A 72089-nucleotide genomic window follows, 5' to 3' on the forward strand; every position below is an offset into this window, starting at 1 on the left:
ATGGTCCGGGCTGGTCATCGGTGTCCAGATCGACAGAGCTGCTGTCATCGCTGACGGCCTCTTGGGTGTGGGGTGTGGATAATTCTGGCCCCTCCGCCGCGGTGTGTTGACGGTCGGGTCCTGCAGGGGTATAGAGGTATGGTTATAGTTTCAATGTGTGGCATATGGGTGTATCTGTGGGTTCTCGTGTCCCCAAGTGCTGGCATTCGTGTGTGGGGGCTTTGGTGAGGGTGGCTTGTGGGGGGGATGTGTATATGCATTGGGCATGCTTTGGTGATGGTTGTCCATGCTTAGTGGACGCATGCAGGCCTAGGTTTTGGGATGTGTGGGTTGTGATGGTGAGACATTGGCGGGGAATAGGTGTGCTGGGGGTGGGGGGGAGGATGGTGGTGGGGGTGAGGATGGTGGTGGGGGTGAGGATGGTGGTGGGGGTGAGGGTGGGGGTGAGGATGGGGGTGGGGGTGAGGGTGGGGTTCGAGGATGGGGGTGAGGGTTGGGGTCTGATTTGGCATGCAGGTGGGGGGGAAGCAGTATTGAAGCTTCAACTTACCAGTATCCATTCCTCCGCCGACTCCTGCCAGGCCGTCAGGATGCAGGATGTTCAAGACTTCCTCCTCCCATGATGTGAATTGTGGGGGTTGAGGTGGGGGTCCTCCGCCAGTCTTCTGCACGGCGATGTTGTGCCTGGATACCATGGAACGCACCTTCCCCCGTAGGTCGTTCCATCGCTTCCTGATGTCTTCCCGATTTCTGGGGTGCTGTCCCACTGCGTTCACCCTGTCGACAATCCTCTGCCATAGCTCCGTCCTCCGGGCAATGCTGGTGTATTGTATCTGTGTGCCGAACAGCTGGGGCTCTACCCGAATGATTTCCTCCACCATGACCCTGAGTTCTTCGTCTGTGAAGCGGGGTTGTCTTTGGGGTGCCATGGGGTGGTGTGTATGATGTGTGGGGTGGAGTATGTGTATTTAAGTGAGTTGAGTGTGGTGGTGTGTGTTGTTTTGTGTGTGGATAGTGTGTGGGTGATGGTGTTGAGTGGCTGTGGCTGTTATGTTTTGGATGCTGGTGTCTCGCTCTTGTCTTCTTTACGAATTTTTAAGCGTAGGGGTTTGTGGGTGATGTGGGTGTGTGTTTTATATTGTATTGTGTGTGTGGGAGTGGTGTGTGTATGTGTATCAGGTGTGTGGGATTCAAATCGTCCAATGTGGCTGAGTTTTGTTCGTTTGTGTGTATTCTGACCGCGCCGGTGTGTCCCGCCAATGGAATACCGCGTTTGAATGACCGCCGCGTGGATTCGTGGGTCGTAATGGCATGGGCGTATTTCTGTTGGCGTGGCGGTGGAGGTTTTGTCACCTCCACCTTTCCGCCGACCGCTGGTCTGGCGGTCTGTTGTGGCGGTCGGATTTTCGGAGGTTTGCCTTCTGCGGGTCAGAATAACCGTGGCGGGTTTCCGCGACCGCGGCGGGATTATGGAGGATTTCTGACCGGCGGTAGGCGCCTTTTACCGCCGAGGTCAGAATGACCCCCTTTGTTTTTAAAAGCTTTGGCTTCTCACTCTTCAAAAAAAATATCACCATGCTTACACTTTATCTCAGCCCTCCCTAACAAACATTTATTTGAGGCTCCTAGACAGGTGATTATTGAAAGAAGAGAAAGATAACTGCTTCAGAGTACAGCTAACATTCATTACGTTTAAATCTACAAAACATAAGGCAGGCACTATCCTTTACAAGCTCAGAAATTCATCACCTAATTGAAAAATACATCCACATGTTTTTTTCTATCATCCAGACGATCCGTCACAGGAGGGATATGAGGGAGAAGCCTCACATTCAAATAAAGGATAAGTAAATTTCTTGGTCAAGATCCATCTTTGTAGATTGTGCACAAATCAGACTGACAGGTTGAGATTGCGGAAGCAATGCACTTAACTAGACACTCTAGTATTCCTTTATGTACGCAAACAATCCTCTCCAACACTGGTGTAACAATTGCCCTGTAACGCCCACAGTGTGGAGTGGGGGCCCGAGCTCCAGGGGGCCCCCTCGCACAGTTTACTGTGCATGGGCAGGGGACCCCTGTCCTGAGAGCTCTTAACTAGGGGAGAGAGCCGATCCATATTCTTTGCAGGAGGCCCTTTCAAATTTCGTTACACCACTGCAGTTCCAAAAATCAATGGATTGTTAAAGGTCTGATGATTCCAAAAATATATTACTTAAGAATTGGAAGTCATCTGTACATCTTAAAATAGAAAAACAATACATTGCCTGTGCAGAATGCATTCTATTCAAAATGTGAGATGATGCACAAACCTTTCAGCAAATATGGGCTGACTTTTAGCCTTATGTGATTAACACTGATAGCACACAAGTAGGCCTGGGCAGAGCTTGTGGAGTTTCACTTCACGGAATTCCACAGCACTACCTAAAAACTCAGCATGATTCTGAAGGGTTCTGTGAGTGGTGGAATTTTAGTATGTTGTGTTGCTCGCTGTGATTTTTAACGCCGGGCCCTTGTCCTCTGCTGTAAAATCAGCACGAATGTCACCACCTTGCACGCCAGAGGCGTTGTTTCTTCTTGCCACTCGAGTGGATTTTCTGCTCCAGCGGCAGCTTTCTCAATATGAGCAGCAGCTTTTTAAACTCAAGCGGTAGTGACCTCACATTGAGAAATCACACCAGGACTGGTGCTTGATTTTTTTCACGCACCAACTTAACGTTGGTGACCTGCATGCAAGAAAAACTCCGCCACATGGCAGTAGGCAGAGTTTTTCAGGAACTCCACACTCCAGGCACAGTGGGCAAAACTCTGCAAACTCCATTGGTGGAGCAGAGTTTACTGCCCACCCCTGCACATAAACATCATCTAGAAGAAACATATCAGATGGTTTAAGAAAAAAACATAAAAGAACTCATGCAACACAGAAAGTTAGTATTAACAAAAGTTACAAAATGTGGGGCTTATTTACAAGTGTCTTTTTGTGATGCTCCAGCAGCACAGGCTGCAGGCCCATATCTACAAGGCCAAGCAACGCCACTTTGCATCACTTTTCATTGCCTTGTAGATATCGCATAAGCCAACTCAGGGCAACACCCTTGGATTTTGACACATTTCTAAATTTACAAGCTTTTGAAAACCTGGGAATGTGTGAAAACCCTAGGTCACCCCAGGGGTGGCGCAACAAGGAGAATTTTTTTTATTTCTTCATGTTTTTACCTCTTTCTATGTGTGCTGCATTTTGAAGCACACAGAGAAAGGGGAATCTGCCTATCATGATTGTTTTTTGTGCAGGGATTCCTTCCTGCACAAAAACAATCATCCCGGCAATGAAGGTAACCTTGCAGCAATTTGTGCACCAGTGCAGGGGAAAAGGACAGGAATCTTGTAGATACAGCACATTCCTGCCCTTTTGTTTTGATACAGGACAGTGCAGCAAGAAGACTTGTGGCGCTGCCCTTCTCCTAAACGTTGCAAATGAGACCCTGTCTTTTCAGACTATTTATTTCTCTAAATCCCAACAAAATAGCAGTTTAAAAAGGTATGAAAATAATTGCAATGTTATTAATATAATTTCTGTTTAAATACTCTACCTTCAAGCACAAATATTGTGACTTACCGCTTCACATAACATACTTTTCTTTGATGCACTTCTATTCTATTAAAAATATTTGAAGTATAATATATAATACAACTTTGATGCTTTACAAAAATTAATGTTTTATGATACAGTCAATTTTGTTTTATTTAAATAGCTGGGAAGTTCAGTTGGCTTAAGCCCACGGTTGTGGTTTAAGAACTATTGATCTATTTGTGGTTGAGAGAACTAGACCAGTGAGGGGGCTCAGGTATGAAGTCAGAGAATTTCTTGCTGCATCTCTACCAGGATCAGCTGGCCGCCATAGAAAGAAGTGCATACTTGTCTGTCTAATCATTCAAGACTTGGAGCAAATGCTCCAGGTTCCTTCTCCCTGTGTCAGCCATCCCTCTTCACTTTAGAGCCAAGAGTTGGAGCAATGGAAGAGCTGGACACCAGTGTGAGTGAGCACACAAAAGTAAGCACAGTAAAATTCTGTATTTTATACCACAATCACTGATTTAGGTCAAGCCTAGGCAGCCCGCATGCGCTGCCTGCAAGACCTGCTGTAGTCAGCAAAAGGACTTTGATCCCGCCTGCTGCATACCACAAGTTGAATCCAGTGTAGCTCTTCTTTGCTGCCGCCTAATTGGTTTGCACACCCAATATGTTACTTCAGTTTCTAGCTGAGGAGAACCAATGAAGCATAAGTTAATACCACTTGATTAGCAGCCGTCCGTTGCGATGCAGACACTATTTCTTCTACCGCCTGAGGCACAATGCAAGGTTTTAAACATGCACAATGTATATAGTCGGCTTTTATAGTGGGTCTGTCTCATTCTTCACTCTCTACACTGGCCCTCCATACCTTGACTGTGCATTGCGCATTCTTTCATTCATTGCTCAGGTCTGCGCTTCCTTTTGCATAACTCTGGACCAATCAAGCGAGAACACTTTGACCTAGTACTGCCTTGATCTAGCGTGTGCCTCTCCTGTCTATACCTGCCCCCAGCTAGCTTGGTACCAGAGGAAACGTCTTCAGTTCAAACAGTGAAGATATGGAACTTTCTACCGGCGAGAGAAGGATTATACTCAACCACCATGAGTTCGGGTGACGACGGAGGCCTACTATATTACTGTCAATCCATTAACGCCAGAACACCTTTGAAGGTATCAGAGCACTTTACAAATTTAATACCATAGCGTAGCATAGCATGCTATAACACAGCATAACAAAACATAACAAAGCAAAGCATAATATAACACAACATGGCATAGCATAACGCAACATAACATAGCATAGCGTAAAATTACATAACATAAGATAGCATATCATAGCATGCCATCACACAACATAACAGAATATAGCATAACATAGCATAGCATAGCATAACATAACATAGCATGACACAGCATACTATAATACAACATAACATACCATACCATAGCATGACATAGCACATCATACCATAACAAAACATAACACAGCATAGTATAGTATGACATAACATAGCATAACATAGTATAGCACAACATAACATAGCAGAGCACAGCATAGCATAGCACAGCATACCATAACACAACATAGCATAGCATAGGTTAGCATAACATAGCATAGCATGAGTTAGCATTACATACCATAGAATAACATAAAATAGCATAACATAACATAGCATGGCCTAACATAGCATAGCGTAGCATAACATATTATAGCACAGCATACCCCAACATAACAAAACATAACATAGCATAGCATACTGTGACACATCATAACGTAGCATAACATAACAACATAACATGGCATAACATAACAAAACATAACATAGCATACATCACACAACATACCAAAACATAAAACATCACAGCACATAACACAACATAGCATAGCATAACATAGCATAACATAACACACCGTACCTTAACATAGCTTAACATAGCATAACATTACATAGCATAACATAACACAAAATAACATAACAATAGATAACATAGCACGGCATACCATAACACAACATAGCATAACATGCCATAACGTAGCATAGCATAACATACCAATGGCTGGTCACTGCAATGCACAGCGTCTTCTCACACCTTTCCTGAACCCTCCAGGCTCAGTGATACTGAGATCCATGTTTAGATCCTGCCTCCAGCCTCATGCACCTCACCTAACTTCTCTCACATATGCCATGCTAAAACCAACATCCTACTAAACCTTGCACTCTGTTAGGGTGCCTGGGATCCTGATGCAAACCGGAGCACTCAGTGACTGAGTCAGATGTATGTACAGACGTTAAAATAATGCCTAAGAGCTGTTTTCATTTCTTTTCATAAATATCTAATTTCACCCTCCTTGGAAAGTCAAGTAGAAACACCGACAAGGCTGAGAAACGCATAAAACTCTTGTATTGACCAGCTCCTCAGTCAATAATGAGATGTTTCGAAAGAGAGACCCATCTTAAAAGTTAATACCAACTGGGTTTTGCATTGTGTTATACCAGCTCCCAGATACTTGCTCAGGTCAGGGGCTGGTGATGTTACTTGCCGTGAATGGTCATGGGTCAGGGATAAGCCTGCTCCAGGTCTCCATTTCTTATTTTTAGTCTGCACCTTAGGTGGCCAAACACATCACCAGAATATTAGCTGCCTAGCTCTGACCTTTTGCTTCTACGAATCAGTGCATTTTGGGTGTTGTGATCTTGTTTTATTCAGACAAACAGATTGGAGTAATAAGCCACTGGACACCCCACAACACTCCCTTTATTGTACGATTCACAGCCCTACTAAGTCTCTGTTTGTTCCTTACCCTCACCAACCCCCCACCTCTTAGTACCTCAACAACTCCTGTGTTAATAAAATACAGTGGTCACTTTTTAGGTCTAGCCTAGGTAACGCACAAGCTCTGTCTGAAAGACCTGCTGGACTCAACAAAAGGACTTTGATCCCGCTTGCTTTTCTTTGCTGTCTCCTAATTGGTTCACGCAACCCATACGTTACTTCCATTTACAGGGTTAAAGTTGCAGAAAACTGAATATGCTCCAGGTAGCCGGCTCGAATTATGATCAGATGACATGGTGTGTTATTATTTCTGTTATTGACTTTAGTGGTATTCAATACGAGCTTGTGACCTGCAGATCTCGGCATATGTTTGCGCCAGCACTAAACCCACTGGGCGGTTCTGCCTGTTCAACTCAGAGCTTGCGATGGCCAATATAAAGGCAATTGTGGAGAAGGAACTGGGGGCCAGATGTAGCAAAGGGTTTTACCCATTCTGTGTCTATGGGAAAATGTGTTCCTACATATGGCCCTGGGTTCCTTTTCCTTCAGGAAGTTAAAATAGTGTGTGCTATAAGCAGTAGCATAGCCCTTTCAGCCCAAGGCCAACGAATATCAGTGAGATGCGGGAGAATCAGGGGCCCCTCATGACATCACATTCTGACAGGAAGCGCCATCATTTTGTGTTATGCCACTGGCTGCAAGGTGACAGAAGTGGGGTAGTGCAAACGGCAGGGTTTGGTCACACTCTCTAAAGAACTCAAGTGAGTATGTTAAGTACTTATCTTCTAAATGAAGCGGTGTGGCCTTCACTTTGACAAGAGAAACAATGAAATTGTTGCTGCAGAAGAGATGTTGGTGAGTCTGAGTTAGTGGCATTCTTATCCGTGCAGGTAGGGTGCCCTCTGGCACTATACATTGTTAATGCCTGCCAACCATAGAACACACTGCTTGGAATTTAGCCTGTGGCAAATACTGCCTCGCTTTCCAAAGCCAGAAGAGTTGAACCATAATAGCCCCAGTTCTGTAAAGGGGCAGCGCAAACCTTCTAATTTCCAAGATGGGTAAATAGACACCCTGAAACTGAACTATGTTTGAGCTTCTTAGACACAGCTGTGCTTGCTTGGGTTATGAAAATGCATATATTTTTAATACCTGAGCTGAGGGTATCTGTGTGTCTCATTAGACTCCAGAGTCCAGGACGGTGCCCTAACATGAGATGTTAACTGTATGATGGGCAGCTCAGCCCTATGCGGTGGTTAGGAGTCACTCCCCTATTTTTAAAAAAACGAAAGCTTTAGAAAGGCTCGCCACTAGCAGGGTCATATGGTGTAGAAACACTGGGCACTTATCTTATTGTTGCTTTGAGGCTCTCTAAACAGTGGGAGCCCTGCAGCAGGCTTCTCTAATGAGTAGCTTGCGAGCTACTGGTAGTTCTCTATCTACATGAAAGTAGCTCTCCTGTGTGCTACCCAGCCTACTAAATTATAAACTTTTGCTAGGTTGAATTATTAATATATATATATATATACACCAAAAATTGAAGTGTGCATTTGAGATAAAAATATGCCAAATTTTTGCACACATACAGGGCATATTTAGAGGAGGCGGGTCCGTGCAATGCCCAAGTGTTTACTTTCTTTGGTGAGTGAGGTGAGGAAAGGTCGATTTTGTAATAAACCTATTTTTTAACATGCAGTAATACTGATGTGAAAGAGTCCAAATTACTTTTTTGTGGTCATGCCTTCCGTGTCATTAAAGGAACAAACTTCAGGTTTGTGATGTGAGAAGACATTCATGCCATAAAGCCAACGTGCAACGTTGTATCCTGCCAAAACATCAAACAAGTTTAATGAGTTCTGACAGCTTTGGCATCACGCTGATGTATAGCACATTTGTAAGTATGTTTGCAGTATTTGTTGAACGTGATGACGTTGTATAAACAACACACGGGTGGTCATTCCAAGCTTGGTGGTAAAATCAGCTTACCACTGTCAGAAGACCGCCAACATACCGCCGCGGCCGCGGTAAACCACCACGGTCATTCTGACCCACAACAGGCAAACCGCCAAAATACAGACATCCACAAAAGTCCGCCACACCAAAGGGCAGCGAGAAACTGGCGATGACCAAACCTCCACCGTCACGCCAACAGAAATACGCCCACACTATCACGACACACGAATCCACGCGGCGGTCATTCAACCGCGGTATTCTATTGGCGGTACACACCGCCGCGCTCAAAATACACACACACTTACAAAATACAACCACATTGGACAAATCAAAATACACACACCTGATACACATACAAACACCACTCCCACACATCCAAGACAATATAAAACACACACCCACATCACCCTCAAACCCCCACTCCTCCAGAATCGGGACCACGCACAGAGAAATAGAGATCCGAGCACCCAGACGTGCATTTTACTTTCACCCAGCAATATTACCACGCACGTCACACAACACACCAATACACATCACCACACTTCGCACCACACAAACCACCCCACACATCACCCACACCACCCCATGGCACCGCAAAGACACCCCAGGTTTTCTGAGGATGAACTCAGGGTCATGGTGGAGGAAATCGCACGGGTAGAGCCACAGCTCTTCAGAACACAGGTGCAGCACACCTCCATTGCCAGGAAGATGGAGCTATGGAGCAGAATAGTCGACAGGGTAAATGCAGTGGGACAGCACCCATGAAATAGGGACGACATCAGGAAGTGGTGGAACGACCTACGGGGGAAGGTGCGTTCAATGGTATCCAGGCACAACATCGCGGTGCAGCGGACTGGCGGCGGACCCCTACCTCCTCCCCCAGATTTTACAACATGGGAGGAGCAGGTCTTGGCGATCCTGCATCCTGAGGGCCTTGGCGGAGTATCTGGAGGAATGTACTCTGGTAAGTCTCACCTTCACTACTTCATCCCCCCCACCCCACCAGCATGCCAACTCATATCCCCACCCTCACCCTCACCCCCATCACACCTACTCCTTGCAAATGTCTCACCATCACAACCCACCCATCCCAACCCCAAGCCCTGCATGCGACCACAAAGCATGGACACCCATCACCAAAGCATGCCCACTGCACATCCCCATCCCCCCCCAAACCACCGTCACAAAAGCCCCCACACAGGAATGCCAGCACTGGGGTACACGGGCACCCACCCATTGCACGCTATGGAACACACAGATGCAATAACCATCCATTTATACCCCTGCAGGACCCGAACGCCACGTCACCGCGCAGGAGGGTCCACAAATGTCCACTCCACCCCCAGAAGAGGCCCACAGTGATGACAGCACCTCTGTCGACATGGATCTAGATGACCAGCCCGGCCCATCGGGGACCTCGGGACAGTCGGTTCCCCTCAGACAGCCACAGGCCACAGCAGACCTTCCCCCCTTTGGGAACACCAGCACAGCACCCACCCAGCGGGCCCATACCTCTGTCCCCAGGACACGTCAATCAGCGGTGTGTCCACCACTACAGGGCACCCAGGTTAACCCACCACCCCAACAACAACAGGGACCTGGGGGCAGTGGTAGTGGGCACACGGTCCAGGGGACAGAGGCCCAGGGAAACAGGGGAACTGGGAGGGCTGCTGTGCGACGGGGGGGACAGGCCCAGGGAACCCACTCTCCACGAGGCCCTCTCCTCCATCATGGGAGCCTACCATCATTCCCAGGAGACGATGGCGACGGTCCTGGCCAGGTTTCAGGAGATCCAGCTCCTGCAGGAGGAACAGTATTTGGGGTTCAGGGAGGAACTACGAACCATCAGTTCCGCCATGGGCACCATTGTAGGGGCTCTGAATCAGGTAGTCACCACATTGCGGGACACTGTGGCACCACAAAGGGCCCCTGACACTAGCATGGACCAAGAACTGCCTACCACCTCTGCCGGCGCAAGTGGACAGGAGGCCCCGCCACAGGACCAACAGGCCACCAGCACCCCACCCCCTGCAAAAGGAGAACCACCCCGCAAGCGGGCCCTGAGATCCAGGAAGAAGACAGAGTAAGATGCCAAGACCCCGCCAGCAAAGGATACCTCCCTGATTGTCATCCCACTGACCCACATTGTCACCCTGTCCATCCTTAAACTGGCCCTGCTCCACTTCCCACAGCCATTTGGGCAATGCGCCTGTGATAATACTAGTCTGGACTCTGCCATGGACAATCCTCCACCATCACCCCTCACCGATCTGCAACCACCCACCAATATAGAGCACAGAAATAAATACAGTCATTGCACAAAACATTCTGGAGTCTGGCTGTGATTTATTACAAATGTATTAGAGATTACTGTGCCAAAATGCATATTTACATTGTGATGCCAACATACCACTGTCACACAGCTGTAGTCCATGGGGAAACAAAGCAGATGTCACGCAGTGGGGCCCACATCTTTGAAATCGGAAGGGAAAGTTACAACTCAGTTACCATACACTGGGGGAAAAGGACAGACAGTAGAGACGTAGTAGTGGTTAAGTATATGTAATATGCCGGTGTGGATTCTTACCTGTGTGTCACTGAAAATACTGCTGTATTACTGTGTTCCTGTTGTCTATGTCGTCCTCTTCGGCTTCCTCGTCTTCACTCTCCACAGGCTCCACAGCTGCTACAACACCACCATCTGGACCATCCTCCTGCAGAAAAGGCACCTGGCGTCGTAAAGCCAGGTTGTGAAGCATACAGCAGGCCACGATGATCTGGCACACCTTCTTTGGTGAGTACGATAGGGATCCACCTGTCATATGGAGGCACCTGAACCTGGCCTTCAGGAGGCCGAAGGTCCGCTCGATCACCCTCCTAGTTCTCCCATGGGCCTCATTGTACCGTTTCTCTGCCCTTGTCCTGGGATTCCTCACTGGGGTCAGTAGCCATGACAGGTTGGGGTAACCCGAGTCACCAATTAGCCACACACGTTGCCTCTGGAGTTGACCCATCACGTAAGGGATGCTGCTATTCCGCATGATGTACGCGTCATGCACTGAGCCAGGGAACTTAGCATTAACATGGGAGATGTACTGGTCTGCCAAACACACCATCTGTACATTCATAGAATGATAACTCTTCCTGTTTCTGTACACTTGTTCACTCCTGCTAGGGGGTACTAAAGCACAGGGGTCCCATCAATGGCACCTATGATGTTGGGGATATGTCCAAGGGCATAGAAATCACCCTTCACTGTAGGCAAATCCCCCACCTCAGGGAAAACGATGTAGCTCCGCATGTGTTTCAGCAGGGCAGACAACACTCTGGACAACACCTTGGAAAACATAGGCTGGGACATCCCTGTTGATATGGCCACTGTTGTTTGAAATGACCCACTTGCAAAGAAATGGAGTACTGACAGCACCTGCACTAGAGGGGGGAATCCCTGTGGGTTGGCGGATTGGTGACATCAGGTCTGGCTCAAGCTGGGCACACAGTTCATGAATAGTGGCTCGGTCAAGCCTGTATGTCAGTATGACATGTCTTTCCTCCATTGTCGACAGGTCTACCAGCGGTCTGTACACGGGAAGATTCCTCCATCTCCTCGCATATCCCAGCGGACGGTGCCTATGAAGGACAACAGCAAGCACAGAGTCAATCAACCCACAGGTACGTAACCAAAGCTTGCATAAAACACGATTCCCAATGCATTGAATGGCTTGTATGAGTGTTGATGCAAGGCCTAGGTATGGCCTACCCCGATTTGGATGGGCGCGTGAGGACATCACAGCAGACACAAGGGGGTGAGTACACTCTTATTCTGGTGACTTTGCGCGCAGTGGAGGTGTCTGGGTGGGGGAGGGTGCTGTGGGTATCCCTAGGCCAGGGCGATTTCTGTAGGCTAGGCCCCTCCGTAAGGCATGGCCCTGTGCCCCCGCCCCCCACCTCGTAGGGTGCCAAGTACAGCTATTCATGGCCCTGTGTCATTTATGTATGCAGATGTCGTCCATAGGCTTGTAGGCCATGTCCCACGGATTGAGTAGTGGACCCCAAGTGCGCGGCGTAGTGCAGGGAGCTTTTGTGTCTGTCCTGTCCACCAACGGTGTCGCCAATGCATGCACTCAACATGTCTTTATTTTCTCCCCCCCCATTTTTTTGTGGTCCCCCCCCTGTTCATGTGTGCATTAGCATCATCAGGCGGAGGAGAAGTGGCATCGGAGCACGAGGGAGCTGCATCCCACATGGGCATGGAGGGCCATGCAACGGATTCTGATTTCACCAGTGGGACAGAGGGCGAGGGGAGCTCCACAGCGGGGACTCGGGCAGACATAAGTGACACGGACTTGTCCTCTGAAGGGAGCTCCCTTGTGGTGGCGGCAACATCTGTGCCCCCCGCAACAACAGGTACAGCCGCCACCCAGAGCACCAGCACCGCCCTCCCAGCAGCCCCTCAGCGTTTGCCCCATGCCCGCTCACCCATGAAGGTGGGCATCTCCTTCGCCCCAGGCACCTCAGGCCCTGCCCCAGTCACCCCTGCTGCCCTCAGTGAGGAGATCATTGACCTCCTGAGGACGCTCACTGTTGGGCAGTCTACCATATTGAATGCCATCCAGGGTGTCGAAAGAGAGGTGCACCAGAGTAATGCATACCTGGAGGGCATTCATTCTGGTCAGGCTGCCCTTCAGCGATCGTTCAACACTCTGGCCTCAGCACTGACGGCAGCCATTGTCCCTGTCTCTAGCCTCCCCCCTCCAACTTCCTCCACCCAGACCCTATCACCTGTACCTCTGCCTATCCCAGACACACCATCAGACCAGCCTGCACATACCTCAACACCCAAGGGAAGCTCAGGCAGACATAAGCACCACACATCACACAGGCATTCACCCAAGCAACATCCACATACAGACATACCAACACCCACTGCCTCCACTGTGTCCCCCTCCTCCTCGTCTCCCTCCTCCCTCCCTGTCACGTCTCCACTCACACCTGCATGCACTACATCTTCAGCCACTACGTCCATCATCAGCACACACACCAGAACCCCCCGCACACGTGCAGTGACCACCCCCACTGCCATTTACACGTCCCCTGTGTCCTCTCCCAGTGTGTCTGTGACCCCCTCTTCCAAGATACACAAACGCAGGCAGCCACCCACCCAACAGCCATCCACCTCACAACAGCCTCCAGCCCAAGCACCTGCACCCAAAGACACCAGACTTCAAACTCCTACAACCACATCCTCTTCCTCCACTCCCATACCCACTACACCTACCCCTCCCATTGCTCCTAAAAAGTTTTTCCTGTCCAAACTTAACCTCTTTCCACCAACTCCCCCACCCCGTCCATGTCATAGGACTCCAGTCAGCACCTCAGCCACCACAAAACCGGGCCCTGTCATGACAGTCTGCCATGGACTATGGAGTCCCCCACCCTCCAGGGCAGCCAGTTCAGTACGGAGCCAAGGCACGGGCAGCCCACCCCCGGAGAAACAATCAAAGATAGGCAGTGGCTGGCGCGAGAGGGTGAACACACCAGGCACAAAAACCCCTACCATGGCTCCGGCAGGAGGTGTGGAGACAGGTGTCACACCGCCCAAGGTGGGGAAGGGCCACAGGCGATCAGGGAAGGCCGGGAAGGGCAGCACGCCCGACAAGACCGCCATCAGCCCAGCTGGCCAGGAGGGCCCCGCCAGCCCCATCCCAGGTGGGCAGGAGGCCACCAACATGCCCGGCACTGCAGCCCAGGAGGGCCCCGCCAGCCCCATCGCAGGTGGGCAGGAGGCCACCAACATGGCCGGCACTGCAGCACAGGAGGGCCCCGCCAGCCACAGGACAGATGGGCAGGAAGGCACCGCCAGCTACAGGACAGGTGGCAAATGAGCTCCACGCCATGGCCAGATCCGCTGAACTGGGCCCTTCATCTCAAGCACCACTGAACTTGGCACCGCCGTCTCAAGCACCGCTGAACTGGGCCCTTCATCTCAAGCACCGCTGAACTGGGCACCGCCGTCTCAAGCACCGCTGAACTGGGCACCGCCGTCTCAAGCACCGCTGAACCTTGGCCCTTCATCTCAAGCACCGCTGAACTGGGCCCTTCATCTCAAGCACCGCTGAACTGGGCACCGCCGTCTCAAGCACCGCTGAACTGGGCACCGCCGTCTCAAGCACCGCTGAACTGGGCACTGCCGTCTCATGCACCGCTGAACTGGGCACCACCGTCTCAAGCACCGCTGAACTGGGCCCTTCATCTCAAGCACCGCTGAACTGGGCACCGCCGTCTCAAGCACCGCTGAACCATGAGCGCCAGGGGCTGGCCCGCATCTTAGTCGGGCAGGGCTGCACGAAGCAGTCTGGCCACCAGGCCCCACCCAGAACCAGTGGAGACTGTTATCCACTTGTGAGACTGTGCCTTTGCACTCCCCAGGATGTAACAGTGGGCAACCCACCCACTGTAGAGACTTGAGAGACTGTGGCTCTGCACTCCCCAGGATTGAACAGTGGGCAACCCACCCACTGTCCGGACTTGAGAGACTGTGGCTCTGCACTCCCCAGGATTGAACAGTGGGCAACCCACCCACTGTCCGGACTTGAGAGACTGTGGCTTTGCACTCCCCAGGATTGAACAGTGGCCATGGAGGCCCCTCGTGGATCTGGCGTCGTGGACTCATCTGGCTGAGGTGTCCCCCCTTCCCTTCCCCCTGAGGTGCCTGTAGTTTTGCTATCTGATGCCCCTGCAGTGTTCTCTCCATTGGAGTCAGGTATCTTGTGTGGGCTTTGCCCATGTGATTTGGGCCCAGTGGTCCACGGACAATACATGCTACAATGCTCGGACTTGTACATTTATGTATATAACAGTTTATGATGTAGATTTATATTTTTGAGCCAGTAATACAATATATTCCTATGTTTAGAATCTTTTCTTTTTGTGTTTGCATTCTTCCGGGGGGTTTGGGGAGTGTCACTCTGATGTGTTGATACGCATTGATGTGTGTGTTGTAGTGGGTGAGGGTGAGGGTGGGTGTGTCGCGTATGTGTGTACCCGTAATATTTTCTCCATCCCCCTCCCCTGTGTCGTAGGTGCAGTACTCACCGTTTTCTTCTGCGCCGGCGTTCGTGCTCCTGGTAGAGGAGTAGGAACACAATCGCTGGGAGTATGTGGAGTTCGGGTTCCATGCTGTCCTTATTCCTCGTGGGCTGTATGGAGGTGAGCGTTTTCCCTTCGAAATGGCTGTTTCCGCCGTGTTTTTATCGGCGGGGCTACCGCCCCGGAAAAGGTGGCAGATTGGTAGGTTGTGATACAGTGGGCGGTACATTGTCTCCCGCCTGTCTGTTGGCGGTGACCGCCGCGCTGTTTGTTTGTGCCACCGTGGCGGGCGGTGTGGTAATGTGGCGGTCTCTGTTGGCGGGTTCCGCCAGGGTCGGAATTCCTTTTTTTTCCCCGCCAGCCTGTTTGCGGTTTGGCCGCAGGTTTAACCCCGACCGCCAGGGTTGGAATGACCACCACAACGATGTGTAACTTCTATCCACATAACTCCATAGCATACCATGCCACATATTTCCACTACACAACTCCATACCACACAATCCCACAACACACAATTCCACAACAAATAATACCAATACAACCTATCTCTCCCTCGCACTTCCATAAACCCTGTCATCTCTCCCCCACACACCCACTGCCCTTCTCATCTCTCACTCACACTTCCACTACCCCATCTCATCTCCCAATTCCACTACCGTCTCTCATCCCTCCCTCACACTCCATGAGTCCTCTCTAAATTGCCTGCTCACGCATGCTAACTTCCTGTACCTCCTCGTGCTGTGCACTGATCCACCTCTCACCTCCCCCTGGGTGCTCCTCCCACTCGTCCCTCTCTCTCTCTCTCGTACTCTCTCTCTCGCTCTCTCACACACTCTTCCCACCTCTCACATATTGGCTCACTTCAGGTCTTTCAGCACAGTTTCTTTCCAGTGCCTTTTCAAGATTTCTGTCCCTCAAACCCACACTCTCCTCCCCTTCTTGGGGTGTCTTCTGCACACAAAGGCACACCCTCTTTATGCGTTTGTGACCTGCTCTCCTCTTCTTTCTCTTTTTCTCTCACACTTTTTCTGGTCTTCTGTCTGGAGTTCATTCAGCACTTCATGCACAAACTACCTATCCCTCTCTATCTTCCTTTCTATCTATTTTGTGCAGCTATCACCCATGTTTACCATGCCACATAATTCCACAACACAAATACACTACCCACCACACAATCCCACAACTAACAATTCTGGTTCAACGCACATAATTTCACTCCACACCACATACATCCACTTGATTCCAAATCAAAACACATGGGTAAAAGACATTTTCATTTACAACCCCAGTTGCTCTAACTCTCGCAAATGTGAGACCAGTTGCATTGCAAATGCTTGGTTATTTCTTGTACAAGCACTAGTGGAAGGGTTCCTAATTCTCGGCTCCCCTTTCGATTTTATGCCTTTTTATTTATTTCCGTTTATCCCTGGATTTAAAGGCTGCTGGTCGTTGAAATGTTTCGCGTTTAACTAGGTTGCTATTTTAACTTCCATTTCTGTTGGCAATCTTTTACTTGGTTTATGTTGCCTGACTCGTCCTACTTCTGCCGTGATGCAGGCAGGAACTCTTGTCTTCTTCCTGTCATGGCAGCCTTACTCGCCTTTTAAAGGCAGAAGCTTCCTGGACACACAGCTGGCATTTGCCATGAGTTCCAAAGATGTGCCTAAGGCCAGCCCGTCTGTGCTCATCCTTGTGCGTCCAGGGTCGTGGACATACAATGCAGCCCTTAACACCTTCTGCCATTCGTGTTTTTACTTAGTTGAGCAACTTATGTGTTTTTTGTTTCCTCTTATTATTCTCTCAGTCCTAGTGCTTGTGCTGCACTTAGTGCTGAAGTTCCTTACCATACGATCACCCTGACTCGCATACCAGTGCCACTAAGCTCAACCAGCATTGTAAAGTAGAATATATTCCCACCAGACTGAAAACTGTGTGTTTGGATGTAAGCAGTTGGCAACACATTAAGGGCCAGATGTATCAAGAATCCATTTTGCGATTCTCAAATAGCGATTTTTAAGAAATCGCTATTTCAGAGTCACAAAATGGTATGTATCATATTTGTGATTCGGTAATAGCGATTTCTTAAAAATCGCAAATGCTATTACTGAATCGCAAATAGCGATTCTGACCCCACTCGCACCTATGGGCCTGTAGGCTCATATCTGCAAATTTTTTGCATTTCCCAAATTGTGAATTTCTAACTGGAATTCGCAATTTCGGAAATGCAAACACCAGGGTGCTGGGGGCCTAAGTCCCCCTCTGCTGCACCCCCAATAATTATCTTAGGACATGTAAGGCGCACACATGCCAAAGGGGTATGTGTGCGTTACATGTCAATTTTAAAAATGCAATTTTAAAATTTGCACATGGTTACCCCTAAATTGTATTTGGTGGTAATTGTGATTCCTTAATGCCCAATTCGCATTAAGGAAAAGCTTGATACATGTGCTTAAGAAATCGCAAATAAGGATTTGCGATTTCTTATTTAGAGAATCTCAATTTGCGATTCTCTAAACGGGGTTGCAATTTTAAGGAATCGCTATTTTAGCAATTCCTTAGAATTGCATAGCGAATGCCTTTCATACATACTGAAAGGCTTTTTTGCATTTGCAAACGGCGTTCGCACCGTTGACAAATGCAAAAAGCTTTGATACATATGGCCCTAAGAAGCTGATTGAGAACCAAGGTATCCAACAACTAGGTCTCACCAAAACATGGTGGGGGAAGACTGGGTCTCTCTTGCTAAAGATCTAATACCCCAATCTATTAACTTTTAAAGCAGGATACATTAGTAAGGAAGGGAGTAGGAGTAAGACTTAATTCTCACAAAAGTCTACGGATCACTTCCATCCTGTACAAACAATATGATGGTGCAGAACTCTTCACTGTGGAACTGGCTCTGTCCAGAGGCTTTAAAGTAGGCCTGGTTTTACTTATTGGCCTGCTAATTTCTCCATTAAAATCTTTAACTGGCATGATACAACTTTAATCTAAGATGTCATATCTTTTAATGAACTATTGATCTTTGGTGATTCTAATATTTGGACTAAAGAGCCTTGCAACCGAGACCTCAGCGTTCTTAATATGAAAGCTTTTAACATAAAACATGGTATAACAATTCTTCTCTAAGAAACAGAATAAGAGCATATTACAACTGTCCAGCCGTCTGTGTAAAATTCTTACCTCTGAGGCTCTGTTGTTTTATATCACAAAGTATTTAGATAAGCTTTGTGTGGTCGGTACCTCTAGAGAGGCTGAGTGTGAACATGCCCAGCTTTCCTTTGTTATCACAGCTAATTTAGATATGTTTGGTCCTGTGACCTCCAAGAAACGAAACTCCAGACAAAAATATTTTATTTATTATTATGGTTATTTTTTTAAACATTTGTAAAGCGCTCTGTGACCAATTCTGATATTCTGGTGCTAGTAAGGACCCACCTTAACAAAGAGAGGAAGGGAGAGGGGATAAGAGGAAAAGCCTAAACAATTAAGAGAAAGTGAGTAAGGCTACTACAGCTAATAGAGATGCCATGAGCAAACATTACTGTGGAAAAAGTAAGGTTTTCAATGCTTTTCTGGAATGCAGGAGATCTGTCAGAGATCTGATGGAGTCAGGGAGCTGGTTCCAAATTTGTGCGGCTAAGACAGAAAAGGCCCGGCCTCCACATCTGGATTTTCAAATTTTTGGAATGCACACAAGGTTCGCAGAGACAGAACAAAGGCACCTCCTTGGGGGGGATCTTTTCAGTTTATTTCATAGCAGCACAGGGTCTCCATTCCGAAGAACTTTAAACACAAAGCAAAAAAGATTTTTAAATTATACACAGCAGTCAATAGAGGTTTTTCAATGCCAGTGAGGCAGATGATCTGGGTCTGTTAAGAGCCAGCTTAGCAGCCACAATCTGAACTCTGTGAAGTCTGTTTAGGAGATAGTCTGGTGTCCCTAGCAAAAGGGCATTACAGTAGTTCAGCTCACTCAAGATCACACTATAGAAAATTGATGTTTGTTCAGAGGGAGGCATCATTAGAAGAATCTTCTGAAAATTGCAAAGTAATGAAAAACAAATGGCTGTGAGTTTATTCATCTGTGTTTCCATCGACAACTTATTGTCAAACGAAACCCCCAGGTTGCCGACTGATTCAGAGGGTGTTAACTTTGTATCACCAGGCCAAGGAGTCAGCTGGATGGAAATAAGAGTATTACTAGCAGGTCAGTATAAAATCTCAGTTTCATCCCCATTAAACTTAAGGGAGTTATGGTTGGAATCACTAAAATGAAAAATCTGATTCCTAAAATGTTTTTTTAGCTTAGGCTGACTTCATCTTGAAATGTAACACCTGTGTTTTTATATTTCTCATTGACAATCAATCAATCAATCTTTTGTAAAGCTCAACACTATAACCCCCAGGGGTATCTGGGCATAGAGGTGGCTGTGTCTGCGTCGAACAGGCAGGTCATGAGTTGCTTTCAGAAGTCTGCAAGGAAGGGTGCCATTCAGAGGTGGAGAGGGAGTTCTTTCCAGGCTTTGGCGGTGATGAAGGAGAATGCGCGGCCACCCACTGAGGGAGTGGTGGATGCGGGGAACATGTACCTGTGTGAGTGAAGTGGAGCACAGGTGTCTCGAAGGAAGATGAAAGTTCAACATGTGGGTGATGTAGGATGGTCCTAGTTCGTGGAGGGCTTCATAGGCATGTGTGAGCATCTTTAACTGGCATCTTTTTTCGATAGGGAGCCAGTGGAGTATCCTGAGGTGAGGAGTGATATGGGTACACTTGGGGAGATCTAGGATGATTCTGGCTGCTGTGTTCTGTATTGTCTGGAGTCTTTTGAGGAGCTGGGAGGAGATAGCGGTGTAGAGCATGTTGCTATAGTTGAGGCGGTTGGAGATGAGGGCTTGTGCGACGATCTTTCTGATGTTTACTGGGATCCATTTGAAGATCTTGCAGACCATGCGGAGGGTGTGGAAACAAGAGGAGGCAACTGAGTTGACTTTTTATTTCATGGTCAGTTGGCTGTCCAAAATTATGCCAAGGTTGCAAGAGTGGTCAGTCGGTATGGGAGTTGGTCCAAGTTCTTCCGGCCACCAGTGGTGGTCCCAAGCAGAGGTGTTCTTTCCAAATATCAGTACCTCGGTTTGACATTGGATTATTTTGTAATGAAATGTTGTTCTAAAAGACATCTTGAGAAAGCCTTTAGAGACTTTCAAGGCTCTTCCTGCCTGCACACCGTATTGAATTTATTCACAAGTCTTTTCATTCTTCATGTAACTAGTTTATTCTGACACCTACAATGACTATGGATCAGAAGGGGCAGATCACTATTCATACAGTAGGATAGTCTTAGCATAGTGAAATTATATTTCATTCTATAATGCTGAAATGTGCTTTGTTGTAAATACTGATACTTGTGCATGCACCATGGTGACACTGCATGTTGTATTGCTTTCTAGGGTGAAGCGTACTATATACAACCCCTGAATTTGAGGATGAGCCAGACTCTTTTCTGAGCCTCTAGAGATGCTGCCTGCTTCTCTGCTAGAGTGTTTACAAATGTTTGCTTAATCTCACTGCTCCCATTTCCAGCTAAACTATGAGAAACATCTGTGACCATCTGGCTTTAAAATTCTGTATAAAGCAACTCCATATTCAATCTAGTATAACTGGCTTTCTTTCTGGCCTCACTCAGTACTAATATCTCAGTGCCCTCATGTCAGTTCAGTTATAATGGTAGATAGAGGTATTTTCTGCTCCCTGATGACTTTGAAACTGTCAGCGGTATTCAACACTGTCGATCATAACATTGTTTTAGGCAGCTTGCATAACGTCTGCATCTAAGACTGATCCCTCCACTGGTTGTCCTCTTTTCTCTTCAGAAAACGTCAGGTAGTCCATTGTGGCTGTTACTCCTGCTTCCCTCCAGCAGTCTCCTGGAAAGTGCCAGTAGGGCTCCATATTGCTATCCATCCTTGTCATTCTTTATCTCCTACTTCTTGTTCATCTTACATTCAGGAAACACTGACAATTAATATTTTTGTCTTCAATTTTAAGACATGATATGTTAATATCCCCTCTCTTACTCAGTGTCTCAGATCTACATATTGACAGCACCAAGAGACCTTCAGATGGTTATGGTGTGAAAATAACTTTCCATATTATACAGTATGGTTTAGAGGTCCACTTTGTATATTTTCTATCAAGTTGCTTTTTGCCTCTAGATCTGGCTTTGCTGTCTCAGAAAAGATTCAACAGAGTGAATCGAGGAGAATTCACTTTGCCAGCCAGGTCTTCTCTAGTTTTCTTGTATTTGGAGCCAGGGAGGTGCGGGTCATATCTCTTAGACAATCTGCATGATACCTGCAGCATCCATCCCAGAGTCAGGGACAGTGCTGTCTTCAAGAATGGAGGCGGCAACGTATCCCTTGCAATAAAACTCAAAACAGCATTTCAAAATACAGTCAATGACAAAGAATGACTTCAAAAGAGAGTTTAAGGTCAGTAAAGTTAGAAATCATTAAGGCTTATTCAAAAATTAAAGTGCAATACAGAAAGGTAAAAAATAGTCTCAGAAAAGTCAGTCAAAGGAGATAAGAATCAACTGCTATGAAGGCACTCAGTTATGATAATGCTAATAATAGGTTTATTATTGGTTACTTAAAACCATTACAATCAATGATAAATTAAACAATGGTAAAATTCCAAGTTAGATGGCTTTCATAGCATTATTACATTTCAAAATATACTTTTACAATTAATGGTCATATGGGCAATCTTAAATACGAGTCAAGTGTCTTTCGAGCATTTTACATTTGTTGACACTGCTGGGGCAGACAACTGCTCCAGTAACTTTTAAATCAAAGTGCAATATGTAGAGTAGCAGCACATTTTTTGGGAAGCTAGGCGCAAAAGCCTAATGTTCACATCTGCAAGAGGCGCCTAGCTTACATTTTGCATTTGTTGATAATACTGCTCCAATGGCTAATAAAAATAAAGAGCGCAAAGTGCCATTTGTAAAATAACAGCAGACTTTTAGCAACAGGAGTTAGGCACAAAAGCTTAAAGCTCCAAGGTGGAACTAGTGCCTAGCTTGCACAAACTGTTTAAAACCATAACAACCAAAACAACATTGAAGCAGCATAACCGAGGAGCATCAATGCATTTTGAGAAAATCAATAAGGCAGAAACAAGCAAACTACACCAGTTAAAAGCGAGGCAGAAGGATAGAAACAAGTTTATAACGATTAAAGATAAGTGCGGGGACTAATTGCTCTCTTTGAGGACTAACACATAAGTAGACTCAATGTATCTTCAGAAATTGCAAAAGTCTCAGGGTGCATTCACAACGCTGTCCATGCAGTCTAAAAAGCAAAGACTTCATAAAAAAGCTCTCACAGTTAAAATATATGCAGCATAAAGCAAAGTCTGAAAAATAGTCTTAGTCCAAAATGTGCAGCAAACCCACAGAGAAATGGGCAACTATCCTAGTAAAGACCTAAAAATGCCAATCTCACACCCAAATTAAGGGGTGTTTATAGAATATTTCACCATATAAAGCACAGTCAGCCAGAAGTGAGCAAATGTACCAAAACTACAGCAAATCACAGTTAAACATTATAAAACGTCATATATCACCATCCTACTACTTTCTACCTAAATGAATAATTATTAATCCCCTTCTGACGTAATGGCTTTGGAGGTCTCAGAACAAATATGGTTACATAACAATGAAAAGACTCATGAGTGAGTGCTGTACAGTGTGCGAGAAAGAAGAGCCTTGAGAAGCCTTGAAAAGTATCCAAAGGCTTCCTCCCACATTCTTCAATAACAAGCCATTACAAAACAAACATTGCAATTTTCCTGCATGTGGTGTCAGTGAGAAATATAAACACTCAATGAATATTATGAAACCAACCATGTTAAAACAAGATGGAGTCAAGGCCTATTTGAGTCCTTGTTTAGCATAGGTCAGGAAAACAGAGTTCTGTACATCCCTTATTTTCATTTTAATCGCAAATTTTGCATATTATTCAGCACACCTGAATCTAATCACAAAATAATTCCTACAGAGGGAAAAGCTAAGGTAGGTTGAATCCTTTGAGTCTAAATCAATCCTGTTTCCGATGGCCCCAAGAAGGGTGGGAAGTATGTTGTGGGATAAACAAATACAGATATCTTCTCCTCAATTCATATAACTCAACAGTAAAGTGGGTCCCAGATTGGTTTAGTAATTACCCCATTTCCATAGCTTTAAAATATAGAGTTCAATGGCAGACCTGTGATTAAATAAAAGGGTGCTTGAATGAGACCACAGCTCTTTTAGGTCTTTGATGTATATTTTTTTTTTGTTCCTCCTCACCAACGTGTCCTGGACAAACCATCTTCTGAAGAAGCCCATCAAAGAAAATAAGGAGAACCTCTTTGTTCCAGTGAATTATAAGGATCGTAATTTTGGGAGATTGAAGAAATGGAGGAAGTAAAGATGCTTCTCTATGGACCATGTTATGAGTGTTTTACTAATCCAACTGGAGATTGCACCTGACTCAGCATTATGAGTTTTTCCAGAAAACCTACACTACAAATATTTCCCTCCTTCACATTTTGCCAGGAAAACCTGGGAAAATGTGAACCAGCAAAAGTACTCAAAATGAGGAAACATATAGGGCTTGATTTAGAACGCGCCAGAGGGGAAAACTCCATCACAAACGTAACAGATATCCTGCCTGCCGTTTTACTACATATTCTATGGGGATCGTAATAGGGTGGACAGGATATCCATTGCATTTGTGACTGAGTATTCCATCCACCAAGATCTAAAGCAGGCCCTTAGTGAGCAAAACACACACATTGTAGGTGATCCCTCATTCCCAAAACCAAAACTCGTAATCAGGACTCACATCCGAAAATGACAGAAAGTCACACTTTCAATAATCACTGGTTGTCGGTTTTCAAACCTGCTCTCCAATTATGATATCTGCATAAGCGTCTTGATACATACCATGTATTCTGGACAGCTTGAAGTCCATAAGTTTTGTAAATAAGTGTTGGTTTCTTGGTAGCACTAAACTACTAACTCCAAGAAAGCAAATGGTCATCACTAGGCCAGGGCGAAAGTCACATCATTTCCATTTCCAAATTTCCATGAAATGCCCCCAAATTATGTAAAATTACGCACTAGTGTGCGAAATGCCATGTTCAGAAATGGGGATTGTATTTAAGCACAAAACGTCCATATCTGGCAGGAGGAAGCATTTCGTGCTAAAAGAACTGCACAATTGCGTGTGACACAAACAGCTGCAGCTCACGTTCGGTTTGTTCATGTTCTTGCGTAATCCTGCTCCCTTTTTTACCTATCAAAGTCTAAGCTACATGACTTGGCATAACGGCGCCATCTCAGGTTTATCACTCCACAATTATAATGTGAAATTATGCATACTTACAAATGCGTAAATTACACTTCCGCCAATTCTACACACCATTCAGTTTATATGATTAACATGTTTTGTGTGCCAACACTTCTGGCAGATAGTGTTGCTATCAATCACTTGTGTTTCACCTACTCTTACTTAATTCATCTCTTAGAAGCCTGCCCACACCTAATTTGTTCCTTAGCCTGCCTACACCTCATTTGTGGTCTGCATGATCTTATTCCCATTAGCACCAGTCTGCGCAGACCTCATGGTTGCCTTTAATGGTGGCATCCCCACTTCCATCAGTCTGCAGCTCTTAGTGGCTTGGGATAACTTCAGTTTAGTCTCTTTGGTCGTATGGTTCTCATGATGGCCGAGTAATATGCCATTTGCAAGTTCCTTAATCCACAGAGCCCATGGCTGTGGCCCATGAAATAACTTCCTTTCTCCTTGTCTGCGCAGATTTTAAGGGCAATCTATATGATCTCATTTTCATTTGAATGTGTACAGACACCTCATCTGCTGTCTTGCTCTATATGTGCCAAATAACGTCCCTATATACCTCATGCGCTCCGCCCTGGGTATGCATGGATCTTATGCCAGACCTTCATTTGCATGGTAGGTGGGTTGATGAACCTCTCTGTGGGACTGGTTGATGTAATTTGCCCTACCTTCATTAGTAGGAACCTTACATCTGTACTACATGACAAAAGACATATGTGTACAGAAAGTTTGGCATTCTTCATGGCGGTGTGTGACAATTGCCTCAATGTGAACGCCCATCAATTTTTGCTCGGCATGGCCTTATTTATACGCCTCTCTATTTCTCTAAGCTTATTACTGTATAAGTTTAAAATGACAGCAGTATAGTCAACACTTTCTTTTATTAAGGGTGAAAACGAATGTGTTAGGTCAAAACATTTTGTATTCTGCTGTGAAATAGTCAAAGAAAGTACTTGTTCCTTGGTGTGAATTACAGGTCTGCTGCCAGTCTATGTCTCCATCCACCGCCAGAATGATTTTCTTTGCATTTTCAATTATCCTGACACATGATTACCTAGTGATGTATTTCAGCCTAGAATCAATTGATTCCAGCAACAGAAGCTCCAGTGAAAGAACAAATTGTCCCAGCGTACAACCATTCCTGGTGTAGAGATAAATAGCTTAGGGTCACATTTATTACAAAACATTTTTTTCAATTTTTAAATATTCTGAGAATTCACTTCAAAATAAGCCAATCAATTTTGAGGTACAGTGAGGCATTTAGAGAGCCGTATTACTCAGCCAAACGGATTACCTGATTGCCACATACCATGCCACCTCTCCTGTTATGTACTGCCCAGCTCTAACATAGTTCAACAGAACCCACTGTTTTTTTAATTCCACCCCCAAATTAGGTCCCCAGAGCAGGGGTAATAATGGACCACTAACCCAAGGCAACGGTGCCTGCAGCGTCCCCTCCCTGAAAAACTCTCATAAAAAAGCGTGTCTTCGATGTGGCATTGGCTAGCAGTAAGTGAGCATCCTCCACACCTCCACTCCATACTCGTTCACAACACACATATTTAAATGAGATCTATGTTGGGTGACGTGGGTGACATTATTCGACCCAGTTTAGACCTTGGCCCCCGTTAATACAGATGTGCTAGCATGCCTCAGGTCTTTGTCCACCACAGCACGGCATCTGAGGGGGGCTATTTTAACCTGATCTAAATGTTCCAGAACCAGCCTTACAATACTTTCTTTGATAAAGATGATATTTATGTGCCCTCGATCACGCTTTTGGAGGTCTCGAGCGACACCAACATTTACCAAGTGTTGGGCTTTAGTCTGGTTTGAGAAAATGGCCTTTCTTTCAGGAAACCGTCCAGTTAAAGAACACTAATGAGTCAGCGATTCCTTTCGTGAAGAACATCTCTTCAACACCCTTGCTGCATAAAATACAGCATGGCATCTTCAGTTCTCTTTGTGTTTTTTTCTTGTATCCTAGGAAATAAACTGGAGTGTAAAAAGTGAACAGTATACCAACATACATTATTCCCTGCAAAGCTAAGCACTCACAAACCGCCTGTTTTTTATTAGCGTTTTTACTTAAGATACAGTAACTCACCAAGTAATTAAAAAGAACAATAGTAACATAAATAAAAACTATAAAAGAGATATTTCATCCATCAAATAAAACAATAGACGTTCAATGCACGTGACAGATACGAAATTGTACATCCCAGAGTAGTAAGAGGATAAAAGGTGCCAATAGCTTGCAAAGTTTAATACTCCTATTGAATTCACTAAAAGTCTAAAACAACGTATTGCTTCTTAAAACCACGTACAATTAACACCGTATGTATTGCACAGATTAATTTACATTGAGTAAATGTATGCAGAAACGACCATGTTAATTTGACAAAGTCAAAGCATCTTCGAATATTTATTCCTTTCTCCTCTCGTTATCACAATCAGTAGTTGAGGAGCCTAAAGGAAGGCATCATATAATGCTGTATTTTATGCACCATACTGTACAGTAAGATTAATTCCGTAAGTGTATTGTTTGTTGTCAAATGCCTATTACTTAGCCGCCTTAGAGGCATATGTAGCGTTCAATGAAATAACGTAACAGGCAAAAAAGGTCCCATTACTAAATTCGCCAGATATATTGTGCAAGCCCGTCGACTGTTTCTACAACTGATCTTTTCCTTATATTAGTGGAAACAGTTTATCCTATTGACTAAATGTGGTATTATTTGCTGTGCTTTAAACTTGCGTTGTATTTGGCGACTACCATCCCAGAGCGTGGAAATAACACAGTTGATGACTTTAATCCCTTGCTCTACATAAATTCAGGGATAAATACATTTTTAAATAACTTGTGTAAAGTAAATGCACATTGTGTTCTGCACAACTCTGTTCCCATGCTCAGCTGAAAAGGGCTCAAGCATTCATTCAAATATCAGCACGGTGCTTAAATATTTGTGTAGATGGGAAATATCATAAATATAGCTTGACTGATTTCCAAATAGGACCATTCCAAGTCCAACATGAAGGCATGGTCTGGAACTATGTTTGTGATCCGTAATCATCAATTCAGGGATTCATGGTGTTCCCTGGAAATATATCAATCCACATTGTTCCACACACTGTATATTTTGAGTGAACTCTTCTATTGTTATAGACATGCATGTACATTATCAACTTGCAGTAATAAAAGGACAAATCATTATTTCAAATAAATGGGTTGGCCTTGAATGCAGCTTTCACCATTTAAAAATGAACCATCATGGATTTCCGCCATAAAATACTAATAAAAATTAATGTAATTACTGTCAATAAAAGGTATTGTTGCAATATTTTTTACATTCAAAATAGGTTTTTAAAATATTGTATAATTAAATGAAATTATAAATGAAATGTACTTGTTACATATTGTTTAAACATTAATTTATGTTGATTTATATTTGTAACTATTTTAAGCAACTCTATGTATTTAACATTATTTTCTATAGTGTCTTAACTTAAGTACTGACCTCCATTATTTTCTATGGGAGGGTGTTGCAGTACCCATGGATGGCCATGTCTGGTGCTCGACTTACTACTTCTTTTTGTAGTGACTTACACTCCAATTTTGTGAAAACCTAAAAATGGTACACTTACTCCAAGGTGTAAATATACACAAAAGTATAAATTACCTTTGTGAATCAGGCCCCGCCCCATGTGTATTGGCACTTTTGATTGTATTGCATAGGATGCTTGCGATTGCTTGTCAATCCGTGTCTATAGTTTTAGGCATGATCATTGAGACAGCTTTTCCTAACTCACCAGACTACTGTTTTTCAAAACAACTCATACATGATATATATATACTTACAGGAGTTTTTGGTCTGAGAATTTCATACGTCGATTTGTTAAATTATCTTTCCACCCATCACAGCATACAGCATGGGGTAATGGGTCAGTCCACTTTACTCACTGCGTAACTTCACCTTGAATGACTGCAGAAATCCTCTGCACATTGCTCATAAGTCCCTAAAAATAGTACTTTTCACTGCTTTAAAGTGTGCTTTAATGAAATGTATTTTCTATATTAACTCTAAATACTACTATTTATTTTTTCCTTCAAGTTAGGTGCCTAGTTACATGTTGAACAGCCATATCGGAGAATGGGTTTTACATTTAAAATTATTAATGCAAGCATGTGGCAGCCACATTTATATTTTTTCTTAATCTTTTTGTGACTTGTGCTTGCAATAAAAATAACCACTAATTATTATTCCAAGGTCAGACCTAATGCATTAGCCAATGTTTGTTTTAGTAAGCAGTGACTATCCAGGCATCTCTTGGGAAGGAGCAGGTCTTTGATTATTAACCAGAAATTAAATGATACTGGAAACTGTTTTGCACAAGGTTAAAAAGATAGTTATCTTCATACTTTTTATTCTAAGTTAAGTACCCAGATCAGGAATCAAGAGGCAATTATGAGGATGTAGGATCAACTCCTAAAGTCCTGCAAGGATATGGAATGTAGTATTGAAACCGCAGACCCTTCTACCTCATTGCACGAAGACTCTTAATTTTGTACTTTCTTCCTCAAGCCAAAATCTGTTGATTGAAAGAATCTGGCACTTTGACCTTAACCAGACAAAGGGCCTCATTATGAGATTGGCAGTCCTACCACCAGACCACCATGTTGGTGATCACAAAAAGATTGCTATATTGGTGATCTTTCAGGCCGCCCTATTACTAGTCATACAGGCAGGACCACTGACCACCAACCAAAAAAGGCAGATTGCCAGAGGTGCGGAGGACTGAAAATAAGCGATCTGACCTGCAGCCCTGACAGCCACCTCAACCAACCACTGACCATATTACAAGCACACAGTCGCCATGGCGGTCAACTATGGCGGTCCGAACCACGGCAGTCCACAATCATCACAGCAATGTACAACAGCACATTGGATGAATTTGAAAACAACACAGCTAACACACATTGCCACACTGGACACACCTGCAAAGGACACTATAAAACACACTCCTTCACACACCACAGTTCTTTGCATTTACAACTCAAAACTCAGAAGCCAGATCACCTTATTTTGTACAGTACATAGATTAGGCATCCCTTCTTTCACCATTCCATTGAACACCCTGTGCCCAGTATTGGCCATTTTCACCCTATTGCACTTCCCCTATATAGTAGGTCTCTGTTACTGGTTTCTCTAACTCCAAAAACAATCCAACTGTTCACATGCCCAAATACCCCTGTGTCTTAACTCTCAATTGAAGTTTACTTATCTGGGAGGATAACATTCTTATGGTGGTGGGTAGTAGGGGGAGTGACCGGAATGCAAAACCCTATAGGTAGTGTCTCCCACTACAAAACAAAACCAGTATGCACTCGCACAAATCCATCTATTTGTGAACTCTCAATTGAAGTATACTCACCTGGGGAGATGACATTTGTATAGTGTATGTAGTACAGGGACCGCTGTGACTACAACTCCGAGCAGGCACTGTTTCCATAACTCCAAACACCAGACCAGTAGTCCCTTGTTCAAATTCACCTGTTTGTAAAATAGCAATTTAAGGGTACACACCTGGGGAGATAATATTGGTCAAGTGTGTGTACTATAGTCACTGACATGACTATAACTCCCAGCAGGCACTAGTCTGGAAACTACAAATAGTAGCACAGTGTCCACATGCTGCAATACATTTGTTAGTGAACTCTCAATTGCAGTGTACCCACCTGGGGGGGGACAACATTGGTCCAGTGAATGTAGCAGGGTGACCTGACTGCAACTCCCAGCAGGCCTTGTATCTGTAACCCCAAACACCAGCACAGTGGTCACTTGCCCATATACCCCTGTGCGTCAACTCACAAATGAATTATACCCACTGAAGTATATTCACCTGGGGGAGAACATTGGAAAAGTGTGTGAACTAGATGGAATAGCCTGATTACAACTCACAGAAGGCACTGTTTTGGCAACTCAAAACACCAGAACAGTGTTGAGTCATCAAAAGAGCCCTGTTTGGCAATTCTCAAAGTAAGTTAACTCAGCTGGGAGGATACAGCCTGTACAGTGTGTTTAGTAGAGGGAGTGACATGACTGCTAAGACTAGGAGGGTCTGTCACTGTTACGTCACCCACCAGCTCAGTGTCCTCTTTGCCACAGACTACTGTTTGGTAACACACACATGAAGTGTACTCACCGAGGGGGATAAGATTTGTATAGTGTGTGTAGTACAGGGCAACTCCCAGCAGGCCTTGTTTCTGTTACTCCAAACACCAGACTTGTGTACTCTTCTCTAAATATCCCTGTGTCTTAACTCGCAGTTGAAGTCTGCCCCCCTGAGAGGATAATGTTTGATCAGTGTGTGCAATACAGGGAGTTCTATGACTGAAAGTCCCAGGAGGCTATGTTACTGCCACCCCAACCACCAGTCTAATGTTCACTTCTCCAAATATACTTCTTTGTAAATCACATATGAAGTGTACTCACCTGGGGCAAGTATACAAAGTAGAGGCAGTGGCCGGATTGCAAAGCCCTATAGACCCTGTGTCTCCCACTCCAAACAAAAGACCAGTGTTCACTTGCACAAATCCATCTATTTTTTAATTCCCAATTGAGGTGTACCCACCAGGGAGGATACAATTGGTCAAGTGTGTGCAGTATGGAGAGTGACATGATTGAAACTCCAGGAAGGCACTCTTTCAGCAATGCCAAGCCCCAGACCAGTGGGCACTTATCCAAATACGCTTACTTGCTAACACTCAATTGAAGTTTACTCAACTGGGAGTGAGAAAGGTTCAGATCATGATCATCTTTGAAATGTGTCTGGCCACCTAGCTCCATCTTGACCTACTAACCCATGATGACACTATTGAGGACAGGAAGGACAGCTTGCGCAGAGTGCAAAACTATGATCCTAGAGGCCTCAAGATGAATAATCAGAATGGTATTGGCAGCAGACACATTAACACTGCACTGAACACTTGATGACTCCAGTGACATATACAACAAACTCCTGGGTCTGCCAGAATCATAATCAACCATGCATTAAAGTGGCCAAGACAAATCTTGCATAAATACTGTTTTGCCTGCACTGGTGGCAAGATGGCATTCTGAGGCAATCCCTCTAAGGACTAATGAGCTTCACATTTCAGCTGCTGCGTGACATAAATAGAATTGGCATGCTTCACAAATATCAGGTCAATACAACCAATACCATGGGTACTTGCCACAATAGGATTAACTGCAAATGAACTTTGTACAAGGTGTATGCTTAATGTAACACTAAATTATTGGTGGTAGATGTCACAATACAACCAGTAACATAGTATCTCTCACACCAACAGGTCGAACTTAGACTGAGCACACAGAGGCCACAGAACAGACTGCCACTACCCCTTGAATGAAGCCCTCAATGAAGAAGACACTCATTGATGTTTGGACATGGAGGACAGTTCTGGCCCATCTGGGCCTCACTGTGCCCACATCAACACCTCACAGCCCGGTTGTCTCTACATCACAGGCAAACATTCACCCCCCAACTTGTGTAGCAAGCACAGAGTCTGGTGACCCCCAGTCCTGGATCCTGAGTTGCAGCTCAACACTTCCTAGAATGAGGGTCCAGGAACAAGTGGGAGAGGGCACCCTGTGTCAAGGGCACAAGTCCATGGTGGTATGGTGAGTGGGAGGGATGCTGTGGGTGGTGGGGTGAGGCCACTGGGGCTGATCTTGGCCAGGACACCATCAGTTTCGGGGGTCTATCGAGATTCCCAAGGTGTGATGGGCCAGGTCTTGAGCGAACTCTGGGAAATCAAGCAGCTACAGAGGAACATCATAGCGACATGCAAAAACAGTGGGATGCCCACAATAACAACATGGCCTCCCTAACACAGGTGATGAGGGACATTTACATCACCCTGAGCAGGGCTCTACAGCACCACCCTACCCCTTCCTTTAGCTCATCAACACCAGGCACATCTACATCGGTGCCAGCCACTGGAAGGGAGGCCCTGCCAGTGGAAGGACCGGCCCCAGACACCTCTGCCTCTGTAGCAGCAGATACCCCCGCCAAACAAGTAGGGACGTCCAGCAAAGAATCCAGGGGGCGAGGATGGCAAGGCACCCACCACTGCCAGCAAATGACCTCTTCCAAAAGCACCTCCATTGTGTGCCACATATTCATTGTGTTGGCTGATCCTCTACCACCTACCATTTCCAATGGGAGGAATACTAAGACTTTGGACTCCCAATGATGTGGCATCTACTCCAATGATTTCATTCACCATGACTGAAACCTTCACTTTATTTTTTTATTCTTTTCTGTCTAATTTTATTTTTTTACCTCAGTATGGCAATGAATTCACCCATTACAAAAGCATTGTCTGCTTGCTTACTTTCCACATGTTGCTATGAAGAGATGTAAGACCATGTGAACCATATGATGAAGACAAAACCTATTTGTGCATGGAGGGATTTGTTCCAGGTACACAGTGTCCTGTTCAGGATTACAACCACTACATCAAACACATACGTACAAGTGTCTGGTCACACCAAACATTTTTTCCAATGTACAGCACATAGGCTGTCCTTATGTCTGAACGTTTTTAAACAAAATTTTGTGACTCATACTGAGTCAAGGTACATATTCCATGTTACAGACCCCCCAAACCATGGAAGGAAGGGATTTGTCAGACATTGTTTTGGAGATGAGGCAGATATTAAAGTGGTTGATGTCAGCAGCTGGAGCCTTATCACATACCACACCAAAGTAATCCAACGTCACATAATTCAAGATACAGACAGATGGCAGTAGATCAATCCCTAATCACAGGCCCATCTTAATCCAATGACCATGCATCTGGTGGTATGACACAAACATATGTCAGTGATGTGGCAAGCGCACTGTGGCCTGCAATGATGAAACACATCTACAGCTAAATATAGGTCATTGAAGAGGAGTGATTAGCTAATGTGAAGGGTGAATGACTTGTTTGCAATATATGAATGCATATTTAATGCCTACATGATGACACACATAATGCAATCAGCCCACCACAGCACAAAAGACAAGTCCATTGTGCACTTCTGACCTTCCAGCCAAACACTGTGCAAGTTGTCTTGGTACACATTTCATACACCCCAAATATGTGACCTACACTACCTGGAACAATCCATGTCCACTTCCTATGTCATAACAGCAATAGACACCTGCCAATGTCAGATCTCTGAAATGCCCACATGAGCATGTCACGGTGAAGGTACCTGTACAACGACAAAACAAGGAGTATAAGCCCTCATTACAACCCTGGCGTTAAAGGCCGCTGACCGCCGTGCTGACGGCCGCCAACATACTGTGTCCGCGGTGGAAATCCGCTACAGGTATAATGACCCACATCTAGAAATCCGCCACAGTATAGACACCCACACAAGTCCTCCACACCAAGGGTCAGTGATAAACTGGCGATAGCAAAACCCACACTATCACGCCAACAGGAATACGCCCACACTATCACGACCCACGAATCAACGCAGCGGTACACACCGCAGCGCTCAAAATGCACACACTTACAAAACTACACCACATTGGACAATTCAAAATACACACACCTGACACACATACACACACCACACCCACACACTCACACCACTGTAAAACACACACCCACATTACCCACAACCTCTTACAATGACATTTTTGGAAGAAGCAGAGAGAAGGAATAGCAAAGACAACACCAGCATCCAGAGGCACACAACACCATCACTCATCCACCATCCACGCATCTCAAAGAACACACCCCAACACATCACCTCACACATCACATCAACCATCACCTCACACATCACCCACACCACATCATGGCACCTCAAAGACACCCCAGGTTTTCTGAGGAGGAGCGCAGGGTCATGGTGGAGGAAATCATCCGTGTAGAGCCACAGCTATTCGGATCACAGGTGCAGCAGACGTCCATTCCAAGGAAGCTGGAGCTATGGCGGAGAGTCGTGGACAGGGTCAACGCCGTGGGACAGCACCGAAGAACCAGGGATGACATCAGGAAGAGGTGGAACGACCTACGGGGGAAGGTGCGTTCTGTGGTATCCAGACACCAGGTAGCCGTACAAAGGACTGGCAGTGGACCCCCACCTCCTCCCCCACAACTAACAACATGGGAGGAGCAAGTCTTGGCGATCATGCATCCTGAGGGCCTCGCAGGAGTAGCAGGAGGACTGGACTCTGGTAAGTCAAATTTTTACTATTATATCCCCCCACCCTACCTGCATGCCATTACAAACACCTACCCTCACACCCATCACCCCAACACCTCACAGATACCCCACTATCACAACCCACACATTCCAATACCAAGCCCTGCATGTGAAAACAATCCATGGACACCCATCACAGACCTGCATGGACACCCATCACCAAAGCATGTCCAGTAGAGAGACTCAGCTGGGGCATACAATCACCACTCACACAAGGTTCAAGGCGATAATGTAAGCACAGGATTAGAGGGAAAATCACCCTTTGCACAAGATGGCACACACAGATAAAATAATTATGCATTTACACCCCAACAGGACCACTACCCAATGTCACTGGACAGGAGGTGCCAGCCATATCCATACCCCCACAGAAGAGGCCCACAGTGACGACAGCAGCTCTGCACGACTGGATCAAGATGACCAGCGCGGCCCATCAGGGACCTCTGGACAGTCAGTTCCCCTGACACAGAACCAAACCACCACTGAACCTCACCCCTCAGGAAACACCACCACAGCACCCACCCAGTGGGCCCATGCCACTGTCCCCAGGACACGTCAATCAGCAGTGTGTCCACCACTACAGGGACCCCAGGCAAACCCACTAACCCAGGACGATCAGGGACCTGGGGTCAATGGCAGTGGGCACACAGTTCAGGGGACAGAGGCACAGGACAACAGGGAAGCTGGGAGGACTGCTGTGTGATAGGGGGAGGACAGGCCTAAGGAACCCACTCTCCACGAGGCACTCTCCAAAATCATGGGAGCATACCACCATTCCCAGGAGACCATGGGCACGGTACTGGCCAAATTTCAGGAGACCCAGCGGCTGCAGGAGGAACAGTACCTGGGGATCAGGGATGACTTGAAGTCCATTAATACCACCCTGGTCTCCATAGCAGGGGTGCTGGCAGACATGGCCAACACCATGAGGGAGACAGTGGCATACCACCGAGCCACTGATACTAGCCCGAACGATGAACAGCCCTTCACGTCCTCCGGCGCTAGTGGACAGGAGGTCCCGCCACAGGACCAACAGGCCACCAGCACCCCACCCCCTGCAGAAGGAGAACCACCGTCCGTGCGATCCAGGCACAAGACAGAGAAAATTGCCAATACCCACCCCCAGGGAATAATACTCTCCTGATTGTCATGCTTCTGTCCACTATGTCACCCTGACCACCTTGAACTGCCATCGCTCCACGTCTTATGTCTCTTTGGACAATGCACCTGTGATACAAAGAGACTGGACTCTACCATGGATATTCCTCTACCATCACCCAAGCCAATTGCACATCCCCCTCCACTTATTAGCACTTAAATGAACACCCTTGAATCACAAAACAATCTGGCGTCAGTCTATACTTTCACAAATGTGTTATTACAACCTATTTGACAAATATCAGTGTTAATGTTAATTTGCACATACCAAAGTATGACAGTTGTTGAGCAGCAGTGAACATAGCAGAATGCAGAATGTGGTACCCAGATCTGTGAAAAGGAAAGGCAAAGTGAACTGTCAGGGTCCATACACAGAGGTATAAGGCAGACTTATACAATCTCCTACAGTAGTCTGATATGAGAGGAGCAGTGCCAGTCTCTTACTTGTGTCTCACTGGAAGTACAGCATGATGATGTTGTTTCGGTTGTCAATATCTTCTTCTTCTACCTCCTCTTCTTCACTGTCCACAGGTTCCACAGCTGCCACAAGACCAACATCAGGCCCATCCTCCTGCAGAAAAGGCACCTGGCGTCACAAAGCCAGGTTGTGCAACATACAGCATGCCACGATTATCTGGCACACCTTCTTCTGTAAGTAGTATAGGGAGCCACCTGTTAAATGGAGGCACTGGAATCTGGCTTTCAGGAGGCCGAAAGCCCGCTCTATAATCCTCCTAGGTCACCCATGTGCCTCATTGTAGCGTTCCTCTGCCCTTGTCCTGGGATTCCTCACTGGGGTCAGTAGCCATGACAGGTTGGGGTAACCAGAGTCACCTGCAAATGTAGAGAGATATCTGTTAGACATACACCAACCCTTAGGGACTATCCCATACGCAGACACCAATTCATACTGTATGGGGACCTTGGGCTCACCTATTAGCAACACACGGTGCCTCTGGAGTTGGCCCATCACATAAGGGATGCTGCTACTCTTCAAAATGTAAGCGTCATGCACAGAGCCATGATACTTAGCATTCACATGAGAGATGTACTGGTCTGCCAAACACACCATCTGCACATTCATTGAATGGTAGCTTTCACGATTTCTGTACACCTGTTCATTCCTGCGGGGGGGGCAAATGCCACATGTGTACCATCAATGGCACCAATGATGTTGGGGATATGTCCCAGGGCATAGAAGTCAGCTTTCACTGTGGAAAAATCCTCCACCTGGGGGAAAACGATGTAGCTGCGCATGTGTTTCAGCAGGGCAGACAACACTCTGGTCAACACGTTAGAGAACATTGGCTGTGATATCCCTGATGCCATGGCCACTGTTGTTTTAAAGGAACCACTGGCCAGGAAATGGAGCACTGACAGGACCTGCACTGGAGGGGGGATACCTGTCGGATGGTGGATAGCTGACATCAGGTCAGGCTCCAATTGGGCACACAGTTCTTGGACTGTGGCACGATCAAGTCTGTAGGTGATAATGATGTGTCTGTCTTCCATTGTCGACAGGTCCACCAGGGGTCTGTACACCAGAGGATGACGCCATCTCATCATCTGCCCCAGCAGATGTGCCCTACGGAGGAGAATGGTGAGCAGAGGGTCATATACCACATAGGTTGCACAAGGGTGTTTTGCACTAATGTGATTTAATCGGTGTGTGGTGCTGTCTGTCCGTATTCCTGGCCAAATGTTCTGTGACGCAGTTAGGTGCCCTGACATGTTCCCACCTGAAATGGCACCTGCCTGACCTGTAAGGAGGGACAAGGGGAAATGATGTAACTGCGCTGGCGTTGTGCAGCGTTGCGGTAGGCGGTCGAAGACTGCCGCGCAATTCAGCGTTGGTCAGCCCTATGGGTTCCAGGAGCCTTATGGGTTCCAGGAGCCAATGATGATGGACCCGGCGGTGACGGTACACACCACCGCAGACGTGACCGCCATTTTCGATCTGTTCATTCACTTGATACAGAGGACCTACACTGCAAGTGCTGCTGTGACCTGAGTCTGGAAGCGACAATGGCTACAGTGTCTGGGGAAAGGGCCCCTGCCTTCAACACAGAGGAGTTGGACAAACTGGTGGATGGGGTCCTCCCCCAGTACACACTACTCCACGGTCCTCCAGACAAACAGGTTAGTACACTGTGAGCATGATGGATGGGACATGAATGTATAGAGTGGTCTGGATGGAAGATACATGTTGTGGGGGGGGCTGTGGCCTGCATGTGAGGATGGTCAGTGTATGTGTTTCATGGCATGGGTGGGAACTGGTGGCCAATCAGTAAGAAGAACCGGGGGAGTAAGTTCCATTCTTACTTTACCTTTCCTCTAGGTCAGTGCCCACCAGAATAAGGGTTTTTGGCGTGCCATTGCCAAGGAAGTGCAGACCCTGGGGGTCCATCATAAATGGCGCACCCACTGCTGCAAGAGATGGGAGGACCTGCGCCGCTGGAGCAATAAGGCGGCAGAGGCCCACCTGGGGATTGCCTCCCAACGTGGAAGGTGTGCCCGTCGCACCATGACCCCCCTGATGTTCCGGATCCTAGTGGTGGCATACCCGGACTTGGATGGGCACTTGTGGGCATCACAGCAGCCACAACGGGGTGAGTACAGTCTCATTCAGCTGACTCTGCACGCTTCACGAGGTGTCTGGGTGGGGGATGTGGGCTGTGGGTTCCCCTAGGCCAGGGCGAACATGGTAGGGTAGGTCCCTTGTTAGGCAGGCTCTGTGCCACTCCAACCCCAATAGTGGTAGTTGCCATCTACAACTAGTCAGGCTCCTGTGGGTTCCAGGTGTGCAGCAAATGGGGTTACGCATAGTCCCCCATGGGCAGGTGATTTTCCTAAGAACTGTTAGTGCATGGTCTAGTGCATAGGGCTGCACCCTGTGTGCTGTGTCCGCCAACGGTAGAGGTGTTGCTGGTATTGACCATGTGTCTCCTCTTTCTTTCCCCCCCTTTTTGTTTTGTCACCCTGACCTTGTGTGCATTAGCATCATCTGGCAGAAGAGGCCCAGGAGGGTGAATGTACGGAGTCTGAAGGCACCAGTGGGACGGAGGGCGAGGGGAGCTCCACGACTGGGACAGGAGGGGACACCAGCGACAGCGACTCCTCCTCTGATGGGAGCTCCCTTGCGGTGACAGGCCCATCTGTGCCCACTGCAACAACAGGTACAGCCGCCACCCCCCCACCAGCACCGCCCTCCCAGCAGCCTATCAGCGTGTTTCCTGTGCCCGCTCACCCAGCAGGGTGGGCATCTCCTTCGCCCCAGTCACCTCAGGCCCTGCCCCAGTCAGCCCTGCTGCCCTCAGTGAGGAGGCTATTGACCTCCTGAGATCCCTCACTGTTGGGCAGTCAACCATCTTGAATGCCATCCAGGGTGTAGAGAGGCATTTGCAGCAAACAAATGCATACCTGGAGGGCATTCATTCTGGCATGGCGGCCCAACAGACAACATTTCAGGCTCTGGCTTCAGCACTGATGGCAGCCATTGTCCCTGTGTCCAGCCTCCCCCCTCCAACTTCCACTACCCAGACCCAATCTCCTTTACCTCAGCCTATCCCAAGCACACCATCAGACCAGCATGCACACACATCAATACACAAAAGTGGCTCAGGCAAACATAAGCACCACACATCCCCAGGCACTCACACAAGCACCATCCCCATGCAGACACACCAACATCCACTGCCTGCACTATGTCCCCCTCCTCCACGTCCTCCAACTCCCTACCAGTCTCGTCTCCACTCACACCTGCATGCACTACATCCTCAGCCACTACCTCCATCACCAGCACGCCCATCATCACACACCGCTCACGTGCAATCACCACCCCCACTACCATTCACATGTCCCCTGTGTCCTCTCCCAGTATGTCTGTGAGCCCTCCTCCCAAAGTACACAATCAATCAATCATTTGATTCATAAAGCTCTCTACGTACCCGTGATGGTTTCAAGGCGCGGGGGGAGGGTGGGGTACTGTTACTGATCGAAGAGCCAGGTCTTGAGAAGTCTTCTGAAGGTGAGTAGGTCTTGGGTCTGTCGTGGGTTGGTGGGGAGGGTGTTCCAAGTTTTGGTGGTGAGGTATGAGAAGGACACAAACACCGGCACACACCCACTCAACAGCCATCCACCTCCAACCCATACACCTTCACCCAAACTCAGCAGACGTACACCTCCTACAACCACTACCTCTTCCTCCACTCCCAAACCCCCTCCATCTTCCCGTCCCAGTGTGTCTAAGAAACTTTTCCTGGCTAGCATTGACCTCTTCCCTACGCCTCCCCCCGTCCTTCCTCTCGGGCCTGGTTGTCTTGAGCCCTGACCAGCACCTCACCCACCAAATCCCCACCCAGTGTGGTCCCTGCAAGTCCGGGAACATCGAAAGAGGCACCCATCAGGGCTGCCAGTGTGCCACCTAGTGAAGCCAAGGACCACCCTATTCCGCCACCTGCCAAGGTAAAGAAGGGGCCAGCATGCAGAACAGAAAAGCCACACCAACCACCCAGGAAGGCCTCTTCCAGAACCAAAGTGGACAGTGCCAAGGTCTCAGCAGCAACTTCCAAGGTGGGGAAGGGACACAAGCCCAAATGGAAGTCAGCTCAGGGCACAGAGCCTCCGGGTGAGGGACTGGTGTCACCCCTTTCGCAAGACAGCCCAGCAAAATTGTACTGCGGTGGGCACCGCCGCACCGACCGCCACCTGCAACACCACCTCCACCGCCACCTGCACCGCCATCTGCACCGCCACCTGCACAGCAGCTGCCTCAACTACAGTTACCAGCATCATCCCCAGTGTGCAGCCTTCTGAGGCTGCAGGAGATGGCCTGGTGTCTCCCTCCACAAGTGCAGATACCTGCACCACCGGCAGCATCTCCGCCACAGACACTGCCGCAGCCACTGCTGCAGAAACCGCTCCCTGCCCGCGACGTGCCCAGCCAGTGCCACTACAGCGGACATCAGCAGCATCCCCAGTGGGGAGGCGTCCAAGGCTGCGGAACACGCCCTGGACTATGCACACACTACACGAGGCACCTGCACTGGCACTACCAGCAGTTTGTAGCCCTAGTCGTCGCAAGGAGGCGTGTGGCTCTGCCTCCATGGAATATCATGCTACCTATTAGCAGTAAATCTCGTGGCTCAGACTCCCATGTGAGGGAATGGGAACTGCCACACCGCTGGTGCAGCATCACTGGGCACCATGCCCCCTCCAGAACCAGTGGAGAACAGCATCCACTACCCCAGTCCTTGGCAGGATGAAGCACTCTGGACACCATGCCCCCTCCAAAACCAGTTGAGAACTGCATCCACTACCCCAGTCCTTGGCAGGATGAAGCACTCTGAGCACCATGCCCCTTCCAGAATCAGTGGAGAACAGCATCCACTACCCCAGTCCTTGCAGGATGAAGCACTCTGGACAACATGCCCCCTCCAGAACCAGTGGAGAACAGCATCCGCTATAGAGACTGTGGCTTTGCACTCCCCAGGACAAAGCAGTGGGCAACCCACCCACTTGAGAGACTGTGGCTTTGCACTCCCCAGGACAAAGCAGTGGGCAACCCACCCACTTGAGAGACTGTGGCTTTGCACTCCCCAGGAGCAAGCAATGGGAAGCCCACCCACTTGAGAGACTGTGGCTTTGCACTCCCAAGGACAAAGCAGTGGGCAACCCACCCACTTGAGAGACTGTGGCTTTGCACTCCCCAGAAGCAAGCAGTGGGCAACCCACCCATTTGAGAGACTGTGGCTTTGCACTCCCCAGGAGCATGCAGTGGGCATGGAGCCCCCTAGAGGAGCAGTGGCGTCGTCCCGTCATCCGGCTGAGGTGCCCCCCCACCCCTTCTCCCTGAGGTGCCTGTGTTTTTTTCGACCTGATACCCCTGCAGTGTTCTCTCCATTTTGAGGCAGGTGTCATGTGTGGGCTTCGCCCATGCTTTTTGGGACCACTGGTCCACGGACATTTAATGGGACAGTGTACGGACTTGTGTACTTGCTGTAAATATTTGTATATACTGATGATTTAAAGTTATCTTGGGCTACCTGATTGTTCGATTATTACACTTGTTAAACTCATTTCATTTGGTCCTCTTTTTCTTCCAGGGGGTGACGGGGTGTATCTGTGATGTTATTGGATGTGTGTTTATTTATGTTGTTGTGGGTGGGGGGTGCATATGTTGCGTGTTGCGTGTATGTGTCAATCTCTATTTCCTCCCCCCTCCACTGTGTACTAGGTGCAGTACTCACCGTTGTCGTCGCCGCCGTCTTTGATGTTCCTGGTACATGAGGAGGTAAACCAACATGGGCAGGACCTTTAACTGGGGCTCCATGGCATCCTGGTTCCTCGCTGGGTGTCGAGAGGTGAGTGGTTTCCCTTCCAAAGACTGTTTCCACTGTGCTTTTGATGGCATTGGTACTGCCCCGGAAAAGCTGGCGGATTGGTGCCTTGTAATAGTGTGGGCGGTACATTGTCTTCCGCCTGTCTGTTGGCGGTGACCAACGCAGTGTTTGTTTCTACCGCCGTGGCGGTCGGAGTGTTAAAGTGGCTATCTGTGTTGGAGGTTTCCACCATGGTCGTGATTCAATTTTTTTTTACCGCCGGCCTGTTGGTGGTATAACCGTCGCTTTATCACCGACCGCCAGGGTTGTAATGAGGTTTATAGTCTTGAAAAATACCTTTTATACAAATCACATAGCAAACAACTGGAAATGTAATTACATTGCAAGGAAACTGACAGACAGAGCAACATTGTCAAGGTGGAGATATGTCAAAGGGTGACTCTTCTAGGAGCCTTTGGCTGAATATTGCAGAGTATCAGTTCCCTAGCTGTTGCAATACACTAAACTCCACACATTCTCACGACAACAGTACAGTGTACAGTCACAGTCATTACATCACATGACATACTTACACTCATGAGAAGTAGCTGTTGATGAGATCTTCCCGCAACTCAGCTGCTTCTGCTTCACCACTGTCATCCTCACTTAGCATTTCAGGGTTCTCACCCGGTGGCATTGCATGCTCCCCCTCCTCTGGGATGTATGACATATTCCTCCGCAGGACGATTTTGAGGAGCATGCAGCATGTCACAGTGATCTGACACACTTTTCCAGGTAAGTAGAGGAAGGCTCCACCAGTCGTATTTAGGCACCTAAATCTGGCTCTGAGGAGCCCAAAAGCCCACTCCACTCCCCGCAGTGTTCTTACATGGGCCTCATTGAAGCAGACTTCTGGCATGGTTGGATTCCTTACTGGTGTCAACAACCAAGAAAGGTTTGGATATGCAGAGTCTCCTCTAAAGAATGGGACATATGTGCAACAATGGGTCACTCACTTCATGATTGTAGCACTTAACATTGCACACACACACACAATCAGGACAGTTGTGACTTACCAACCAGCCAGGCCCTCTCTGTGCACAGTTGTGACATCAGATGGGTTATGGTGCTGTTCTGCATTATGAAGGAATCCTGGACGGAGCCCAGATAACAGGCACAGATATGTGAAATGTAGAGATCCACCAAACAGACAACTTGCACGTTGATGGAATGGAAGTTCTTTCTGTTCCGATAAACTTGACCTGAAGTGGGACCAAGCCAACATGTGTGCCATCAATGGCCCCCACCACATGTGGGATGCATGCAAAACCATAAAATTCAGCCTTCGCATAGGCTAGATCTTCACCTTGGGGAAACCGGATATAGCTATCAAGGTGTTTCAACATTGCTGAGAGGACATCCTTCAACCCCAGAATGAAAATAGGTTGTGACATACCAGGAGATTGGGCCACTGTATGTTATAAGGGCCCTGTGGCTAGGAAGTGCAATACTGACATGAGCTGTACAATGGGTGATATGTTGGTTGGATAACTAATAGCTGGCATTAAATCTGGCTCCTACTGATGACATAAGTCCACTATTGTTTGCCTATCCAGGTGGTAATATGTTATTATGTGCCTTTGCCCCATGGTCTGAAGGTCTGGCAGTGGATGATAGCTAGGAGTTTGCTGCATCCTCCATCTCCATGGTTACCTATGTATGACAAGAAATTATTTCTCACCTTAGTCAGTATGTCCACAGCAACATACATGATGCATGTCAATGAGATCACGTGACAAAGCATTTCTGATTGGATAGCTATGTACAAATCACAGTTGCAAATAACACAAGGGTCACATGTGCCCCCCATGGCTTTCCACAGGTGTCCACAACATGGATATGGACCAAACTAAAAAATGTGCAACACATTTTCCCCTCGAAATGTGACTGTAAATCCCGACCCCCAAAATGACTACATGCGGTAGTGGACTGTGCCCCACTGTTGCCATCTATGCCCTACAACATTCTACAGTGGGGTTTGAGTAGTAGGACCTCCATGACAAGACAGAACAAAGATGTTTGTGAGGTCAAAAATCCTTTTTTGCAGGTGTGACACAGTTTCTGAAGCACAATGCTGCATTTCAGGCTGCCAAAATAATGGATGCCTGAGCTACTCCACTGAACATTCGGAACCGCTGGCAACTGCGGGCGCAAGTCATCATGGTGGCAAGTGGTTGTTACCACGGCGGACACAGCCAAAAGCTAGCATTGTCAGTGGAGGTCACGAGCCAATGGCTGTGTCTGCTAATTGTGATGACCACGTATATGGCAGGCGTGACCGCCATGTTCTACAGATTCAGTCATTTGACCCCTGCCACTTCTGCCAGCAACACCTCCACGACCGAGCTGCTGTGTGCCACCTCTAGGAGCAATCATGTCACATTCTGCAGGTAATAGAGTCCCTGCCTTCTCACCAGAGGAACTGAAGAGGCTGGTGTCTGAGGTCCTACCCCTATATGAGCAGCTCTATGCCTCACCAGAGGAGCAGGTAAGTCACTAATGTGCACAATATTTTCCGTACTTCACCATCCTTTACCTCCTCGCAGGCTAGAATGTGCACCTGTGTATCATTTAGACTTCTTGTATGCCTGTAGTTGCAGTCTGTGTGGCATCAATGGGATGGACAATGTAGGTATTGATGGCCAGTGCCATATGTTAAGTTGAGTCACATTGTGCTGTGTGAGGTTTTTGTGGTCATCGCTGTGGGATCATCCTTGTGTTGGATGCACATAACTAGGTAAGGAGACATTACTACCATCCACTGACTTCTTTTTACTCATGATTGTTGTAAATGTCAGACGTGTATGTACTTGACAGCATGAGCTGTGTATGCTTGTTGTATGAGTCATTTGAGAGTCATGTGATCAACGTGTATAGGGCCATAGATCTTTTAACCCACATCTGGTCTTGCTAAACTGTTTTTGGAAGGCATATCATGACTCGTTCTGCCCTTCAGGTTGCCAAACACAACAAGCCAAATTGCTGTTAGCTACATGATGTACTGTCCTGCATGGAAGTTTTGGCAATGGAGTGTCATGTAGGTTCTGTCTGCTCAGCCTGCAGAGACCAGGGCCTGTCAAACTTATCTCCCAGTATGGGGCCTAGTCTAGGCGGTGGGAGAGTTGCTGTGGCTATGCAATTGCGGCAGTGTGTCCACTCCCTGTACCCCAGAAGATCCTGTTATGAGGACAGTATGCTGCTCTGGTGGCAAAACCTGACCTGAAACCCTCATTCATTTGACTAGATTAGAAATGGGTACAGAAGCAAATCATTAATCTAGTTCATATGTGCATTTAGCATCACTGTCAATGTTTGCCTCAGACTCTTGTCACGTCCCTTACTCCCACAGCTCTGTTATTACCTTCACACAGGTCATAATTGTCCTGTTCAGGTGTTTTGCATTATGGACAGTCCCCCAGTGCAGACAGTTTGTTGATTCCTGGGAGGCCGTGATATGTGACTCAGTAGCTGGTCACATAGCAGAAACTGCAATGCATGCTTTTGTTTGTTGGATGTCATCTCTGTAGGACAGACACATATGTGCAAAAGAGCGACCTGTGGTACAGGTAGATAACACAGAACCCCACCCCCTGAAGTGGCATAAGTCTGCATTTTCATTCCACATGTCTAAAAATGGACAAGGAAGACACTTTCTGTACCCACAATGGTAGCCCCTTGGTTGTTACTCATGTGTAATGTTGAAGTTTGTACCCTGGCAGTTGCCTGTAGGGACTGTATGTGGTGAGTCATTCTCACAGAGTGTCAATGTGGTTGTCCATTTATGCCTAAGGAGTTTACCCTTCAGATGCCACATAGGTGTGTAGTGTTTCGTTGTGGCTCACATCACAGTCCATGTTGCTGGAGCAGGGGCTACCTGATGTCAGTAAGCTTGATTGGTCATTGTAGGCCATGAGCAGGGTAGGTGGGTTTGTCTGCACGTGCAAATACATATGTCTGTACTCAGGATCCGGTACTTATTGGCTTGTGTGTTTCACACTTGGTGAGTATTTACAAATAGGAAAGTCCTAGCTTGGTGCTACTAACGTGTTTGTGACTGAACTATTTGTGATAAAACTTGTGATTGTAATCTCTTGATTTGTCTTTTGCATCTATCCAGGTCTACGCCCATCAGAAAAAGGAACTATGGAGAGCCATCGCCAAGAAGGTGTGGACCCTAGGAGTCAACAGCCAGTGGAGCACCCAATGTCAGAAGAGGTGGGAGGACCTGAGACACTGGGCCCGGAAGATCGCTGAGGTCCAGCTGGGGATGTCCTCCTAAAGTGGACAGGGTGCCCATCAGACCATGACCGCCCTAATGGCCTCCATTCTGGCGGTGGCCTACCCTGACCTTGATGGGTGTTGGAGGACAGCACAGCAACCACAAGGGGGTGAGTACAGGGCAAATTCATGTTGATGGCCTTTAACAAGTACTTGCAAATCTCTGGGCCTCTCCAACATCCAAGGGGCTAATGGCGTCTACTAATGCACTCAGAGTATCTCATTGTAAGGGGTGACAGACATTAGTGGGATTTCCCTGGTGCCTGCTGAATCATTGTGTTGTGGAGTTTAGCTACATCTCTTCCTGACGTGTTGCACATGATGTCTACAGTGTCCATTTCCATGCAAAGTTTGTTGCCTATCTGAGAAACATGAGTACTACCTCCATGTCTCCACTGGGACAAATACTGCATGGTGAGGTGTGCATTATCAAACTGCTTTGAGTGTGACATGTGTACTTCCATGTCACCTTCTCCAGGCTATTGTACGTTTGTCCGCAACATGGCAGGACTTTGGAGCATCATTTCTAATTGTTGGGTCATTATGTATTTGACAACTAGATGTGTGCATGACCTTGTGTGGGATCTGTGGGAATGCAGTTTGCATTGGCCTACTTTTGTATGACAACAGTTAACTGAGGTATGCTCCATGGGGCAAAGCATTGAGGGTGAGGAGGGTGATGAGGTCTCCTGTTAGTTCATTTGTTATTGTGATTGCACAACTTCAACCATGCGATTGTAGTTGTCTGAGACCCTGATTTTCATGTGGGCAACTGTTGACAGTTCATATGGCATGCATGCATATGGTCTGGCACATATGTGGGCCACGTAGGTGGAGTTTCATGCTGGTGCCTACTTGACATCATGGTAATGTTTGCTAATCAGACTTGTTGTTCAAGAGTGATCTTGGACATGTGATAACCCTATTTTTCGTTGTAGTTGCAGCATCAGCTGAGGCTGGTGCCTACTAGACATCATGGTAATGTTTGCTAATCAGACTTGTTGTTCAAGAGTGATCTTGGACATATGATAACCCTATTTTTCTTTGAATTTGCAGGATCAGCCGAGGGAAGTGAAGAAGACAGGACGCAGCCAAGTGGGGGCACATCTGGCCATGGGACCTCAGGTCAAACCACTACTGACACAGAGGCACCAAGTGGCCCAGAGGGTGAGAGGGTGCCATGGTGGAGACCGAAACAACATCATCTTCATCATCGGATTCTTCAACCAGTGGACACCCCCTAGTGGTGGCAGGCCCATCGGGGAGTACCCCTGTACCATTTTTGTCCACCACCAGTTCTATGGCCACCCTCCCTGTAGCTCCCCACCCAGTTGGCCATGACCACTCACTCAAGAGGGTGGGCATCTCCTTTACCACAGGCACCTTCGCCCCAGCTCCTGTTACCCCTGGTGCCCTCAGTGAGGAGGCTATTGACCTCTTGAGAAATATCTCTGTGGGTCAGACAGCCATTGTGAATGCTATCCAGGGATTGGCAACTTAACTGCAGCAGGCCAATGCATTCCTGGAAGGCATTCATGGTGCAATGTCAAGCCTACAGAGATCTTTTCAGGCTCTGGCCTCCACACTGAAGGCAGCCAGTCACCACCCACTTTCCATCCCTCCCCCTATTTCTACTACAAATCCCCAATTCTCCTACCTACCCCAAGCACACAGACCGATTGGCACGCACCCACCTCAACACACAAGAGAGGTGCACATTGACACAAGCACCACGAAACACATCATCATGCAAGCAAACAACAGACACACACACATCAGTCACCACTTCCCCAGACACAGCCACTAACCCCACCGTAACACACATGACATCAAGAATACCCACAGGCACCACCACAATAGTCAGTGACACACCAACCACACCCAGCATACCTGCAGACACCACCCGAGACATATAGACATTCACCACAACCACCATACTCACAGACAACACCCATACATACATGCAGACACCATCTCAACAGCCACACACACATCCACCACTCCCACATCACCCAGCACCTCCACCTCCAAGCCCCCCAAGACATGCAAACACCCACACTCAACCACGCACCAGACATCATACACACACAGGCATGCCTCCCACAAGCACACACCCATGACATCCACACAGACACAGCATACAACCAATCCCTCAACCTCCAAATACCCACCCCCTTCTCCTGACCATCCCCGTGTTCCTAAGAAAGTTTTATTGTTTGACCTTGACCTTTGCCGTGTTCCCTCAACCCAGTACCAAACCCAAGAGGCCCCGATCCGCCTCCCAACCCATTCCTTCCTCCTCCAAGTCCTCACTTGTCACACCTGCTCCCTCTGCAAGCACCCATAGCCCTCCCTAAGAAGAAGTCTATCCTTCCCAAACCTACCTCTCCCAAATCTGACCCCATCCCAGCCCCCAAAGATGATCCCTGAGGTGTCTGCCTGCCCATTTGATGCCCCTTTCTGTGGAGGTTCCATGGCAGTTGAGTCAAGTGACAGCACGGTGATGTGCCTGGACATTTCATAATGGACTGGCCAATGGCCTTGGCCTTTTTCCAATTTGGTTCAAAATAATTCCAAGTTCTTGTTTTGTTGGGTGCAGATTTTTCCTGCGATTCCTTTCCTACATTTTTGTTGTTCCTGAGTAACTTGTGTTGTCTGCCTACAGTTGTGTGTGTTTGACCCTGCTTGCTGATCAATTTGCTGTTGTTTGCAGTATCTCACTTTGTGGGCAGTGCTGGTGTCCCCCAAGAGAAGGATATATGTTGACTTTATGGAAATGTGGGTGTGAATGCAATGGTGATGTCATAGCATTGTGTACTGTTTGGTATGGTAAGAATCTCAAATTGTGTTGTCCAATGTGAGCATGTAGGGTGTTAGACTTGCACCCCTGATATGGATTATGGATTCATCTAATGTGTGGCAGCTTGAGTTTTGTTTGTGCAGACATGGAGTTTGTTAAATTGTGCTATCCTTGTTTGCATTTGATTGTGCATGTGTCCATTTAGCTGTGTGTACCTTGCAGCTACTTCGTGTAGATGTGTACCCCATGCAATTACAGTTGTATGTGATTTGCTGGCTTACACTTTCACAATGTGCAAATGGGCATGTAATTGGGGTCTAGTTTTTTTGTTCCTGAGATACCTGTGGGCCCAGTTCCAGTGCAGATGTTGTTTAAGGGACATGTGCAAAGTGATATGTGTCCCAGTGCAGCCTCCTTCCCTGAGTGCTCCTGATGCCCCCATCCCTATGGTGGAGGTATTGTTTGCATAGTGATCTTTTTATATTTGTCTCTCAGACTGTTGTGCATCCCATTGTCCTTCCATTGTGTTGCAATGTGGGTGATATGTGTGTCCATTGCAGGGCTGGTTCATGGGAGTGGTGTTTGTGTTCCATGTCACATCCATACAAATGTGTGTTGAATGTGACCACAGTCCATGGCATGTGTGCCATGTGAGTGAGTTATATTTGTAAATGTGATGTCGCTGCGTTGTTGGAGTTGTGTGAGAGAATGCTGTGTACACTTAATATTCTCTGTGCCTAAGATGAGTAGAAGTGTGTTTTTATGTAGTGTTTCGCTGCAATATGAGTGATTTGCTCAAAGGGGGTGTATTGTGACTGTGAATGTGTACTTATTTGCATCTGATTCCGACCTTGGACGCAATTACAAGGGTACTTGGTGCCCGTACTGTGACCCCTTATGATGTGGCTGATGGCGCAACGATCTATTGTTGAGATAATGAGACAAGCAGGTGTGTGTGTGTGTGAGTATGGTGTGTTGCGTCCACGGCAGCATGGATTTTGTGCACCTTCAATGACCATCAGCAGCAGCAGCAGGACATGCATAATGGGCTCCATGGGGACACCGGACATGTAAGGTTGCCTGCAGATGAGTGCCTTGCTTTATACTCCCCGTTTCTGCCTACTGAGGTGTGGTGGTTGGACTGCCACAGTCAGATTGGTAGTGTGCAACCTCATAATGTGTCCAGCGGAAACACTGTTTCCGCCAGCCTGTTTGTGGAGCCTCATGGTTGCAGCGGTCTGCGCTGTCTGGCAGTACCAGCGGGACCGCTGCAGTCTTTGCGCCATAGGCCCACATTACTCATAATATGGCGGTCCGACCACCGACGGTGCCATGGCGTTCCACAGATCGCCAAACTTGTAATGAGGCCCAAAGAGATGATGTTCCAATGTCTAGCCTCGGTGACATAATTGGGCCCTGGTAAAGTGACCTGCAAGGAAAGTGCAGGTGGGTCTCTAGAAGAGCCACATGCAATGCAAGCTTTATGGTTCCTGGAGGCACCGACAACCATTCTGCCATGGGAGACTCTAGTCAGCAGGGCAGTAATGAAAGACACTTTGAGGTCTGACTTGAGAATTGTGTTACAAAGGAGACGTTCCATGTTCACTGTTGACAATCTGAAAGTAAAGCTCCATATATTAAAGCTTTTATCTAAACAAATTGATTGAAAAGACGCTTGTGTTAGCCAAACAACAAAGAGGAAATTACTAAGTAGAAGTATTTATTAGCGCAATATCAAGTAATACAAATATGGATTGTAGTGAAGGGTTTGATTTTTACGTTATTGTGACATGCACTGCTGTCCATCAGGGTTATTCAGTAGGGAGGCTATTGCCTCTTAAAGGGACTCCAACAGACAAAGCACAAAATAGGAAGACGTCCCGAAGTAGGCTCTTGAAATGAATTAATGCAGCTGAAAGGCAGGGTAAGAAATTTAACCTATCCTGCGTGATCTGGACTCTACGTTGAAAAAAAACAGAATATTCATGCATCTTAGAAGGAGTTTTTGGATACACTTTAAAACAGTTTAATTATTAGAGAATTAAATCAGAAAGCTTAAAGAGCTTGAAAATCTTAAAGTATTACATATGGAGGGATAGCATCAGGATTTCTGTATCAATGTGATTATAGACTTTTAGTGTATGATTATTTGTTATGGGGTCCTCTCGTTGGAATCTGGGTGATATAGAATAGAAGGTATAGTTGAGAAATATGATGGTTATTGAGTATGAGGGATGTAGGGATCAAAGCAGAATAACAACGTTCGCAAAGTTGGTGGCCTGCTTGAAGTGTATTTGTATACCCTAATGGAACCCTAAAGGATGTTAAAATCGCCAGGCAGAAGATAACAAATATATAATAAGGCTATTAAATAAATCTCGGAGCCAAGCAATGTTAGTTTCAGCATAATTTTACATCTTGAAATTTGTATTTTGCGTTTTTCTCATTTTATTTTATTTGGGAGTAGCTTATTAATTTACATTTTAGTCACAATGTATCTGATTTTTATAGCTACCCTTGATATCGTTTTTTTCGGTCTACGCAGTGTACCTGGATGGGAGAAATACAAATGAAATAATATAGCATGCAAAAGAGTGTCTAACATTTCCCACCGGCTCTTTGCAGTAACAGTGACCATTTTGGTTGGGCTCTGCCTTGGTTTCCCCGCTGGCTAAAGTGTTATAGGATTAACTGTATGACAAAGTAACACTGCTTGTTTCTGTTTACCTATTTATAACATTTGTCAGAGCTAACTAAAAAATATTGTAACTTGGCTTTAATTTGCATATAGTTTCTTTATTTATTTCTCAGCATCATATGTACACATCTATTGAAAACATATCATAAAAATAGTTAATTCCACAATATGCTATTTCAATCTAGAATGCTTAGGAACCCATTTCATACGATCCATTGATGTAAAACTCTATTGTTTTTTTTATTTTATTTGAGTTCATTCGGTCTAGAAATCTAGACCATTTAGAGTAACAAAGATAACAATCATACATGATAAATAATATTTGTTAAAAAACGTAATAGCAATATAAAAAACAATAATAATCAGGACAGTATAACAATAAAATCAACAGGACTAAGTTTTTGATCATAGATAAAAAGTACAATAAATAAGACATGGCTAAAAATGGTAAGAGAAAAAAGATAAAAGCTGGGATATAAAATTTTGTCTAACATACCAATGTGTGCAGCTATTTTCCCGTAAGACCTGGCCCTCGTCAATCCAAAAAACAAATAGAGTTCCCATTTAGATATAGGATACTTTATCAAGAAGCATATCAGATTTCAGTTAAAAAAATGGCTCTATAAGCTTATACAATCTCTATTGTTCATATAGAGGGCAACAAGTTCCTGCTAAAAATTCCTACTGATACTACTAGAAAATAACAGTTGAGACTCCTTCTGTGGACTAATGTCAGGATGGCTCACATGCCCTTTGATACAATAAACCTACTCCGGATGTACCAGGCCTCCGATAAATATTTGGTAACTGTAATAGCTACCACGGAGGATGAGTCATATGTACAGATTCTGGTGGCGTTTGCTCTATCCTGTAATGACATGTTTTTGCAGAGGGGAATGATCCACCTCCCTCTGGGACTCTTATACAAAGGGCAGAAGAATAGTATATGCTCTATTGATTCTTTGCAATTTTGGCAAGAGATACATCTATCATTTGAAACGATGTTAGATGACCAGTGAGCCGTAAAACCATTAATAGGCAGTGTACCATATCTTAGCTGGAGATATAAAGCACGGGCGTACGGAGGCATGGGAAGGTTCAAGAAGTTCTCAGCCCAGGGCTCGTGCTTGAGTTGGAGAAATTCCATTGTTAGCCTGCCCGCCCCCTTTTGGTGCAAGGAGTCTTCATTAACTTTCTCCCAATATCTTTTTGTGACAAGTTTCCTTGCATTATCGGGGATTTGATCCGGATATTTCCAGTAGTAAGGAAAACCTATTTTGACCCAGGCAGATTTCATCTCCTTCAGCCATGGAATTTTCTCCAGTGCCTGGGGGGCGGCTATGAGCTCTCTTATAGCCAGCCTATATAGTTCGAGTTCAACAGATTTCCATAAACGAATCCAATAGGAGAGAGGCCTTAGGGCCGCTGTGGTTTTAATACTGTTTAATACTGTTTAAACCTAGGTCAAGGCTTAGAGGGGTCATTGGTGAGCCCATACCTAACCAGGAAATCTGTCTAAGGAAATGATTTTCCTTGGTTTGCAGAGTGTCCAGGTTTTTGTGGGATCCCCAAAGTTCCGCTCCATAAAGGGCCGCTGCTCTGATTTGGACATTGTAAATCTCCGCAAGTATGTTCAAGGGGGGACTCGGAGCCTTTCTCGATCTACGGACAAGGGCCCCGCCTCTTTGGCTTATAATGAGAGCCCCTTTGTCAATGGCTGCCTTCCATTTGCCTGTGGTCGATAGTCTGAAACCCAAATAGTCGAACTCTTCTACTTTCTCCAATGGAATCAAGTTCATTTCTATACTAACGCACGATCGTTTCTTGGAGGTACTATATATCATAAGTTTTGTTTTCTTAATGTTTACGTCCAGACCATAGTCACTACAATAAACACAGAATTGATTGATCAAGTTTTGGATTCCCATTGGCGATTTTGATATCAAAATTGTATCATCTGCATATAGCAGACACGGGATTTTTTTCCCAACCAATTTAGGTGAATCATTTGTACAGTTCTCTAAGTAGTGGATGCAATTATTGATATATAGCAAAAAAAGAGTGGGTGCCAGGACACATCCCTGTCTTACTCCTTTTTTAATAGCTACGGGGTCAGTCAACTCGCCCCCCTGGCCACATCTAATTTGAGCGAAAGTATTTTCATGCAGTTGAGCAATGAGTTTCAGGAGATCAGATGGCACTGCCATATTTGATAATGTTGACCACAGCAGGTTCCTGGGGATCAAATCAAATGCGGCTCTGAGGTCTATGAAGACCACATAGAGATTACCCCTCCCTAGGTCAACATTCTTCCATTTTATTGACATGAATCTTAGGGCTTGGTCAACTGTACTCACTGCAGGTCTGAATCCTGCTTGTAGGCCAGAAAGAGCTTCAGACTCCATAATCCATTCCTCAAGATGGAGCAGAAGATGTTTTGCATAGATTTTTTGGGAGTTATCAAGGAGACTAATCGGACGATAATTGGCAGGGATATTCGGATTTCCTTTTTTAAAAATGGGTACTATTTCTGCCCCTTTCCAAGTAGGTGGAGCGGGGGCCCCTGCTGCAATTGCATTGCAGATAAGGTTGAGATATGGTGCCCATATATCTGGTCTTGATTTGTATAGATCGCCTGGAATCTTATCTGGGCCAGAGGCCTTTCCCCATTTCAATGAGTCTATTGCTGCTCTTGCTTCGGTTAGAGAGAATGTGATTGGGGTGGTCTCTTGGTTTATTGAGGCATCAGGGGCCCACAGAGATGCTTCAGATGGCCCTTCGTATAGTTGCCCAAAGTGCTCTACCCATGAGGCTGAGAGAATTGAGGAGCCAGGTGCAGCAGGGGAATCACTACAGTCATCAGTTATTAGTTTCCAGAACCTAGATGTGTTGTTGGATTTAGCAGTCTCCAGAATAATAACCCATCTGGCCTCTTCCCAGCTTCTGCGTGCCTTGGAACATTCCTTCTTATAAACCTTTCTGGCTGTTCTTAACAGCCCAACATGGCCTTCTTTTATTGCTTCCAGGAGAGATAGTTGTGCTTCTCTGCAACAATTGTCAAACCAGGGAGCGCAGTGCTTTTTGTTAGGATTATTAAGAATCTTTTTTGTAAAAAGATGCTTTAAAGATTAGAACAAATCAGTGTGGGCTGCTAAGAGTCTGTCACCCTCCCCATTCTTGTTTAGCCGGATCATACACTCCATCTGGTTGGCAAGCAGGTTGTAAATAGATGCCAGGTGTTTAGGGGAAGAAATAACAGATTCCCATTTTAGGTTGCGTCTGTTATTAGTTAGGGCCAGCTGGGAGGCATGGATCTTAGAGTAGGGCACATTAAACAAAGGAAAAAGTCCTCTGGTCGATAAGATCAACGGGTCATGATCGCTCTCAATTTGCTTTTGGACCCTCATATCGAACATGTAGCTCCACAGTCGGATGTCAAGAAATATATAATCAATACGACTGCTGTGCCCTCCGCGCCTAAAGGTAGCTTGCAAATTTGCATCCGAGCGACCGTTGCAGGCTCGGAGGCCATGGGCTAGTGTGATATCGGCCAGTAAGCGCGCAGATTTATTCAGCCTTGGTCTTTTGTTGGAGACTAGCTGAGGGATGCCCCAATGGCCATCCTCTTCTTTACATATTCCTTGGACTAGAGGATTAGGTTCGAAAAGTGACATTAAAATCCCCTCCAATCAAAACAAAGAAGGAGGGATTGTTTTTAAGAAAACTGTCCAAAATGGACAGGACATCAGAATCAGGGTGGGAGCTCACATTCCTGTTATAGATATTAATTAAAAGGTCTCTCTTCAGAAATCATTATTAATAGGACTTGCAAATCAGGGCAACCCGTATCTATTTCTTCTATCTTGCACCTAAGAGAAGTATTGATCCACACAAGCAGCCCTCCCGATGGTCTCCCAGAAGATGACTTGCGTGCTGGAACCCAATAGCTTTTAAAGCCTGGTCTATATTTGGGTTCTAATGCCCACATTTCTTGGAAGAGGCAGATCAGGTGATCATCAATGAAATTGCCCCATCCTGGGCTTTGTAATTTGCTTTCCAACCCAGCTATATTCCAGCTGAGTACCTTATCGAGATCCTCTGTTTTTATGGACCTTGCTTTATTCTGAGGATATTTCCTACAGGGGGAGGAACTGCTAGGAACCATGCTATTTCCCTCAGGTATATTAGGACCAGTAGCTTTCTCGCTATGTGCCTTGTAAACCTCGCTGGATGTGACCCCAGCTATATTTAAATTTGGTAGGTTGGCCATACGGGTGGACCCCAGAATGTGTGGAACAATTGACAGGTACGGAATACATTCCTCGCTTGCTTGGCTCGTGGTGCTTGTGGGTGATCCCTGATTAACAGGATCTGCCAAGATCGAAGGGGCAACAGAGTTAGAGATGCTGAGGGCAGTAGGGTGAATGTCCTCAGCTTCACTATTGCTCGGAGCCACTTCCGAAAGGTCATCTCCTAGTCAGTCTGTCTCAGAAAGAGATGACAAAGGGCATCTAGGGCCAAGTGCAGGGATAGACTGTGTGTGGATAGCCGGGGGAGCCCCGTATAACGTTGGCAATTGTCTACTCCAAGCTGGCATGGGAGGTGGATAAAACACTTGTAACCTGCAAAGAGAGGCTTTTTCAATTATAGGATAAGGTCTATTAGCGTTTAAAAAGAGCCGTTGGACAAGGTCAGGAGAATTGAAGTTGATAACTATGCAGTCCCCTGAACCGATCTTCGCTAGGGAACCCACCCACCCTATCCTTCTCACCATCAATATTGAGGGTGTCATGGAAAAAGCAAACCCCGCATTCGGGTGCAACCAATGGATGACCTTGTTTTTAAGTTTGGTAAAAGATTCAGTGGAATGAGGTTTGAGTTCAGGAACATTCGATATAATGAGAACATAATGACATGATTCTGGTGGTAAATGAAGCACTTTTGGATCTAGCAGACCCCTGATCTTGTCCCTCTTCTGGTGTTCTGTTTGCGGGTGCTCCCAAGTGGGGTTGCCATCTCCCGGATTAGTTACTGAGTTATTCCATGGGGCGGTTCCTTTTGAAAGGGGAACTGAGACCATATGGGGCTTATTCATTAAAATACTAGCTGTTTTGACGGAGCTGGGACAATCTTGGTTTAAAGAGGAAAAAGGGATTTTGGGTATTTGGCCAGTGGGTCTGTTGCCAGTGATGAGGTCATGGTTGGCAAGGGGATGGGATTGAGTTTCTACGGGTGGAGCAATTTTTGGTGGTTGGCTATTAATAAGGCTTTCCAATTTGTCCTCAATTGATTGGAGGCGGGTTAAAATAGGAAGAAATAGTTTTGAAAGCTCATCTCATATGAAATCCCTGGTGTACTCATTAGTATGACACTCATTTGTGTTGTGCAAGGGGATTAATACCGTATCCTTATTAGAAGATTGGGCCAAGTTAGAGGGGCTCAAAGTCCTGGATCGTTTGTTTTTAAAAGCGGGTTCCCTTTGTTTCCTTTTTCCTTTGGTACTAGAATCTGCTATGGTAAGGGGGCCTTCATTTGAGGGACTCTGAGCCAACAGAATTAGTGCAGCACGGGTGGTGATTACGATTGGGGTTTCATCCTGATTCTCCTGGGAGATTGTAGAGGGGGAGGGGAAAGGGGTAGTCAGTACAGACTGTAATTCTGTTTGCGGGGGGGCTGTGGGGCTGAGCTATCATGAACTAGGCTGTTGGTTGAAGAAGGGGGGGGCAGCTAAGCATCGCTGCACTAACTCTATTTCTTTTTCAAGTTCCCCAACAGCCTTTTGCAGAAAACCATCTAGGGTTTTGTTAGAGTGCTGCTTTCCTTCCAACCCACCCCCACGTCGTCGGCCCATTATTCTTTAAACCAGGGGCCTTTAGTGAGCCCCCGGCTTATAGGGGTGTGTAGGCCTTTGGGACCCAGCCTCTGTCACTATAGCGTGATTAATGAGCTTCTCAGACCCTACTGTTCACAAATCCCTAAAACAAGACCACAGTAAAATGCCCAAAGCGTATATATATAGCCTGGCCCAACCACTTATCGGGCACAGACAGGCGCAGAACGGGTAATTAATTTTGGGCTCCTGCCCTTGGGAGAAGAAGAATGGTGCTGCCTCCTTCCGCCCTCCTAGAAGCATAATTCAATAAGCAGTTATATGATGAACTGAGGTAAATTCAACTGAGTACACAGAAAAACCTGCGAGTATCCGGTTTAGGTTGATAGTTTTCCACGTGCTTGATGGGGCCTGGGGCTCTATGGGAGGGCTGCCCACGCACGGAGCAAAGGAACTTAAGATCTCCTTCAGGCAGCCATGGACAAGTTAGCTGTCTGGTCCACGTCTTTGGGTAGATGTCAGGGGGGTGGCCCTACCCTGCCTCTTCCTGGCAATGACAGGCAAGGACGGGCCCGCCCTTGGCCCGGGCTTTGCCCGGGCGCCGCCCGCGCGCGTCCCGCGCGGGGGGAGCGCAAAGTTAATATAAAGGGCTCCTGCCCCGTGACACTCCTCCCGGCAGCAAACAGCGCTTCCCGCGACGGCGGGAGCGCGAAGTTAATTTAAAGGGCTCCTGCCCCGTGACACTCCTCCCGGCAGCAAACAGCGCTATTGGGTTATTTTAGTCCATATGGTGTTTTTGTATTCAAACCATTCCCAATCAAGATTGTTTGTTAATGTGGAGACGAGGACAAAAAATTAGCCTGTCACCAGCACATACTATCAGTAGTGACCTGAAAGATGCACCCCTAGTTTTGAGACACTGCATCACCCATCAACAAAGGAAAACAATCTCCATGATCACATATTCACAAGAACCCCTAATGGGGTAACAGACAATCACAAGATTCAAGCCCCTTCCAACAGGAACAAGGTTTTTATGGTGCTTTTAAAAAAGGGTCCAGATCACAGAAACCTGAGGTCAATTACATCTAAATTGAATTCTCAAAACTGGTGATCTGTGGCTTATCTAGGATTTGATTCCCAGTCCTGCCGGTAGCCTCTAAAATATCGTGTGTGCGAGTGTTTCCTCCTAATTTGAAAAGATCAAGACCTTGCTTGAAATTGAATTAAAAGGCTGTCAAAAGAAAAGGTCAGGTTCCTCAAGCTTAAACGTGTCTCCGGTGCCACTTATTGATGTCAGCGGTGCCCAACTGGATACAAAGTTCTGCCCAGGAAGAGCTTCATCACACTGTACATAAAAAATACTATAGATCCAAAGTGTATATCAGAAAAAAATACAGAACACTCTCCTCGTTTCTGGTTTTGAGCACATGCCTTGCTACCAAGTCCCGATGAGGCTGTAACAATAGCAAGGCATCCTGCTAGAGAGTCAGAAAAAAATTGTTAAGCCGCGGTGGAGCGCAGCTTCCAGGACATGTCTTGAAGGACCTAATTGGTTTCTCCAGATTTTTGACAGAAGACACATCATGAAAATGAAGCATCCACTGGATAAAATTAAGTTCATGAGTCTTCTGAGCTTTCGACCCTCTTGTATCATATTGTAAAAGAAACATTCTGGCCAAACTGATGTCAGAAGATTGTTGCAAAACTTCGGAAAGAGCTAAAAGTCTGCCTATGTGATCCCAAAATAATTCCTACCGTACGGAGGAGTACAAATTATACTCTTCAAGATTGAGATCGGGTCCATCACAGACCAATCTGGTTCGACCTTTAACATCCATACATTTAGATCCACCACAACACAAAAGGTCTGGATCTGACAAGGACAAGAAGCTGTGGATGAAAGGAATGAAAGGGAATATTGGGCCAGATGTAGGTAGCCTTTTGCGCGTCGCAAACTGCGAAAAACGCAGTTTGCGATGCGCAAAAGGCCAAACGAGATGCACAACCTCAAATTGCGAGTAGGTACCGACTCGCAATTTGAGGCTGCGACTCACAAATAGGAAGGGGTGTTCCCTTCCTATTTGCGACCGCATTGCCATGCTGAGTTGGTTTGTGACCGCGAATGCGGTCGCAAACCAACTTGCAGTTACCATCCACTTGAAGTGGATAGTAACACATTTGCAAAAGGGAAGGGGTCCCCATGGGACCCCTTCCCCTTTGTGAATGCCAAAAAATATATTTTTTCAGAGCAGGCAGTGGTCCTATGGACCACTGCCTACTCTGAAAAAAACGAAACCAAATGGTTTCGGATGTTTTTCTTTTTTGCAGCTCGAAAACGGGCAGCAAAAAGAAAAAAAAAACTGCTTTATTAAAAAAGCAGTCACAGACATGGTTGTCTGCTGTCTCCAGCAGGCCACCATCCCTGTGAGTGCATGGACTCGCTATGGGGTTGCAAACTGCGACCCACCTCATAAATATTCATGAGGTGGGTCTTTGTCTGAGACACCTTTCTGCATTTCGTATTGCGAGTTGCAATTTGCGAGTCGATATGACTCGCAAATTGCAAGTCGCAATTTTATACCTACCTACATCTGGCCCATTATGTCCATCCCAACAAGCAATTCAGGACTGTAATGATTAAAGCCATGGAAGCGCGTATTTGTATTCCACCTTATAAACCTGCATCAGTAGGTTTATGCAAAGACTAAACTGGAGGATTGTTCTCACCCTATTTGTAATGGACTATCTGTTGTACAGCATGCTTTGAACAAGCGGATTCATCTCATAGCCGACAAATTCTGGGTTTGATAAGTGTTTCATCTAACTTTTTGCCAGCCTTCTACAAGACGACAACAGAGGATAATTGTCAATTAGAATCCTTTTTCCACTGTCCGACCTCAAATAATTCTGAAACAAGATTATGCTTCAAAAGCTTAGAACTGAAAACAGTTGTCCTTGCTTTTCAGTCCTTTCTCCCAGATCTCCAGATCTGCAAAGAAAGAAAAACTGCAATGAACATAGACAGGAAGATGATCAAGCAGAGTGGAATACCCATTCTCCCCCCATTCACTGCCTTTTAATGAAGCTTAGGGACTACCCATACTTCGCAGTGCCCCATGGAAGCTGTTCACATTCAAGAAACACAAATTTGGCAAGCAGACATATAGGCCCTCACTATGACATTGGCGGTAAATATTGCTTACCGCCGGTGACGTCTGCCAACATACCGTCGCAAAGGCGAACATCCGCCTGCCATATTATGACACACACACCATACTGACAGAATACCGCCACAAACACAAATCTGCCAAACCAAGTGTTAAACTGGCGGTACGAACACCTATACCGTTACGCCAACAAAACAACACACTCCAAATTATGACCCACAAATCACCTCAGCGGACATTCAACTGCGGTAAACCATTGGCAGTACACACCGGCGCGGTCATAATGACCATCCAATTACAAAACAACACAACATTGGCCAATACCAAAAACACAGACCTGGCACCAATACACACACCACACACACACACACCAACAGCACTATAAAACACGCACCCACATTACCCACAATCCTTTGCTAACACGAAAAGAGTGCAATAGCTAGCCACGCAAATCACAGAGACAACTACACACACACCACAACCACCCATTCATCCATCACACACCCCACACCCCATGTCCCACCATATTACTCAACACCCTCTGCACAACACAGACCACACAACACCCATGTCCCCACAAAGGCACCCCCATTTCACTGATAAGGAGTTGCGGGTCATGGTTGAGGAAATAGTCAGGGTAGAGCCACAGCTTTTTGGAGCACAGATCCAGCCGATCTCCATTCCCAGGAAGATAGAGCTATGGAGAAGAATCAAGGAAAGGGTGAATGCCGTGGGACAGCATCCACGAACAAGGGACGACATCAGGAAGAGGTGAAACGACCTACAGGGAAGGTACATTCCACAACAGCAAGGCACCAGCTCACTATCCAGAGGACTGGTAATGGACCCCAGTTCCTCCCCCACAGCTGACAGCATGGGAGGGGCAGGTCCTGGCAATCCTGTGTCCTGGGGGACTCACTGGATTTGCCAGAGGACTGGACACTGATAAGTCAATATTTACTACCTAAGCCCAAACCTGCTTGCCACACCACCCCTCACCCTGGCACCCATCACTCTACTCCATCCCACACAGTGCACCACCACAATTAACTCACCCAAATGCCAAGCCCTGCATGCCATACCCACTGCATGCACATCCCTCCAAGCCCTGCATGTACACCCACCACCAATGCATGCACAGCATGGAGAACTAACAATCACCATACACAAACAAAGGTGGCAGGGCAACAGCAACAATATAGGAGACGCTATGGATGCAGAATATGTCACAGACATGTTGCATAATACACCACTTACATCCCCACAGGTGCCCCAGCTAATCTCTGGTGCGAGGAGGTCCCACGGCTACCCAGTCCCCCACCAGAAGATGCCCCCAGTGATCCAGCGATGACAGCAGCTCTGTACCTCTGAATCTGGATGAACTCCCTGGCCCATCAGGGACCACTGGTCAGTCGGCTACCCCGGCCCACACCCATTCCACCACAGAGCCTTCACCCTCAGTATCCAAAACCACAGCAGCCACCCAATGTCCCCAGACCTCTGTCCCCAGGAAACTTCAATCAGCAGTGTGCTCACCTGTACAGGTACCCCAGTCCACACCTCACAGGCAAGACAATAAGGGTCCTGGGCTCAGTGGCAGTGAGCACACCATTCAGGGGATACAGTCACGGGGGGGCCAGGGACACTCAGAGGAAAGCTGTGCACCAGGTGGAGGACAGGCCCAGGGAACCAACTGCCCAGGAGGCACCAACTATTGTCCTAGGGACTTACCAACTATCCCAGGGCAGGAGAACCAGTGGCTGCAGGAGGAACACCAACAGGAGATCAAGAAAGAATTGCAGGCTCTGAACACCACCTTGGTCTCCATAGCAGGGGTCCTGGGTGATATGACCAACTTCACGAGGGAGTACACATCACGCCAGCAGGCCCCAGGTGTGGGTAGCCAGAATCACCTGCAAGAAGTGAGGGACAAACATTAGGCTTGCACAATGGCATGGGGGATGACTCCTGAAGGCATACACTGACATACATTGGATGGGGAATCAGGCTCACGTATAAGCCACACTCTGTGCCTCTGTAGTTGTGCCATCAGCTGTGGGATGCTGTTATTCCTCAGGACGAAGGCATCAAGCACAGACCCAGGATACTTGGCAGCGATGTGGGAGATGTACTGCTCAGCAAGGCACACCATCTGGACATTGCGCAAGTGGAAACTCTTCCTGTTTCTGAACACCTGTTCATTGGCTGGGAGGGGGAGAAAAAAATCCTATATGTATTCCGTCAATGGCCTCAATAACATGTGGAATATGTCCCATTGCATAGAATCCAGCCTTCACAGTGGCCAACTCTTCTACTTGAGGGAAAGCGATGTAGCTGCCCATTTGTTTGAGGAAGGCAGTCAAAACCCTTGCCGGCACAATTGAGAACATTGGCTGTGACAGTCCTGCAGCCAAGCCCACTGTCACTTGGAAAGAGCCTGTTGCCAGGAAATGGAGCACTGATAGGACTTGCACAAGAGGGGGGATTCCAGTGGGATGACGGATAGAAGATATCAGTTCAGGCTCCAATAGAGCACACAGCTCTGTGAGTGTGGCCCTGTCCAGTCTATAGGTGAGTATTATGTGCCTGTCCTCCAGTGTAGCCAAGTCCACAAGGGGTCTGTACACGGGGCTTGCCTCCTCCTCCTCCTATTCCTCTGCAGTGGTAGGTACCTAAGGGACAGAAGAGTGAGAAGGGAGTCACAACATGAAAAATGGATCCACTACTTCAGTGTACATAGAGCATGTATGTATCTGGACACTGTAAGTGGCTATGAATGTACAAACGACACCACTAACACAGTTTTTATTCTAAAATTGTGTACTAGCACTATAACATGGCAACCACGTGTCCTGTATGTAGGGACGGGTGGAAGTGATCTCACTCCACCAGCGTTGGGAATCATGGCAGAAGGCGCTCTGCACCTCCATGCAATTCCTTATTGGTAGACATGGGGCTCTATGGAGTACAGTATTCAATGAGGATCACCGCCGGCGGTGACGATGTACACCACTGTGGACGTGACCGCCATTTTCTGACTATAACCTCACTTGATTCCTGACTTTCCACAGGTCAACACCTCCACTGCATGTGACCTGTGTCTGGACCTGCCATGGCCCGTGTGACAGGGAAAAAGGCCCCAGCCTTCACTTCGGAGGAGTTAGAGTGCATGGTGGATGGGGTCCTACCCCTGTATGGACAGCTGTATAGGCCTCCAGATCAACAGGTGATTACACCATGGGGACGTTGCATGCGACAAGGCTGCATGGAGATTTGTGTGTGTGCTGGCAGTGTGTCATTTGGGTGGGGGGTATGGCTGGTGGTAGTGTACATGCAGGGCTCCAGGTAATGTGTGTGCCATTTGAGGGGCAAATTATGTTTGAACGCCATATGTGTGACAGGCTGGAAATTCGGATTCATGGTGTCTCTCTGTTTGTGTTTTCCCTGCAGGTATGTGGCCTAAGACTCCCCTCCAAGGACAGTGGGCAAGGAGCCCCCTCTGGAGACTGTGACCTAAAACTCCCCTTAAGGGACAGTGGGCAATGATCCCCCTCCAGAACCAGTGAGCAAGGAGCTACCTTCAGAGACTGGCCTAACACTTCCATCCAGGGACAGTGGGCAAGGAGCCCCCTCCAGAAACAGTGGGCAAGGAGCCCCCTCCAGAACCAGTGGGCAAGGAGCCACCTCCAGAGACTGTGGCCTAAGACTCCCCTCCAAGGACAGTGGGCAAGGAGCCCCCTCCAGAGACTGTGGCCTAAGACTCCCCTTCAGGGACAGTGGGCAAGGAGCCCCCTCCAGAACCAGTGGGCAAGAGCCTCCTCAAGAACCATTGGGCACAATATCCAACCAGCTGATGTGCCCCCCCTTACCCCCTAAGGTGCCTTTCCCATTTCTAACATGATGCCCCTGAACATTGGAGTCCAGATGATGTCAGGAGTCAAGTTGAGGCTTGGACGATGCCCTGTGGCCATGCCGCCCTTTGGTACTTTGGACTAGCTGTTTGCACAATCTGTACATTGACGTGTATATCATTATTTATTTATTCATTATTATGGCTGTTGGCAGCAAATTACAGTAGTTGTACTACAGGTGTGTGTGATTGCATTCTTTGCTCCTGGGTCCCGTAACTGTCAATGTACTGTGCAGCTGGTTGTGTGTGTGTGTATGTGTGTATGGTGTGTGTTGTATGTGTGTGTGTCACTCTCCTTTTCCTCCCTCCCTCCCTTGTGTGCTAGATGGTTGTACTCACCGTTGTCGTCTTCGTCGGCGTTGGTGCTCCAGGACGGCCATGGCGTGGTAGAGCATCGGGAAGACTTGGAGTTCCGCCAGACTTTTGCTAACGCCCCGGAAATCCTGGTAGTTTGCCCTGTCATAATATGGTGGGTGGTACCTTGACTTCCGCCTGGCTGTATTTGGCTACCACTGTGGTTGGTAGTGTTAACGCCCTGCCGGTTGGTGTGTTACATTGGCTGTCTACGGGAGGTCTCACAGTCATGGTCATAATTTCAATTTCAAAGAGTGGTTTTGAAGTGCCTTAGTTCCCTTTCAGCCCAGTTCTGTCTGCCAGGAGGTCTGTGGGGGTTATCAGTCCTTTGTGTGGGGTCAGGCCACTACCCTGTGAAGTGTCAGTGAGAGCCCCTCCACCCTTCCTGCCCAGGAAGACCCATCAGTATGCAGATGGAATGCAGGAGCAGTTGGGTGTCCTGTGTTTTATGGCTGTCAGGATGGAATGCATAAGGGGAGCTGTCAACCAACACAGACCAGACGTGGATTGGAGACAGGCTGCAAGGCACAGAGAGCAGTAAGGGCACAGAAATGCCTACTTTTTAAAAGTTCAATTTTTAAAATAGTAATATCAAATCCAACTCCATCAGTAAGCAGGATTTCCCACTACCATTCCAAACATACAAAACCGGAAAATGCCACTCCTTTCAGATCTGAAATTACCACTTAAAAATATATAAGGGACTCCCCCATGCTAACCTATGAGAAGGGCAGCTCTCACAGTAGTGAAAACCGAAATAGGCTTTTGTCACTTAAACTTAAAAGTACATGTCCTACCTATGACCTACACACCACCCTGCACTGTGAATTACATAGGGCCTACCTTAGGGATCACTTAAAAGTAATAAAAAGGGAGTTTGGACCTGGCAAGTGGGCACACTTGCCAGGTCGAAATGGCAGTTTAAATTGCGCACAAAGGCTCTGCAGTGTTTGAAAGGCTACGGCAGTACGTGGCACAATCAGTACTGCAGGCTCACTAGTTGCATTTGAATTACAGCCCCCACACGACACATAGTGCACTACACTAGGGACTTACCAGTAAATCAAATATGCCAGTCATGGAGAAGCCAATGTTACCGTGTTTTTTACACAGAGCACATCCACTTTAGCACTGGTCAGCAGTGAAAAAGTGCACAGAGTCCTAAAGCCAACAAAAACAGCATCAGAAAAAGAGGAGGAGGAAGGCAAAAAGTCTGTGGATGACCCTGCAGAAAAGGGCAGTTTCCAACAGTGATTATTGACAAGAATCTTCTTTGGCTGAGGGGAAGTGAAAGTTTGGGGAAGAACATTCTCCTTGTGGCATGAATGTCATTGTTTAGCACCTCATTTTCTACCAAACATCTCTTTGTCACCAGGAGAAATTGTTAATATTCAAGATCACAATTGTGAACAATATTTTTTTTCTGGTTGTGAGAGGATTGAGGCTGGATGCCACACTAGTACTGGTGACCTTCACACTGGCCACTACGTGGAGAGTGCAGTTCGGCAGTGGAGGGCAGAAGATTTGACTGCCCCGGGTCTTTTGTTATTATGTACAGAAAGCTCCTTGATTAAATGATGTTCTTGGAAAGAGCACACCCTTGCACAAATTTGGAAATATTATTCTGAAAGTGATTAACTCAATTTCATATATATTAAATGCTGAATTCAGTTTTTAATTATGTTCAAATTAATGTGGCCATGTATTCTTCCAAAAGCATTGAATCCATGCATTTCTTTAGAGAAAGGGTAGATTCACTACCAAGCACGTCCAAAAAAACGATTAAAATTATTTTAAGTTCAAACCTGTGGCTCTTGCAACTTTGATCTAACCTATTTGAAGACAGCTTTATAGGTGGGCCTGATGTGATAAAGAGGTGGTAATGTATTGTAAACCAGAAGGAAATGTTATTTGTCTCTAAGGAGCAATTAAGGTATTTCATAATCTGTTTTAAGAATCCTGAGTTAATATCCTAATAATAAACTGAGTTAATATCCAAATTTCACTTACGTCAGAAAACAACCAATCATTTAGCCCAGGCATTTTAAATTCATACTGCCCAATACTGCCTAGGCCTCCCTCCCACAGTCAGCCTCTGCAACTTCCCCCCCTTTCTCAATAGGCAATAATACACACATCTTTTGGGTTAGGGGTCATAAACCCCTGGCCGTATTTTATTTTTGACAAACAAAAACATTTACTGTAAAGTCACTCCAATTCCAATCATTCCAATATTATATGCAGTAACCCTTAAAATGTACAGATTTATTTAGATGTGCACATGTCTAGCCTTAACAGAGACATGAATACATTCGGTTTCCTAACACTATCTAAAACATGTTCCTGCGTATCACAATTCAATGGCTGTGAATGAGATCATGACTGCTCCCAATGGTGTCTCCTGGTCCCGGATCAACCCCTTCTTCTAAGTGACCCGAGGAGGGTCCCTTCTTCTGAGAGGACCCCACGGGCACACTTTGTGCAAGGGGCCCACCAGGAAACCTACCTTGGGTGCCCCCTCCACCACTCAGTCCTGCCCCCAAGGGTCAGTGCTAGCTTTGCACCCACTGCGCTTGTGCTGGTGGTTGGTCCTAAAGACCAGATGCCAGCATTCGCTCGTTATCCCTCGCGCCCCTGGATGTTTGATTTGCTTCCCTACCAGCACCCCTTGGCAGGCCCTGTGACATCACTGTCCTGCTAAAGTAAGGAAAGGTAATCCGAATTACCCCACAAATCATGATCTCACCCCGGCACAGGCCAGCATATTATTTTTTATGCATTTCAATACAGATCAGAACAGCAAACAATGTCATAATTTACCAATTATTATCACAGTAATTACATTGTCAGTAATACAGAAGCATGGGCATGCATCGTACATAATAAATCCGGCCCACAGAAATCGCGTCATTAGTACCATTATGTTAGGTCTCATCCGACAGTGTAAGCAAATAAGCAGTAAAAGGAGACCAAAAATCCTTTGGCCAGGAGGCCAGTGGAAGTTCCTCTGCATAGGTTTCAAGTTGATCACAGCAGTATGCTACATCCTGCAACCAATGGTGATATTTGGGTGACATCTTTTTCCCCCACCGTAATGAAACTCTCCTCTTGGCCAGAAGCAGTGCAACTGCAGCCAGCCTACGATTTACAGGTTGCAGCGGCTTCACAAACACCAAAAGACACACCTACGGGATCCTCTCCACCCTCTCTGATAGTACCGCAGTTAGCGTTTGAGTCACATGATCCCAATATTGGCATACCGGAGGGCAGTCCCACGCCAAGTGCATGAAGTTTGCAGAGTGTGCCCCACACCTAATACATTTTGCTTCCTCACAAAGTCCAAATCTAAACAACTGCACAGGTGTATAATACATTTGACACAAATATTTAAAATGTATAATTCTGAGATTACTATTTGAGGTAAGCATACCAGTTAGTACACAGCAGAACTTCCAACTTTCTACACCAAGGGGCACCTCGAGTACAGCATTCCACCTGTCAAGGGCATCAGATCATAGCGGGTGTCTGTCACATTGGGATGCATTATATAATCTAGTGATCAAGTGTTTGTGAGTATTACTGGTGAGCAATGCCTGAAGAGCTCCCAGAGCTGCCACTGCCACAGGAAACCCGGGATACAACTGTCTAATTGCCGCCCATAGCCTATAATACAGAAAGATCAGCAAAGGGGATACGGCTCGCTGTCACTGAAGGTCTGACACTGACACAAAGTTCCCCTAAGGGTAAACATGCTCCATTGTGTTCAGGTCAACCTCCCTCTGCCTGGCCAATGCCTTCGGCTCCTGTGTCACTGTGAGCCCAGGGTGATCCAACAGAGGTGGCCTGCCTCGCCAGCATCCTCCATGCATGTGTGTTACACTGCACCGCGTTTATAACATTACGGGGCATATCCGTGTGTGAGCACAGAACCATAGTTGTCAGTGGATTGCGAAAAGTATCATCACTCTTGATATGAAGTATATTTCTGTGGGAAGTACCAATAATGTGCAAAGTAAGCCTGAACACATATCAGGGGCTCTGAATCTTCTCTGGTCGTATGGTAAGGTAAGGATTCCCAGTTGATTCTAGTCTGTTTGCCCACCCATACTAGACTAATAAGGAGAGACCGCAGGTCAGCATAGTTACTCTACTATTTGCCCCTCCCCCAGTCATCCTCCTATTGAGGCGGTGTACCAGCCAGTCTAACAAGGTCTCCAAAAACATCTCACTGCCAATCCTCAAAAGGTACACCCCATCCTGCTAGAAGAAATGCTCCCCTTTATGTAACGTGGGGTTTGGTTGCCATCCTTAGTGGTCTAAACAGCTTGGCAATATTATTGTTTATCTGCTTCACCGACTTGTTCAGAGTCCTGACTGATTTATCACCCCTCCACTGTAACCTGGGGATGAGACTCGACCACGCTAGCACCACCTGAGGCAATCTCTTAGTTAGCCAACCAATCTCAGAGATCACAAGTACAAATAGGAGCCGCCGGCCAATATGAATAAAGTAATTGTCACCTAGATGCAAAATTATGACACTATGGGGCGTGTACCTCGTAGGCAGCATTGTCTCCAGCACAGACCTCAGTTTGCAAGCTATGAATCTCCATAACCGCAGAAGGTGAGGCATCACCCCGACTGTTGTGACCAGGACACAAAAACTACTATCGAAAACAGCTACCCTGCTCATCGCACATAAAAATGGCCAATGAACCAAACATCTGTGATTCCGTTCACCTCTGTGTAAACCGGGGCCACCAGGACCTCCAACCATCCATTCAACTCTCCACACATGGCGTCTGCAGTTGGAGAAAGAGAAGAGCAGGAGAAGACAAAGGGATCAGGCAGAGCAATTAACAACATATGTAACTTCACATAGTGCTTGTAACAATCAGAGGACCACCTGCCGATCCTTTGCACTGCCACACCTGAGAGCCCCATTGCTACCACCAGAGCAGCTGCCCCCAGAGCAACCTTCAGTATCCTGTAGAACTGGTGCCTGGTCAACAGATTGCCATCAGCGTGTACCAGTATGGGGCCCCCAACACCCTGAGGCGGGTGAGTCATGAAAATCTCCAAGTTATAAACCGGGCAGCACTTGTTACCAGGTGCCGTGTGCAATAGAATGTGGTCACCCCATTCGTCCTGGTCCATCTTGGAACTGGGGATGTTTATCATTAAAGACTGAGCCCCATCCAGCAACTGCATACCAGCCAGCTGGAGCTTCCCCACCAAGTGTCCTTCATGTTCTTGGCCACCAACTTACTCGGCCTGAGAGCCGCGTAGAAGGAAAGGGTAAATGCTGATCTAAGTAGGCAGACCTTCCTCTAGGAGCTACGTATGCCCCACCCAGGGAATCCAGAATTGCAGCCAATTTGACAGTGTCATAAAGGCATTTACAGTCCAACATACTCCCTCCCAGCCACTGCCAATCCTTCAAGGCTCTCCTCACTAAGAAAGACTTAGTCCCATCCGCATGCACCAGCATTTGCTCAAAAAAGGATATCACTGCAGCATGGCGCATGTCACAGGCCACTGACCAGCCCCCATCCCTAAGAGCTCCCAGGAATGTCATAACTGAGGACAGGGCAAAACAATCAGTGGTCCCTGTGTGCCTCAAGGTTTTGGCATAGGCACTAAACGCCCACTTGTAAGCCAGTCTGGGCCCAAACTGGCTGCCATGAGGTCTGGTAGTCTTGGGCACTAATCCGCCACTGATAATCAGGGAAAGGCGTGGAGAACTCTGTTGTTCCTGGGTGATAGAACCTGAAAACCTGCATCTTAAAATGAGACAAGGCATCAGCAGCACTGTTCAACACACATACTTGACTCTGAAGAGTGCATTCCATTTCAAACACGGAGCACAATCTCTTTCAGAATCCTCAGAATCATTTTGCTTTTTGCAGTTGCTGGTTGATGTAGTCCACCGCAGTCATATTATCAGACCAGAACGCCACAGACTGATTGGCGAATTGCACAGGCCAAACCGACTAGCAACTACCCCAGACTGCACCCACTCCTGAGGCTACCGCTCCACACACCACACTGCTCCAAAGATGGCACCAAACCCCTCACTACCCACTGGATCTATAAAGAGACAAAGTTCCTCACTGGTCCTGGGATTCCTGGGATTCCTGGGCAGTACAGCCATTCCATTGAAGTCACACAGGAATGACTCAGTTAACTCCCATGTTCTCATGTCCTTCCTGATCTTGCAGGACAGCATGGTGTGGTGGTGCTTTACCTTCAGACCTGAAGTGGCCTGGGCAATGAATCAGGAGTTGGGGTGCCCCATAGGAATGATCCTCAGTGTGAAATTGAGCTGCCCAACTAAAACCTGCAAGAGATGTAATGTAAACTTCTTAACTCCCAGGCATGCCTGTAAGGCTTGTGGAAAAACACTGACCTTCCCCCGGGAAGCCAGGACACCCCCACCACAGAA

The sequence above is a fragment of the Pleurodeles waltl genome, chromosome 11, assembly GCF_031143425.1.
Source record: "Pleurodeles waltl isolate 20211129_DDA chromosome 11, aPleWal1.hap1.20221129, whole genome shotgun sequence".
NCBI lineage: Eukaryota > Metazoa > Chordata > Amphibia > Caudata > Salamandridae > Pleurodeles > Pleurodeles waltl.